The sequence below is a fragment of the Myiozetetes cayanensis genome, unplaced genomic scaffold, assembly GCF_022539395.1.
Source record: "Myiozetetes cayanensis isolate MyiCay16 unplaced genomic scaffold, myiCay2020 scf2-11, whole genome shotgun sequence".
NCBI lineage: Eukaryota > Metazoa > Chordata > Aves > Passeriformes > Tyrannidae > Myiozetetes > Myiozetetes cayanensis.
The window spans coordinates 9,807,280-9,869,219 of record NW_026087411.1 but is presented as its reverse complement, the minus strand read 5'-3'; the positions used below and the strand labels follow the sequence as shown (position 1 = coordinate 9,869,219).

The 61,940-nt window shown below is 44.6% G+C and overlaps 1 protein-coding gene across 1 annotated transcript; it reads right to left on the bottom strand.

Annotated features, from left to right (window-relative positions):
• Positions 1-2,370: 2,370 nt before the first annotated feature.
• JAG1 (jagged canonical Notch ligand 1) lies at positions 2,371-37,292 on the bottom strand. Its single transcript, XM_050314997.1, has 26 exons — positions 37,215-37,292; positions 36,125-36,430; positions 25,170-25,221; positions 19,558-19,812; positions 18,490-18,550; positions 14,546-14,676; positions 14,162-14,281; positions 13,736-13,849; positions 13,068-13,181; positions 12,200-12,313; positions 11,762-11,808; positions 11,084-11,257; positions 10,448-10,598; positions 9,786-9,950; positions 9,183-9,296; positions 8,433-8,546; positions 8,221-8,334; positions 7,980-8,096; positions 7,433-7,460; positions 7,238-7,323; positions 6,315-6,428; positions 5,944-6,053; positions 5,626-5,862; positions 5,158-5,289; positions 4,559-4,709; positions 2,371-4,349 (listed from the first exon to the last, which is right to left on the bottom strand). Exons 1-26 carry the CDS (start codon positions 37,290-37,292, stop codon positions 3,892-3,894), a joined length of 3,657 nt encoding a protein of 1,218 aa, XP_050170954.1. The 3' UTR covers positions 2,371-3,891.
• Positions 37,293-61,940: the final 24,648 nt, after the last annotated feature.

Below are 61,940 nucleotides of genomic sequence, written 5' to 3'. Positions count from 1 at the left end.
TCAGGTGTCCCAGTGCTCTTGGCTGCTCTTAGTTGTGCAGAGGGAGCCGTTCCCAAGGCTGGTGTTCCCTGGTGACAGGAATATATTGGCATTCAGGCTGATGTAACGTGCACCATCAGCACCTTTCCCAGTTAGCTCTACGTAAGATGGGCCCTTTCCATGCGGAGGTGCAGAGCTTTGATGTGGCCGTGCTTGAGCTGAACCAAACCCAGATCTGGCAGGTTCAATTAGCTGTAGGTAGAGCAAAGCTGAGAATGCTAAGGGGAGTAATTTTATTTTACTCATTTTATTTTAGAGCCTGTGTTTAACTGGTAGCTCAGGAAACATGTATTTTTCAGTCCCTAGATGAAGAAGGATCCAAAGAACAAACACACAGTAGCAGTGGGAAACTTCTCCTGACTAGACAGAATGTGTCTTCCCCGAGTTGTAAAGTGTGAACTGGCAAGGAATGATTTCCAGAAAAATAAATGTGCCTTGGTGTTCTAACGGGGAAGCCTTAAACTTCATGTTTCTATTTATTTTCATGGCAACGGAAACCACTTCCTAGACCAGCCCCCAGTGTGGTGGTGGATCTGGGCTGTGGAGGACTGGTTTTGTGTTACATTCACCAGTGCAAGTTTTGGAGCTACCACTGAGATATGAGGATTAATTAATAAATACCATTACAGCAGTTGCACAGAATTTTATTCCCTTCCTCTGCACAACTTGTGCAGTTCTAATTTTCTAACACCATGAGGTAGCAATGACATGAGCTCTGTGGGAAGAACGAGTTGTGTGTGGAGGAGCTCTGCAGTAACAAAACCTCTGCCTGGTCCATAGAGCACTTTGGAGTGCAGGGAAGGCTGGAAGTAAATAAATGAACACTGTACTGTGCTCAGGGCTCTGTCATAGTTTGAAGCTTGAGGAACTCAGGTTTTTCTTTCATTGAGTCTTCAGAGACCTAAACAGCTTTGTCACTGTGTGCAATGATTAAGTCTGTAATTAGAATTTGCCTCAGTTAGGTTTTGAAGAAGCCTGTTCCAAGGAATTGCAAATGCTCTATTTTTTTAAATTATTTTTTGCTTAACTGAAGGCAGGCTGAAATTCCTACAAATTCAGGCATTGGGAAGGAGGTAAATTTAATGATACAGAAACAACTGAGACCCACACAAACAGCAGACAGCAGGATGATGGTTAATTCAACATTAAAAGCATGGGAAAGCTATTCAGGGAATAGCCTGGCCTTGTACTTTGGAGCAGGTGGAAGATTCTCTCATGTTTAAGTGGCTTTTTTTGGACACGCTGTGTTTGCTTTATTGCAGATTTAGAAGCCAGGGAACAAAGGGAAATAAATACTCGTGGGATTTGTTTGATGAGGAATTATTGAAGTGGTCAGATGAAGCTAATCTTGTTGACTTCCCATTCAGCAGGCACTAAACTGCCAAGGATCCAGGCATGTGATTGGCAAGAGTAAGAGCAGCCCCCCACCAAGGTAGAACAGCCACAGTGGAAACCTCCTTCTAAAGTGAGTTTAAAATAAAAAGTAACACTAATTAGATTTTATAATTTTTTTTTAGACAGCTGTAAAGAAGGTACAGAACAAAGTATTTCTTACTGTCAGGTTTTGTCAGAGTTCATTGTACTCATATTGCAGCAATCTTTATATAAAATATCAGTTTATTTACCACAAACAAATACGGATGCAAAGGCCTAACCTCGCAGAGGGTTGGTTTAACTCTTTTTCAGTTAACGTGTTACACAGTTAATCGTTCCTTCAGCTGCAGCCCCTTCTCCAGAACAACTTTGCAGCTTCATCAGAACATGCCAAAATCAGAGCAGACCACGAGCCAGCCAACCCCTGCAGCTCCCCAGGCGTCCCCTGTGGGTGGGAGGGGCAGCATTAGTTCAGCATTCAAAGCCGTCGCGTTGAATATTTTAAGAGTTTATTTTATGCTTTACAAAGCACTTTTTGCCCATCAGAAATCAGCAGGATCTATGGATCCCTTCCCATCCAGGTCAGCACTTTGGATCTTGCCTAGCTACTTAGATTTGGTTACATCTGGGGGCAGCTCATTGGCCCGAGCAGAGTAAACCGGTTGCACAATTGCAGTCACACCATCATCCTCTCAGCAGTACACGGAGGGACATTGGCCAAGAGACAGTGAGAACAAGGGACAGGCTGCTTTCAAACCCCTTCAATCCCATCGGGAGCCAGAGGGGAACATGTAATCATCTCACAAAAAACTGACTCCACCAAAGGCAGGGGCAGGCCTTGGAAAACTCTACAGCAGCACCTGCCCCTGGATTTACACAACTGAGCGGCCGGGAGCACCTCCAAGCTCAATAATCTCCACGCTCTTTTATGTTTTCATACAAAAAATTTAATAAATATTACTTTTCAAGATTTATTGCCAGGAACAACACATCAAAGATGCATTTTCATATAACACTAATATCACAATACAAGGTATCTTCATGATCTCAATGGTTAACCACCGAGATGACTATGTTTATAAGCCTTTTGATCTTAAACATCGTAATAGCACTTTGATTTCCTCACTTGTTAAGGCGGGCAGTGTAATCTATGGCAAACCTACACAGTGATCTTACTGGACATTCTACTGTTCAAGTATTCAACAACTAGCTTATTAGAATACTCCCTAAATGCAGTAGATTACAAAAAAAAAAAAAAGTCAAATCTACAAGTGGTTCAGTATTACATATTTCATGGTGAGAAAAAAAAATAATTAGAATTTACAAAATAAGATTGCTGTGTTTCCAACTTCACACGCTAATTTGATATTTTTAATTACATGCAACCACTCACATTTCATCTACATAAAGTAATAGCTCAGTTTTGTTCCCTTAAACTGCTTCTTAGCAGATTATCTGCCTGTCACTCGGTTTTCAAGTCTAAAGCAGCAAAAAAAATTGTCTAGTCTAATTCTCTAAACTGCCTCAGTCAGTACTTACAAAGAGTCTTAAAGTGATACTATGGAAGGTGTTTCAAACGTTTGACATTGTACAAAAACCAGCATCAAGGCATGAAAGCCCATCCTATTAAAAATAAACTATTTTAGAACACCTTAGTTTTGGCATATAGGCAACATGTAACAGGAAAATAAATTCAAAATAAAGAAGCCACGAGCTTACAATGCTATCAAAAACCTTCAACTCTAAACACATACATATAAATAAAAAGGAATGATATTTTAAGGCTCTTGATTATTAAGTTAATAAATCAAATATACACAGTGATTAATAAAAAAAGAATTATTTACATATCTATACAAACTTCTATTTTTGACACATTTTCCTCTTTAAATTCTTCATTTACCAGCAACTGCTGACAAGTTCCCCCCACCCACCCCCAACAAAAATACAATAAAAAAATAAATAATAAACTTATTTTTGATAGTTGCTGTGGTTCCGAGCTGCAAAGGCACTTTCAAATACAGAACTAGTTGTACGTCACCATAAAACCAATATACAAAAAACTCAAATTCAATAAATATAAATAAAATGTATTATTCTAAAGAAACTGTATAAATCGGAACATCTGGCAGAAAAAAAGGAAAAAAAAAAAAAGAAAATGAACACTAAGGAAGAGTAATAAGGCTATGTAATACCTTATGGAACGTTTCCATGATGGATCAGCTGCAGCTGAATTTACGGGAGGGCACTTTTGACTAGTTTTGCATAGATGTGAAATGCAGCACTTGGTATTCCAGCCAACCACAGCAACTATCATTGCCAGTGTAAGCCAGCTTGTCCAAACTTAAATTAACACAGGGATTCTAAGTAAATAATAGCCTTAGACTCAAATATTACACAACAGTTTAAGAACTACAAGCTCTTGAGTGCCTTTATAATGATACTTAAAGGCCCTGCATGGCAGCACCCCACCGTCTGCTATACGATGTACTCCATCCTATTTAGGCTTTGTGCACTTTCCAAGTCTCTGTTGTCCTGTTTATTTGTCCAGTTTGGGTGTTTTGTAGGGGTGCTGTTGGGGGGCTTTTCATCTCTGTCTACCAAAGTGTAGGCTGGCTGCTTGGCAAATCGGGCCTTCTGCTGGTGCTTGTCCATGTCGTCCTCCTCCACCTCGGAGTTGTGTGTCCTTATTTTGGCGATTTTGGAGTTTTTGTTTTCGTAGTCTTTAATGGGGACAGTGTTTGCTCCGTGTTTCTCAATGGGGTTTTTGATCTGGTTCAGCTGCTCCCTCACGTTGTTGGTGGTGTTGTCGTCAGAGGCCGTGTGAGTGTGGCTGCTCTGCTTTCGGCGCTTCCGGATGCACCAGTAAAACACCGTGACCAGGCAACAGATCCAGGCTACTGTTAGGACCGAGCTCAGCAACGGCACCAGGAAATCTGGAAGAGATGGGAGAGCAGTTAGTCCTGCCACTGGTCAGGCCACTGGTTTAGAGCATTTTCAAAACCTTGGTGGTTTCCTCAAAGTAAAAAGCCGCCCCGTTGTTCCCAGTGAACAGGGCTAAGGAGCAGATACTCCAGACTTCCCTTGGAAAGGCTGTTCTAGTCAGGGCAAGGGTACAGGAGTTTGGGGACAAGGCCCAGCTCACCTGTTTTGCTCTTCACCGGCCGCCGCTGCACCCTGACTTCGGCCACCGCAGCGATGAGGGTGTTGTTCCCGTCGCGCTTGCTCACCAGGTCGATGATCTTATCTGTGATGTCCTTGATTGGGTTTTCATCCTCCCCGATATCTTCTGCAGACTGCAGAGCAAGGCACGCAATTAACACCAAATGCCACATCAGATGCACGGGGGAATCTGCTGTTTATAAACTTCCACAGTCACTTAAGGCTCTCGGTGCTTTTAGCGCATAAAAAAACCCCAACCAAAAAGGCTGGCTATGGGCAGAAACTGATAATGCATAATTTTTGTCTCCATCCCTACAAAGACCAAAAATCCCCCCCAGAAAGCAAGAATGTAGCACAGAAATGTTTTACTCCCCCTATTACAGTTGTCCCCAGATGGCAGCTGTCAGGTATGCACATGTAACCAGGATTCCTTCCCTGTTCTTAGAGGGAATCAGGATGGAAACTAAACCACAAGAAGTGCTGACAAAGCCAGGAATTAAGATTTTTATGAAATCCACATGTTGCACACATATCCAGACAATTAACTACTGAGACATTTTAAAATATTCCAGGAATACTTACAATAGCAACATGGATTTCATTATTTGCCAAGTGGGAAGGCTCACAGGTAATATAGATGGAATATTCAACAGAAACATTCTTCAGAATATTCAGATTCCTCAATTCACTGCAAACATGCTCTGTGGTAAGGCCCTGGAGGACACAAAAAAGGTGTTGGGTTTTTAAACACATATGCACACAAACACACAGATATAAGATTTGCTTGGGGTTTTTTTCCCTGCCCTGAAGTAAGAGTTCTCAAGGGAAAAGGAGGTGGAATTCCCTCAAAACCAGCTTTTGTTCTTCCCTAGACACAAAAGCATTTATGGTGGAACGCTGCATTAATCCTTCTCTGCTTTCTGTTTACTTCGAAAAAGAGGCAGTGTCATCTTTTAATGTGAAAAAAAGTTTCCCTATGAAAAAAGTCCTTCCAAGCTCCGGGAAGCGGAATCCACACGTGCCACAGCACAGCAAGCTGCTGCTACTCACCGGTGACATCATTTCCTTGTTGAAGGTGAAGGTGATGTTGGCACAGTTGTCCTGGTAGTAAGAATCTGAGTTGCATTTGGTCCTCACAGGCTGCTGGTTGGAGGGCCAGCACTCCCCCACCGCGGCACACGGGTGGGTGAAGCAGTGGTCGTCCCGCACCGGGACACAGGCGTGGCCGGCGGGGCACTCGCTGTGGCCTTTGCCATGCAGGACACAGGGTCGAGGGCCACACCACACCTAGGAAGAAGAAATACTGGTAAGAACCCACTGGTTAGAGGACAGAAAACAAGTGTAACCTGAAGCACAGCACAGCTGTACCTTAGAACAGGTGACTTTCCCATTCAGACACTGGCAGGTATTGCAGTCGTCATCCCACTTTGCCCCATCTGGCATTACTCGAACGCTGGTAATGCAAGGCCTTCCTGTAACTGAAGAGTGAACAGAATTAAAAGCTTAAAATAGGCAAAAAGTGGAAAAAAACCCACAAACGAACAAACAAACCAACCCCAACCCTACAAAACCTAAGCTCACCTTAAGCTATCACTAAGTTTGCGTCTTCAATAAAGGTATTTGCTTTAAACAACAGATAACACCCCCCAAAAACAACCGCATACAACCACAAAACCATCAAGATGCAGTTACACAGATCTTGCTACAAGTATTAGGACCAGCTCTGGCATCTGGAATACCTTCTTGGCATCCTGGACCACTGCGACCCGGGGGGCAAATGCAACGGTACCCGTTAATTTCATCTACACATGTAGCTCCGAAGGCACAGGGCGAGGACTGGCATTCGTTGATATCTGTGACGGGAAGGAGAGGAAATAGAGTAGTTACTCCATAGTATCCTTTTGTTTTGTCAGAGGAAAGCAAACACAGGATAGATTTGCCTACTGGAGCTTTTATGTTCATTTTCTAGCGTCTACTGGGAGACAGATTCCTGCTGGCAGCACCGGTATAACCTCAAAACAAGTCCTTTGACATTTCTGCTGTGTGGCACTAGCAAAGATCAAAACCTGACCCCTGTGGCTACTTGAGCTTTCCAAGGGCAAGGACACATTCCTTCTCACACAGGCACACTTCCTCTCTTCTGATGTGCTCCAGTTGTGCCCCCCACTAGATTCTTCAACTGATGACAATGTTAAACCCCTTCCCAGTAGTATTGCTGCTGTGAGATTTCCATTTCCATGGCTGTTATTAAAAAAAAAAGCCTTAGTGTCCTCCTACCTGTAATTATTATTAAATTACAGGGAAGCACATACATCACCTCAGGGCTTGGAGGTGGATTATTAATTGACAAGGTTTTTTGGCTGGCACACTTTCATCTCAAGCAGAAGCCTGGGCCACACAAACACATATGAACTGGGAAGACTATCCTGAAGGCATTTTGCCCACTCATCTGAACCAAGAAGTTTCAGCTCCAGCTGAGTGACTTCAAAATTTCGTTCATTTTCAGTGTGGTTACTGCCCTCCCCAAATCTGCTACGGATAGAGAGAAGACAGGACAGCTATCACTCATCTGATCTACAACTTTAACCTAATTAAGATGATTGTCTCGCAACAAGATTCAAGTGAGACAGAAATGCAGGTGGAGCAGCACTGGAACACTTACTGATCCTGCAGTCGGGCCCTGCGAAGCCTGGAGCACACTCACAGCGGTACCAGTTCTCTCCATCCACACAAGTGCCACTGTTGTAACTGTAGAGAAAAGTCATTGCAGACATCAAAAAACTGCTACAGAGAATGAAGAATTCTAAAGCATTCTACAACAAAAAAAAAAAGGCAAGGAGAAATGTAGCAAACTTACCAAGGATGAGGACTGCAGTCGTTTGTGTCTGCAAAGCAAAGACAAGCAGCATTAAACATGCAGGCTTGGGCTAATACAGCTCTACTGGCAGTAAAGAATGATCAAACTTCCCCTAATGCCCAAGTTATACTTAGCTCAACTTTTACAAAAATATGCTGAAATTCTCTACTAAATTGATTCCAGGCTTCTACCACAAAATTTGTTAACTACATTATGGAACACATGTACACAGGAAGACATCCTTGTAAAGAATCTAATGGGGGAGAAAAAAAAAAGAAAAAGTGGAAGCAGACAGAGCTGCTTGTAGAAGAAGGCGGCAGGAGAAAACAAGACAACATCTGTCTCCACTTAGCTGATTTGCAACTTTCTCATGCCCAGGTCAAGGCTCTATCACATAAAGTCATTAAAAACAAAGATTCAGGTGATGCTAAAGCCTACATCAAACAAGCTTTCCCTTCTGGTTTCAATCTTGACTCCGAGGGCGACAGGATGAGCTCATGTTCTCATCAGGCAACACTCTGGAAAAGTTCAAGCAGAGCCGACTTACTCTGAGTGCACGTGGGTCCTTCCCAGCCCTCCTTGCAGACACAAGTGAAAGAGTCCCCGCTGACCACACAGGTACCACCGTTGTGGCAGGGGTTTGGCAGGCAGCTGCTGTTCCTCGCTGTAACACAAACAGCATTCGCCGCTAAGTTGTTAGAAAGCTCCCGAATCCGAGCCAAGAGGAAAAACTGAGGTCACAGATCCACTGCTGCATCTGCTTCCTGGTGATTATGCGGGGTATTTACCTATGTTACAAGTGGCTCCTTCCCATCCTGCAGGACACATGCACTTGAAAGTGTCCCCCTCGTCGTAGCACGTTCCGCCGTTGTTGCACGTCGCCTCGTCGCACTGGCTGTCGCCTGTGAGAAACCCAAACCATCCTTAAGACCGGTGCTCTTTGCAAGTTCAAGTGGCCTATCAGAGCGTGCCTGTTATGTTTTGGAAATGCTGAACTTACGGGAGTGGCAAGTTTTTCCTTTCCACCCGTTTTTACATTCACAGAAGAAGTCGTTGACCAAGTCTCGGCAAGTTCCTCCATTGTGGCAGAGGTTTTTACTGCAGTCATTAATATCTGGAGAAGTTAAAGAGAGAAAACAGGCTCAGGGGTGTTTACAGAATTGACAAGCAATGTTTGAAAAGAGCATAACCCATCCCTAATTTTGGCCTGTGTTTCAATCCGGGATTAAACACTTCAGTCGGTATTTTAAAGCTTTAAGCCCTGTCACGGAGATGAAGAATGTTTCAACACATTCCTCCCATTTGTTTTCATTTTGTTTGTGATCTTGTTTCAGTAAACAAGCAGTGAAAAGGCCTATTACATAAACTCTCCTCTTAGGCAGGGGATGGGAGGAGAGTGCTTGCTCCTCCTCTGCTCCAGAGATGGACAAAACACAGGTGTGAAATACAGACAGGCCTTTCCTAAAGTGGCATCTACTAATGCAAAGGGTTTCTTCCTGAAAGTTATCCAAAGGACAGAGCAGGAAACTGAACTGTTGGAGAGATAAGTTCTACTCCCAGTCCAGATTTGTAACCCGGGTTTAGTTCTGATACAAAATCTGTGACTTGGTGGGAAGTAGATGACACCTGGTCCCCAATGGCCTTTGAAGCAGTGTATCAGCACTGGTCATGTTTGTCTTCAAGACAGCACCAGCCATTCCTTCCCAATGTTTTCCTAAGAGATCTTTCTGTGTGCTGAAGAATGACTTACTTGTTTCACAATATGTTCCTTCCCATCCATCACTGCAAATGCATTTGTAGGAGTTGATGCCGTCGATGCAAGTGCCACCATTTTTACAGGGGTTGCTCTCACAGTCATTGATATCTGCAACGGTTGGGAGGAAAAAAAAAAAAAAAAAGGAGAAAAAAAACTTAAACTAGGAGTATAGCTACTGGAAGTCATCATCTTATTGCAGACTGTTTGGTGCTACTTCCATTTCTAAGACCCTTTTGAGGAGAAGGGTTATAAGATGAGAAATGGGTGAAAAACTGGATGAAGTGATGAACTCATCACTCAACGATTACTATTAAAAACAACAAAAAATAAATCAGGAGCCCTTAAGATCCACCTTAAACCCCATTATTATCTCCCTCAGACCTTGTATACATAAGGTTTTTACAAACACAGAATTCATGGCCAGAGGGTTCATTACTGTGAACTTTCCCCAAGGCCCAGCAAATTCCACTCTGCCTCACCCAAGGCGGGATATGAAAACTTAAAGCAGTTCCAAGGTTCACTGCGTTACAATAAAGAACCCTTAAAGCAGTCTGGGAGGGGAGGATGGAATCTTTCATCCTGCCTTTCAGCTCTTACTCTCATGGCAGTAGGTGCCGGTGAATCCTTTGTTGCATTCACAGGTGAATTTCCCACCCGCTTGGCTCTTGCACTTCCCGTGAGGACCACAGACGTTGGAAGAAATGTAGCGAACCCCCTCGGGTGTGCTGTTGGAAGCCACTGCCACGGTGCAGCTGTCAATTACTGTGGAAAAGCAGAACCTGCATGAGGATTGCCCATCTGACCCGACTCCTTAAGCTAAGAGCAACATTTTAATTCCCAATGACGGATGTTTAGAAGACATGTGTTGGAAAAGACCTTTAAGACCCTCGAGTCCAACCACAAACCTAACACTGCCAAACATGTTAGCTGCTTAAAAATAAAAGGGCTGTGCCAACTGTGCATAAAATAATCACAGCATCTGATCTGACGATTGCTGGACCACATCCACAGCCTGGAATAGGCTGTTTGCTACCTGTGTATTCTGTCCACACGGACGTAAGGCTGTCTTTCAATAGCTGATATTTACAATTACTCATCTGCTCATACAAATGCAGGCCTAAGGCAGAGGGCAAAATTCAGCCTCTTTATGCAAGAGCTACTCCAGTGACTCCACTGGCAGAGCTGCATTAGGGCTCCAGCCAGGGGAGGGGCAGGAACTACTGCCAGACATTCCCATTCACCCGCGAGGCAACACAAACCTTCACAGGGAGTTGTGCGGCAGTGATCCTTCAGGTGGGAGCAGTTCTTGCCCTCATAGTCCTCAGGGCAGTTACAGAAATAGTCCATGGCAAGATTGAAGCACTGGGCGCCGTTCTGGCAAGGATTGGGCTCGCAGTAATCTATGTCCAGCTGTAAGTAGCGCAGACAGAGGGAAGGGGAACAGAAAGGGGAGGGGAACAAGGAGTGAGGGAAGGCTGTGAGTGAAACAGAAGGTTTATCATAGCTTTCCCTCACCATGACAGGCCCACATTGTGGAATCTGACCTTTTTATCTGCTCTCTCAAAGAGTCATTCATAACACAGAGTTTAGTTCGACTCGCGACTGTTCGGGCAGGCAGACTCTCGATATCGAACAGCCAAAATTAATAGAGCGCAAAGCCGCGCACGCAAACCCTGCTTAACAAAAAGAATCCTCCGCAGCCTGTCAGGGGTTTGGTTGGTTTCTTTTCCCCTCCCCAACATATATTAATCAAGCAGTTTCTTGGCAGACTGACAGCGATATCAAGTACAACTTTATACTATGGTTCACTGGACTCCAGGCATTCCGTGCACGGATCCGGAGCGCCGGGACAAACGGCACTGGCTGAGGGCCTGCCTTTCACCCAGGCTTCTTACCTGACAGAGGTTTCCTGAGAAACCAGCGGGACACAGACATTGGAATCCATTGATTTCATCCTGGCAATGACCCCCATTCATGCAAGGGTTACTTGCACATTCATTGATGTCTTTCTCACAGTGATCTCCTGCATAGCCAGGTGAACAGATACACCGATAACCATTAACCAAGTCCTGGGAAAGAACAGAAAAGTTTAGAGTTAAAGGTTTTTCCTCCCTCTTGAGGTGGTCTTATAACAAAAAAAAAAAAAAAAAAAAGATGGTCCAAAAAAATAAATCATCTATGTCCAACAAAGCAAAAATATTTAAGGGGGGGGGGGAACAAACACACACAGGCCCAGTCCTGGCTTATGTTCTTAATTTCCAGGCAAGACACATTAATCCACATTTTGCAGTGGAGTGCCTACATTTATAAAAGGTAGTTTGCACAACCTGCCCATTCACTGGTGACACTGGCAGTGAAAATGAGTCATTTATTGCAGTTATATTTTTTGCCTTTACTGTTGTACAGACATATCTCTACATGCTATAGCATGACATAGGCCCTCCCCCCAACTTAAAGAAATGACAATTTTTACCTCCTAATTGCTATTTTCCAAACTATTTGTGCTTAGACTCAAATGCTTTGGTTACTGTTGCAAGTCTTTGGGAAACCAAAGTAAAATAAGGATGGCTTACCCGACAGGATCCTCCATTCTGACATTGTCCACGACAATCATTAATATCTGTAATAAAATTAGCATGGTTAGAAGGCAAAAATATATTTACTCTAGATAGAGAGTTCAGGTCTCTCTAAAACTGCACCTAGATAAACCTTTGTCGAGTTTCCTGCATGCCTTCCTTGAGATAAGGTTATTATAATGGGTGGGAAACCTTTCGTGATTTTGCTACGAGAGGCAGTGAAATTTCACATCATTGTTTCAGTCACTTTATCAGAATATAGCTATGGTACAGGCTAATGACTTTGATAAAACTGTGTATTTTCATTCTGCACCAGCTACTCCCTTTCTAAAAACATCAACTGCTGGGGCTCTGCCCGATGTTTAAATCTGAGCTTAGAACATACATATCCCCCCAGAACTGGCCTTTAATAAACCCAAGGATACGGACACTTACTGATATCACAGTTGTGGCCAGACCAGCCAGTAATGCAGTCACAGTAGTAGCTGCCAATCAGGTTCCTGCAGGAGTTGGCATTGACACAGGGTTTGCCCTCACATTCGTTGGCATCTGCAAAAGCAAGGGGAGCGGCCCAATGCAGAGTTTGTAGGGCAGGGGGGAAGGGAGAAGCCCACAGCCCACTCTCCCAGCCATCAGCAGCTCCTTCGGAGCTAAGAGGAACTTGTACAGCACAGATTAGCGTGACTGGAACAAACAAAAGTCAATCATACATTCAGCCTCTGAAGGCTCTTTCAGTTTCTCTGCAATTAGAACATACAGGCTACGCTAATTATTTGATAATTACCCAGCCACTCATTAAGAGCAACTTCTCCCCCCCCCACACACACATCTCAGCCGAGCGTTTGGAAGGAGCAATGCTGCAGCCTGGTCAGTGGGATGAGTGTGTTGTGTAAGGAATGCAGCTGGCTCATTCTCCGTGAGACCATCCACATTTTGGAACCCAGCTGTGAACTCCTTGGTCTGGAGGAGTTGACATGGCTGAAGAGATACAGCAACTTTCTCACAGGCTAAAGGGAGAAACACATGTGGGGGCAGCGCTGGGAGGCACATCACGCACCCTCCCCACTTCAGGGCAGCTCTGGTTTGAAGGATGTCTCTGAGTTAACCATTTCCTTCAACTGCCAGCACACAGCAGCAACAAAGTGATGGAAGCCATGCTTGGAGACTGTGCTGGAATATGGAAACACAAACATCCCTAATGCAAAGGGCACAACTGCCCTGGCCTGGCTGTACCGTGGTAACTTTTGCATTTACCTCTCACCACTCCGGCAAAGCACTGGATGAAGAGAAAAGCAGTTCTCACCTAGCTGGCACGTTTTGCCAGTCCACTGAGGTGGGCAAATACACTTAAATCCATCAACTAGATCTTGGCAAGTTCCTCCATGACCACAGGGATTTGGAGAACAATCATCAATATCTGTAATGCAGAGTAAGGAGAGGCTTAGCTCCACTACCCGACAGGCAATGGCAGTAACTGCCAAATTTGATAAATGGTTGCTGCTACTTGGGTTTTCCCTGAGGATCAGAAGGACACCGGGACTTCTACTTGGAATTTCTGGGTCATCTCTGATTTCAGCAAAAGCCTCCTTTAAAAATAAGAGTAGTGTGAAAGGGGGTTCAAAGCACAGGGGAAAGTTTACCCCTACGGCCTTTTTGCAAGTGGAAGTCATATTTTGATCCAGCAAGTCCCTCTAAACAGCATTTTAAACAACTTGCCAGAATGCTATAAAAATTCAGCATTCTGCTCCTTTAAAGAAGCCTTTGGCCATTCTTTCCCCTGCCAGTTAACAAACAAAAACCTCAGCACCAGCAAAGGGAAAGAGAGTGCACAGGGGAATAAATGGTTGCCAGAAACCAGCGCTGAAGCTGGGAAAGGTTAAATAGGCTGCCCTATAAGTTTATCAGTGATCACAAAGAGTGATCTAAACCAGCAAACTAGCATCTTTTTCATAGCTATTTGAAAGAACTCACTATCAGTGCAAGTTGGTCCAGCCCAGCCAGGTGCACACACACACTCAAATCCCGTGGACGTCTCCAGGCAGCTTCCTCCGTTGTGACAGGGATCGGAGAGGCAGGCGTGCTCCGCTGCACCGGACACAGGCACATCAGGGGAGGAAACACAGCAATGCCACCAGGAGCCACCCCTTGTCCCCCCCACGTGCTTCTGCCCCGGACACATCATCATTCTATCGCTGCACTGCACTCCTGCGAGACCAGGAGGCTGATGTTCACAGACACCAGAAGCTCAGGAGGAAGCATGAACAGGCAAGGCTGGATATTTGTACCCAGTCCTGACTGGGTACATGAGAAACTGAGCTTTCCTCCATCTCATCAAGTGTATCCAAACCCAGGTAAGAATTAACTGTCAGTGGCAGCTCAGCAGCTGCAAACACTCACCAATTTCACAGTTCTGCCCCGAGTAGCCCTCAGGGCAGGAACATTGGTATTTGTCAGGGCCAGTGTTGCTGCAGGTGCCACCGTTCAGACAGGGCGGGTGGGTTCCACAGTAGTTCAGATCTGCAGGAAGGGAGGAGCTTTAGAGCCACGGTTGGAAAGCAACAGAAACACCACCACGTGTGTGCTTTGTTTGTTACTCCAGAGCCTTTACAGATTGCATCCACACACAAGAGTAGGACAGGGCAGGGAAAAGTTAAGGACACGCCAGAACAGCAGTGGAGGCAGCTGAAGGACAACACACTCCCAGCACTCTCAGCCTCATGTGCAAAGGCTCCCAGTGTTAACATTCAAGTGTTCCACGGGCTCCCCGTGGGATTAGCATACCTTTGTCACAGAGCTGACCACCCCAGTTGGTTTCACAGAGGCATTGCCATGGTTCAATGCAAGTGCCATGGACACATCCCGGGTGTGGAATGCACTTATCACAGTACTGGCCTTGCCATCCGTACTGACACCTTCGGTTAAAGAGGGGAGAAAAAAACCAAATCAGAACAGGGAAACAAACCAAAAGCCAGTCAGAACTGCTCTGTGTAGATACAAGTGTGGAACTCCAAAGCTTGGAAAAAGGCTGGGGAAGTGGGGGAGAAGGGCAGGATGAGGGGAGGGGAGAAGCTATTCAAGGATTGTTTGATGGTTTCTTGTAAACAAACATTTTGGTAGTTTTGCCAAGGTCTCTGTAGTCGGCCTCCTGACAAAAGAATAACTGTTCTGAGAGAACCAGCATGAGGCCATTCAGCACAATAATACTCTTTTGGAGCCTCATATAAATGTGGCAGAGAGGGTGGGTGTGCACTACAAATCAATCTCTGGGCTTTGACGGGGTGCTTTATAAATTGAGGGGGGGAGAAGGAGTCAGTGGGAACAATAGTTATGCAGAGCTCCTCATGAATACAAGGTTCCAGGCGTTGCAGCCACGCTGGGGTCGCAGGAAGACAAACAAAACCATAACCACCAACTCTGAGCCCTTGGCAAGGCAGTAGCAAAGCATGAGGAGTTTCCTGCTCCACGAGAAGCCAGCCTTATTCCCAACGAGGAGACACACACAGCCAGGACAGACCGGGCCACAGCGAGGGATGAAAGAAAACAGCACACGTCAGGATTCGACATGTGTGCAAAGATCAGCTGCTGGTGTGTTTCACAGTTTGATGGATGCTAATAACTTCTTTTCAGGGAATAACTAAAACATCCAACTCTGAGAAACTTTAATGCCTGAAGAATTTACTAGTATTTAAATTGTTTATTGCCACTATGAATTAGCTACCTGAACTATCTACTTAAAAGGAAGAGGTGCTTTAAAAGTAAAGCCCCCTTAAGGGAAAGCTCATTTTGGCATTCATTTAGTTCTCACTAGCAAGATAGACCAAGGATACTTCAAATTAAAGTGGATCTATAGTTAGAAACAAGCAAAACAAGTTGAAAATGAAAAGCAAGGGTTTGTTGAGGTACAGTAGTTCATTAACAAGTCCTGAGAGTAATTGATCAGCAGCAATTATGCACTGAGCCATCACTAAATTATGAAAACAAACCCGAGCTCTACAGAAGTCAGCTAAGCTTTCTATTTGTAAAACCCCCCACCATTCTTCTGCTGGCAATTTCTTCTCATGGGAAAAAGCCAGAAGGATCTATCCAGTGGGTAATCACACACAGCCAGTGGTAAGTCCAACTTCCCTTCTAAAAATCTCAGGTGACAAACTGCATCCTAATTAAGTTTTTTCTTTAATAGCTATTTCAGTGGCAGCCTATTCAAAGTCAATGGGAAATTCTTATTAGTTTGTGTGTTAACAAAAAACGCCAGTCCAACTTATGTGTCTTTGTGAGCAAAGAACATGAAAGAAAACCAGATAAGGCAAAACAACCTCTCTTGAGTGGCTCTTGGAAAACCCTTCGGTACAGGGAATATAATAGGAATGCACAAAGATCAAAATTTAGGAACATACCCTTTTAATTTGTATTGCATTCAAAGCAACTTGCCTGTGAGCTTGCACACAAGCCAAACTAAGGGACCTCACCTGCAAAAACAGGTATCCACATTGAGAATTTTATTCCTTTCTGTCAAATCAACGGGGTGGTGTGGTTTTTGTTTTTTGTTTCTTTAAACAAGTGTAAAGAGAAATGAAATAATTAAAAAAAAAAAAACAAACAACACACCGCACAGGAAAAAATCCCCTGAGCTTTACAGCCCAAGATATTACTTTGTTCAAACATCAGTTTCAAAACATAACAAACAAAACTGGATACGGCTCTGGGCATTTAGAAAACAAGAAGTTCGATAGCAGTTCCAGAAAAAGATCCACAGTAATAATTCCTATTTAATAATATGTATGCAGCAGTTTCTCATGAGGAATTTAAAGTCAACTTTCCTTGCATAGTGTGATTCATGAATAAAAATGGTTTTGTTGGCTGGCCTGCATTGAAGAAAGTGACTCTCACCAAAAGGGAAAAGGATATTTTAGGAACGTTTGGAGTTGTCTGTTGTACCAGAACGCAGAGCAGTTTCTGCTGGGATGTTATTTTTAAACCCTGTTGCATTTGTAACATACAGGCTATATGACTCATCAAAACTTAAAAGAGAATAAAATCTTGTTTCTGTGTTCACTTTAAAGATAGTGGTCTGACTTGGCAAGCAGAAGTTATCTAAAAGCACCAGAAGGACAGCATTGTTTCAAGACTATGCAAATCAAGTGTGGGAAAGTTGCACCTTAAGTAAATAAGAGCACTAGTGCATGTCTGGGCAGTGAGTGGGAGGCAAGAGACTTAGAAAGAGAAAGGAAAGGAAAAAAAAAATCTGGAAACAAAGCCTGTTGTTCTGACTAGGAGACAGCAACCCCTACAAGGCATGTTTATTCTGATGACAGAAGCACAAATCACTGGCAGCCCTGACTGAGTCTCTCCTCTCACCATCTGGCCCCCCAATACTTCCTACTACTCGCTAGGCTCTCTTTCTTTTTTTTTTAATTAAAAAAAGATTTAGTTTTGGTGCTTTGGAGTAAACCAGCTCATATTAGTGCTGCTAAAGGTTAAAAAAAAAATCACTGAAGGACTGACAACGGTCCATCCTGCAGCTCCACTTTCACTTTGCCACGGCTCTTGTGAGGATGAGAGGTTACTTCCTACCTCGCTGTCAGAATGTTCCTCGATGATTTTTTGTTGTTGTTTGTTTGCTTTGAAGCATAAGTTACAGGGATAGAGAACAAATTAACCAGTGTGGCTATTTTGGCTGAATTCTTTTGAATTCAGTTTGAGTTCCTGTTTGAACTCCAGTCCACTTCATGAAAAAATTTCCAGCCACAGAGAATCCACCAATATGCCTGTCAGGCAGAGAAATTACTTTCTATTCCTTCAGATTTCTGAGTCTTATTCATGAATACCTAAACTTTACTTTTAACCCTTCCTACATAGGATCAATATCAACCTTTGGTAACCTCAGAGGCCCTCATCTGTAAACAGATGTGATAAAAGGTTACCTGCAGCAGCTTGGAACCTGTCTGTTGATAAAGAATATCCACATTTAATATCCACTAACCCTCTAAGGCTAAGGGAGAGAACCTCCCTGCGCTGTAAATATATGCTGCATATTTTAAGGCATTCCAAATATTTAGTTGTTGGGTTATGGGTAAAATCTGCTTTTCATTGTCTCCTTGCCAGGACAGAATGGACTTCAAAGCACGGCAGCAAAATTCAGCATTCATGGAGCCTACTGACAAGATTTCATCCCAGCCATTAACCTCTCAGCACTCGGAGCCTGGCTCACAATGGTAAAGGAACCCAGAGATTTAACTAATCCCATTCTAAAGAATGCTTGACTTTTGCCTACTGATGGAAGAAACCTGGGGGTGGGAGGGAAGAAGGGGGAAACAGTGAAAGGGAGAAGGGGAGAGAAAAGCCACACTGTACTTCAAGCTTGGAGTTGAAAAAGCCTGTTAATCAGGCTAGGGGGAAAAAAAAAACCATACCCAGAAAACATTTGCACTATTTATGCAGAAACAATTAGTTAGTGCTCATTAGGCAGCATTCACACGATTTATCCCATACCCCTCTTCCCCCCCAGTGCCACCATTTCACAAATCAAAAGCTTCTTAAAATTATCAGTGCATTAAAAGCCTGCTCCCCCCTTATTCTGGGCAAGTCAGCATGAATAATGTGCCTTGGTCAAAAACACAACTCCCAAAACACCCTCCCTGCCCAATCCTATTGTGTTTAGCATCACTTGTTTAATTAGTTGGGAAGGAGTGGGGTGGGGGGAACAAGGAGGGATAGGAAGCATTTACCTGCACTCTCCTGGAATTGTGCAAGAACCATGCTTGGGGCTACATCCCTGACGACAAATAGCTGTTAAAACAACAAAAAAAGAAGAGTATCAGCACAATATCAGCAGCTGCTGCTTCCGGCACCTTCACACTCGTGGGAATGTTTTAATCTCTAACCACCATTGTAATCCTACTAAATCCAAGGTTTTAACAAGTCCCTCGTATCAAATCTATGGGAAGGAAACCCAAGGTGAGTGACTCTCTGTGATAGGAAATATATCAGCTTTTTCTTTTTATAGGAAATCATTCCTCTGGCTTTGCAGAGGAACCGTAGCTGGTGCTGCTCAAAGAGCTGTTTCTGTGCAGGAGAAACCATCCCACCCCAGAGAGCTCAGGGCACTTCTGGACTACAGGTTTCCTTTCTCTGTCTGCTGCAGGTGAACTGGGCCACTCTCCTTGGCTTCACATCCAATTCAAACCAGCTTCTGACTACTCTGGGTTTAGTTTTGGCCATATTTCTGAACACACAGGATATTAAGATGAGCATCGATTCAAATTGCAGGTAAACTCAAGTCAGCAAGACATGCTGATAAGTCTGTTTTTAAGTCCTGTTTTCTCCTCCTGAAACTACTTAGGAAGTTGCCATTCCCTAATAAACATGTTGAACACGATCTCAGGTAGAACAAACAGCCTGGGACTTTTCAAACACCAAAGCTTTACACTTGCCAGGTCAGCTCTAAAACAAGTCTCTCCTTCCTGCTTGTCTTGAAGTTCTGCACCAAAGGGGAAATCCTTTTTGAAGTCAGCAGCAGAACTCCCATTGAAGTCAGTGGGCTGGGTTTTCTTCCCAAGGGCAAAGATGTGGATAATCAGAGAAAGAACACATCTGCTAAGTGCCCAGTACTCGTCAGAGCTCTCAGAGATTTTAACACCAGGCAGAAACCAGTCTTCTCCTGCTCCTGGTTCTCTGTGTCAGAGCTGCCCCACCAGTCCCTGGCCCTGCTGTCTGCACTGACTGACCCGGATACGATGCCCTCAAATCCCACCCGAGCCCAGCGGTCACCTGAGGGCTGAGCGTTTGCCACCAACCTTTGTTGCACTCTGGTCCCATCCAGCCTTCCAAGCAGGTCTTGTTGCCGTTCTGGTCGCAGGTGTGGTGAGTGAAGAAGTCGTCCCTCGGTCGACAGAACTTGTTGCAGCCGAAGCCGTAGTAGTGCTCCGCACAGGTCACCCGGATCTGATACTCAAAGTGGGCAACTCCTGCATTGTGCTTCAAAGTCTGCCACTGGCGGCTGGGATTGATCATTCCAGAGTGGGAAGCCTTCTCAATAATGCGATCGGGATCTACGAGGACCATCAGAGGAGATGCCAGAGTTAAAAGTGCGTTTAGGTACCGTCATTAACTCCCACATCACAGCTCTGCAGCTTCACAGGCAAGACTCTCTGAGGCAGCCGGTTGGTTTTATTAATTTTCTGTTTTAGAGAGTTAGATAAGGCTGCCCTGGGGCTACAAACCATTAAGTGAAACACGCACGCAGCGTTATCAAACCGAACAAAGCTTGGAATCAAAAGAGACTGTTCAGTTACTGCCAATCACTCATCCCTTTTGCAGTGTAAGGGCATCCAGTGAGAATCACACAGTTGTGATTAGAGAAGATTCAGCTGCTTTTGCTTCTAGCTCCAATAGGTTGGTACAAACTGTGGTTTTCCCTGCTGCTCCATTAATGGCACTGGTTTTGTTTTCATACTGGAATATTTACAGAAACATCACACTCCAATAGCCTAATAAAGCCATGTCTACAAACTGAACACGAGCACCGCAGAAGGTTTGCAGCCTCCCATGCAAACACTGAATTGAAAACCGGCTACTCCAGCATTCAGATGACATCAGCAATCTCACCAGGTTTTGACTGAGGAATGCCATGGAAGTTCTCTCTTCAGATGTCAGCTGACAGTAAAACATCAAGACTACCAGAGCTCAGAGCAGAGAACTCAAACTACTGCATCTGTGTGCTACAGATTCCTGTTTCTCTACAGAGCATTTCAAAGTTTAGGCTTTGCACATGACATTTAGTTCTAGCAGAAGTCTTCTGGCTTTCAGAGCCCTACAACTGCCTGAATTATGGCTTGAAACGATAATATTTCACATTAGCTCGGAACATTGTATATATCTGTGGTATTTCACTTTGTAGTCCAGGTCTTGTGACTTAAACGATCTGACACTGCCTTACGACCTGCTGCGAGCCAGCACTTGACTGCTGACTGAAAGTTTATCATAAAACAGCCAAAATATCCTCACAGACATAGTTCAAATGCAACAACAAGTACACAGGAGCACGACCCAGCGATGGAAGAACTGTAGGTAGAAGGGCACTTTGCCAGTGATGTGTTAGAAAGCAGTGTGTGAAGTGCTGGCACGTCTGAGTGTTAAGAATTAAAATGTACTGATGTGCAGCTTGTTCTCCCAACAGCTCCAAAAGAACACTGGGGAATTTTACATAAGGCAGAGCTGAAGGTTCATGAAGTCGCTACATAAACCTTAAGATGACACATGGGCAGTTTTTAATCAAAAATAGTTTTCAATTCATTGCTAAGGACCTTTGATTTGCAGCTTTCCAAAAAGGAACTTCCCTACAGGCTTCTCAAGCCTCAGATACCCATTACTGATGCACCACTAGATCCTAAGCCTGCTTGTCTGCAGTTTGAATTAGTCAAAGCACAACCCCACAAGAGTGTCAATACCCAGACATCCTGAGCACTTACCCATTTTTGGGGGTGTTCATGGCTTGAGACTACAACATTCATCAAGTGTTTACAGTGTGAAACTCAGGGCAGCAACTTCTTATTCACCTTCTGGTATTTCTGGTTCTTTAATATTTTCTATTTAAATCAGTTTTTATTATTCGCTGGCACTAAGCCCCCAACCCCACACCTATGTGTCAGACTTTCAAACGCACGCAGGCCTTTATTAATTTACATCCCATTCACAAGTTACGTAGATGCCTAAGGACTTCTCCACACTGGTACATCCAGAGCAATATCATGTCCTGCATGTGCAGGTGTAAGGCTCTGAGATCTCATCAGCGAGATTATTGACTGATTCTGAGAGGCACTTAAGCAGATACATATCTACTCCTCGTGAATGGGGCCAGCCTGGCAATTAGAGCTCCACTCATGCATGCTGGAGGTGGCTCTGCTGCACTTGCCAGGATACAGTACCCCATCCACAGCACAGCTGGAAAGCAAATGCACTTCCCAAAATACCCAGTGTGCATGAAGACATCCTACTTCTTGGGAGTAAAACACTTTATCTCCCATATGAGGCAGGAGAAAAGGGGAATGACAGTTGTGCAAAGCACCCCCACACACACACACACACTCTCACTCACTCTTGCTTTTCCAGTCTTTTCCTGTTCCCCATTGGGAACACAGCACTGACAGCTATTTCAGTCCTTGGCACCAGAAAGGCAGTTGCCTTGGAAAAGGGATCTTTGCTCTTGTCTCTGCGCTATCATCTCCTCTCCGATCTGCCAGCTCATTAGGAAGCTTGTCCTTGCTGAACATCTCACTCCAGCCAGTGTCTTTGGAGACCTTAACCACAAGCTGAACTCAAATGGGAACAGCCTTATAAGTCCTCTGGACTTGATTATTTTGTAAGGGCTCAGATGAAACCCAGCTGCAATTTCCCCTTGGATCCTGGATAAAATGTCTTCCCTTTGATACGCATTACAAAACTAAATCCATCCATCCAAATTCAAGCGAGGTCTCCCAGTTCTAAGATCCCTTTCCATCAGCCATCACCCACAGTTTTCACAATGAAGCCTTGGCATGTTCCTTCTTGTACAAAACCTTCTCCACCCTTGCCTATTCCCACTTACACAAGGGTGCTGACCCAGACTGCAGGGCAGGCGTTGCAGCAACCCTGCCATTCTTAGCCTGCACCAACCCCGGCTGAAGTTTTAGAGGAAGCAATCCCAAGGCAGCAGACTGGCTAAGGAAATAAAAAGCAGCAGTCAGCCAGGCTTGAGAGAAAGGGATCTTCTGAACTCCCCTGCCATCCTCTGACTCAGAACCCCATGCTTTGATAGGAAGGTTAGAGGAAGCATTAACCCATTAGGAATTGATGAAGTGGAAGAGAGAGGCTTTCTGTACACCGTGAGCTCCTGCTCTGCGCTGTCAGAGAGTCTGCTGGTTTCATTCACTCCTTGTGGCTACACTTCAAAGCTATTAATCTCTCTTTTTTATTCAGTGGGCAACTGTATCGAAAGTTTTAGGCACAAGGAAATGAGATTTTCACTGCCCACCTTTGCTTTTCAGTGCCCCATTGTCTGGAAATTATAACTATGCAGCATCAGGAAGCAAAAACAACAACAATAACAAAAAACCCAGACTCCTCTGAGCAGTTTGGGTGGCCAAGGACACCACAGTTATTTTTGAAAGTCTTTGTTTCAGACAACTTCCAGCTATGGCTTGGTTTACATTGTGCTGAAGTCTCTTATGCCCGACTGGAATTCACATGCAACTGATACCAGTAATTTACAACAGCTCTTTGCCATAGTTCGAGATGCAATGTCAGCCCCATTAGCTTTATGTATGAAGCAACAGTAGCAAGATGGCAACCAGACAAGAACCAGAGTAAGAAAAACCATTTGAGTTGAATCTTGGCTCCAACAGAGCACGATTCTCATCGGCTTCAACAGGGCCAGAATTTAACTGTGAGCCACTCTTGGAAGTGAGACAAGAGAGAGTATGTGGTAAAGGGAACGTAGGAGGAGTGGAATGTTGAGGGGGGAAGGAAGCATCCACTCTAGGATCTCCTCTAACAACTGCACTGATCAGAGGATGCTAGAGCTAGTGAGAAGTTACACAAAGCTTCCTAAATCCACTTTTATTGCTGAGAGCTCTCACAGGGTCCTTACAATTCAGTGGCAATTACGGTAAAAGAAAATCCTGGACATCAAAAAAACCCACTCATCACATTATCCAATGACAATTGTTTAGTTCTAATCATTTTCTTAACTAGTTCTTCAAGACTTATTCTTCAGCTCTGGCAAAGCTGACTGTAAGTCAAGCAACGAGGCACAAAGGAACAGCTTTGTGCAGTGCAGTGACCTACAGATGGAAAAGTGACAGCAAAGCTAGAGCAGGAATGCAGATCAGGAACATATGCAAGAACATGTCTGCACTTGGTCAAATGCACTGCTGAGAAATGAGGCAATTTTGTCTGAAGACAATTGTACTTCCAGAACGAAAGCAAAGAAAGGGTTCATTGTGTAGCTTTGGAAATGCAGTTGTTTCATGAAAAAAGATGAGCTCTAATAATAGGAGAAGTGGCAGAGACCCAGTCTGAAGAAATTCTCAGATCCTACCATAAACACGACTTTCATTTTGAACTCAGGCATCTCCCATGTTTAATACAACACTGCTGCTGTAGCATCTACTTTCTTCTCCTCCATAAAACACTCCATAGCCAAGAAGTCTCCCAGCCACTGCTCCATGACTGGGGTAGAGCCTGGAATCACAGGCACTGCCACAGTGCTGAACGTGGCTGGCTGAGGCTATCCCTGACAGCTCCCATGGATCAACTGCAATGGACAACTGCTTTTCTGGAGCTATCAGGAGCTATAAACTAACAGGACATCCCATGGATATTTAAAAAAAAATAAATATAACAAACTGCACAGAGAGGGTCCCAGACTCAAAGACCACTGTGCATTTCTACAAGGCCTTTCTCTCAGGAGAGAGAAATTCCTGCCTGGCTGTCACCTGCTGTTCCAAAGCGGACTACAAGGAGCTGCCCTAAGATATCTGGGAGATGGGCCACAGTGCTGCTGCCTCCTCATTGAAGGAAAAGGCTTGTTGTGTCAACACAAGCTTCATGAGTGCAGATTCACACTCTCTCCTGTGGCTTTTTCCACATGCTCCATTCAAGCCTTAGAGTGAAGCTACAGCTGATTTTGCCCTCCTCCTTCAGTAACAGCAGGCAAAAAGCAGAACAGCTCATATGCCAAGAGCCCCTCTACAGCTTCCTCTGCCAACAGGAAAAGCTTTGCAGAACCTTTCTGAGAGCAACCAAAGACATTCCAGGCAAAGGATTCCCACCCTTGATTTCCAGCCAGCTCTACCAGGTCGTGTTTGGTAAATATTTTTCAGCCCCCAATTATAAATCCCTAGACATCCAACTCCCAAGGAAGAGCTGGCAGTCACTCCTATTTGTCATCTACAGTCATTACATGGATATCTAGACCAAGTCTTATGGAGATTTTTATGTTTTTCTATTTTTTTTTTGAGCAGCACACTCACTTTTCAGAAGTATATAGTTTATAGAGAGGTCTCAAGTGAACAAGGCTTAGGCTTCTGAATGTGATTCCTAATTAAAAAAAAAAAAGGAAAAAAATCCAAACAAAGAAACCTGAATAAATCCCTTGGCTTTTACTCTCCCTAAGGAGAAAGAAGGAATTAACAGCATCTATTTTTAGGCAAACTGTTGGTGCCTAGGTGAGGGAGCTACTCATCCTCTGCAGGCAAAAAGGGAGACAGGCTGCTGCAGAGCCTGGAGGAATTGCTCCAAATTGTTTGGTGAGAACTTTTCCCTCTCCCTGTGCTCTAATTCACAACAAGCTGGTAAACTCCCAGAGGCCTTTCAGTGCAGGGGAAGCAGAGGTGTCCAAACCAAGTGAACCAGTGGAGTGAATACTTACTCGTGGAGTTATCATTGTAATCCCATGCCTCCACAAGCAATGTGTAGGATCTCTGCAAAAGAGAAATAAGAGTTAGTTTCAAACCCACGCATGACTTAGGAGAAAAAAAACCAAACCAAACCAAACCAACAAACCCCCAATTTTAATTAAAAAGAAAAATTCTGGTCTCTGCCCCAAAGCCGAACACTTGGAAACATAAATAGGCAAAAGATTATACTTGAGGCAAACACGATCTTCTCGAAAGCCCGTAAGCTACCTTATCCAGTCTGACCTAGGAGACCTTTCACCTCGGATAGCTCATCTTTGTCATCGTGAAAGCATCTTATGTACTTAACTGGGAAGCGCAGCCTTTGACACCGCGCTGCGACCGCAGCAAAGCGCCCCTGGAGGAATCGCACACGGAGGACACAAAGCACCCGGATAACACGGCAGCAGCAAAAAAAAAAAAAACACAACCACAACAAAAAACCCACTCTCAAAAAGCTGCTTCAAAAGAATTTCAGCTACAGAAAAGGCAGTCTTGATGTCCCCCTTCCCCCAAGCCATCCTGAAAGCAAGAAGTGTTGCTAAGATTACCGTGCCCTGCCTTGACAGCGCGATCTCCAGGGACTTGGCTTTTCAGCACCCCCTTTGAAAGCTTTGTCTGCGCGAGGGGCATCGCAGCTCCCACAAGTATCAGGTAACTGAGGGAAGAACTGATGGATTCGGGAAGGGGGTGGGGTGAGAGAAAAGCTTTGTAAAACAAAGGCTAAGAGCAGGCTCTTTGGAGGAGCAGGGAAAGGGAAGGCGCACTATCCACCCCGTGTCACAGTTACAGATGCTCCAAGCTGCCAATGAGCTCTCCAGCACTCCAGTAATAATAATCATAAGCATAAACCGACTGAAGTGACTCCATGGGCTGGAAAGGTGCCAGCTATTACATCTAAGCCACCTTTATCTTCAATCCTAACTTGAGAACAAGGGCCATTAAAACATCTTCTCCTCCTCCAGCTCCACTCCGAGATATTATTATCCAAGCAGTATCTTTCAAAATTGCCGTGTCCAAACTTACACAATGATTCAAAACCAAAACAAAACACCACCCTTCCAAAAAAAAAAAAAAAGAATTGAAAAGCAAAAAGTGTATTAATAACTACAGATAAAACAATAAATGTAACATCTTTTTGGATGTTACAACAGAACAAAAACTCTCTGTGAAGGGTTCTGATGCTTTGCCATAGCAGCTGTGCATCATAAGGTTTATTTCTTCTTAATTGTATCTGTTATCTGTGCTCAGTCACAGCCTTCTCTGGAACAGAAACCCAAATGCAGATCCGAGAGCGAGCTGCTACAAGGTGCAAGGGCAAGGCAGACCTCAGATTCCTTAAGAGGAGAGGAAATAAAAAAGAAGGGGGGAGGGAGAGAGAGTTGGAGCAGAGCTGCTTTCTCACGACTGGACACAGCATGCAGCCTCTGAATGAAACCCTAGTTTGTGATGGACACCGGCTTGCAATATAGCCTAAATATGTTTCATATTCAAAGCAGACCAGGATTCCATTCTGTTCACTGATAACTGTGGGAAAATGCTTCCAAAAGTAAGCAAAGCTGGGCAAGCCAAGACATGCACCCAAACTTCTGTGCAGAGGCTCCATTGGCCCAATCCACTTTTGGTTAATATTTCATGAAAAGTGATTTGTTACTATTCTAGACCAAAGTCTGACAGCTTGAAAGAAACTCTGAAAAGAAAATAAAACGCAACACGATCATCTAACACTGTTTAAAAGAGATTTAAGAAGTCCTTACACAAGCCAGTGGTAAAAAAAAAAAAAAAAAAAAAGCAAACCCAAAGCAAACAAACAAAACCAGAATAGAAGTCCCGAGCCATATTACAGATGCAGATTGCACTATCTTGGGTGCTTCCTCAGTGGTTTAATTACCAACATTAAGCAGTACAGGCACAACATGTTACTGCAAGCTTGAAAAAAAAATATTATGATATAGAGAATGAATTATGGCAACCAGCACTACTTCCAATAAAGTTAAGGATGTTTTCCTTTCGGCCTTGCATAATTGTTTTGGAAGATATTTTGTCTAAACTCATAGCAACAGTTCCCTGCTGGTTCTCAGGACTGTTTACCAACACACCTAGCCCTTAAGGAAAGGAAAGGCTGGATCCTCACTCTGAGTGCTACTGTTGCTAGATACTTGTGTGACCACTTTCCACCACCACACAGGAGTTCCTTTAAAAAGAGGAGATGCTTATCTGGATGAAAACAAAATGCGGGGGGAATAGACCTACCCTGGCAATTCCCTTGTTTCCATGTGCCCCCTCTCACCACGTCTGAGTATTTTAAACGAAGAATCTCCATCCTGAGAAGGGATGATACAAAGAACGGCATTTGATCTCTTGGCTCTGTCCCTCTCAGCATGGGGAAAAAAAAACAAAACAAAAACAAACCAAAAGCCCCCAAAACTTTGTGTTCAAGATGGGACACTTTTAAACAAAAGACACCCAGACACCCAGAGCCTCCCTCAACAATCCAACTATCGCATAGCTCTAGTTAAGTCCCTCACCCCCTAAAAAATGCAGTTCTGTGCAAAGCTGCACTGTTGAGATTTTTTTTACAAGTGCATATCATCCCCACTCTATAGATCAACGATTCAGATATCTCAGGAATGACTGCTTACAGCGTGGAGGTTTAAGTTTTCCCATGCCCATTGATGACCTCTGCCCATCTTTGAATAAATATATATATATATCCAGACATGAGAATTCCACATCATGCACCTTATTCCGTCAAAGCAATGTCCCTGGCAACAAGGCAGCAGTGAACTTTTCCAGAGTCACACCCAATTAGCCACTGTAAACCTGAGCTTGACCAGAAGGCAGGGATTGTGGTTGGAGAGGAAAGGCAGCTTGAAAGGAACAGTAAGTCTGTACACTTTGCAGAACATCCACAGCCTGATCAGCCCAGAGGACTGCAAGGCAGCAAAACTCCTGTGAGTTAAGCCAGGAGAGGATGGAAGTGGTCAAGATCATACTCCAAAAAACAAAGCAAGCACCAATGTGTAAGAGTTATTTTCCTCAGTGACAAGACACCGTGACTTAGTCTTGATCCACCAATAACACAACCCAAAAAACTGTGAAGACCCTGAAATCCATCAGAAACCATCCCTTCTAAGGGTCTGAAAGGGCAATGCAACCTCTTTGCTGGTTATTTAAACGAAATGCTGGCAGCTCCTGGTAAGCAGAAGGTGTTTAAAGCTCTCTGCTTGATTACCTTCTTTTCCCTCCCTTCCATCCAGACATCCACCCAAAAGAGGTGCTTTTGTACTTGGGCTTCTGAAGGCTCTCTGCAAGTCAGTGGGCCAGGGATAGATTAAAACATCCAGCACCTAGTGAAAGCACTGCCTCCTTTTTCAAAGAGGTTGCAACCAGTCCAACCTCTTTCCCTCCTCTCCTTGTGGTTAGAGCGTGCAAGAGCTTTGCTGAGCATGTGAAACCATGACTAGACAAACGCAGGGGGAAGTTTGCATCCAGAGCGCTGCGCCTGCTCCTCCTCTGCCAAACAAGGAGAGCAGGTTAAGCCCAGTAACGTTCTCCTCACGCTCTGCCAGCCGTGCTCAGCTGTGAGGAGCAGTTTGAGAAGGTGCTCACACCCTGTCTGCGTCCCAGGGGCGGCCAGGACACTGTCACAGCAGCACACAGCTCACTGCCAGCAGGGCTGGCAACCTCCTCCCTACAGCTGGAAGGGGGTGGGAGAGGGAAGAAGGAAACTGAGGCACATTCCAAAGTGCCCAGGGGCATCTCTGAGCAGGGTTAAAGCCAGTCACAAACCCACTTCCTCTAAACATCAGCAGGACTTTCACTTGGTACCTCTGTCACATACCATGCTCTACAGATGCATCACAGCATCACACCACCAACTCTGACAACTGTGTTCCTTCAAAGGAGTTAAAGGCTCCTCATCCAGATGACATGGGGAAAAAACCCTCAAAACACCCAAGACTTTGGGTTCAAGACGGGACACTTTTGAACAAAAGATACTCAGAGTTTCAGAAGAGTAGCAACAAAACATATTTTGGAAAAGGAGGAAAACCACTTAACCCTCTTAACCTTTTGTCAAATGGAACATGATCAGGAAGCTCCTCTTTGGGACAACCTACGTAAGGACGAGACAACACCATACAAAGCTGTGACTCTCCCCACTCTGCCTACAGAAACCCAGCCCAAGCCATGGCAGTGTCATGGCTGAGAGCTCGGCTGAACCCCAAGCAGGCAGCCCAGCCAAGAGCCTCATCAGGATCTGCCCACACAAAAACACAGCTCCTTTAGCCTTCCTTTTGAGTAGCTCCTTCAGTGCTGTCAGTGCCAGTAAACACTGCATTGCCACATAAAGGAGAAAGACATGAAAACAAATTTAACTCTATCAGCGGCTTCCAGGAGAGATTTCCCCCCCCTCCTCCTGCCTTGGCACAAGCCAAGGCAGTAAATGAAGTCAAGACCTTCACTGCAATACAACTGCCACCCTCCTGCCAAATGATGAAGGACACAAAAGTACCGCTATCCAAACTATGCATACGCTTAAGCATCCAGTAAACCAGGCTGATCTCTGATCTGGCAAGCCTGCTGGAATAATGAGTATCCTGTGAATACATAATGTGCTGAAGTTGCCATTGTGTGAAGTAAGTCCATGGTTTGTCTGGGAGCCGAGCAATGCTGAGTCTACTGCTGCTTCCTGTTGCTTGTCCTGTATTAGCATTATTTTTGGATAGGCCCCATTATGTTCTGTAATCCTCACTGCAGTCAGTATGGCCACTCCATTGTTCTTGGTTAATATTAGCAGTCAATGCCTCTGTCTGGGTGGCCGGACTACAATGTATTCCAATCATAAAACTAGCATGGCACTAATGGAACAATGTACTGGGGCAGAGGGGGGGGAGACTTGGGGTCCTCCCTCCTCCTCCTTTAAAAAAAAAAAAAAAAAAAAAAGGCAAAGAAAATAAAAGTATAGCAGCATTCCCTCCCCACCCCCTTTTTTTCCCTTTCTTTTTAAATTAATGATTTTAAGTGATCTCAGCTACCAGGGTGCTTCATACTAGAGCAGCATTTTAATCAGCACCTTATCTAGTTACAGAGTTATTTTCTCACAGAGCCCCACTTGTCAAAGAGCAACAGATAGGCCAAAATGTCAATGGTTGCTTTCAAGCTTCCCCAACAAGCAGATTACCTGCTCTTATCAGTCCCCCTACCTGTTTAAAGCATCCCACTGATAATTAAATGCACCAGTTACAAAAGGGTGGCAAGGTTAATAGAGAGAATACCTAGTAGCCAGCCAAGCAAAACAGTCAGGTTCACATGGAGCAAGCCTGAACAAGAAGCCTTTCTACTTATTTACCTAAGTGCCTAAGAACTGGGTCGAGCTGGTGAAGGACTCTGGATGTTTGACTATTTACAAAGCACTTTAACCACTTCTATCCACTTTTTGCAGTTTCTTCGGAATACTCCAAGAATAATGGGTGTAACTTATGCTGCAGAGCAGTGACCACAGAACCAGGAGCTCCACAGACTAAGGAGAAACGAACACAACAGCTTCTAGTTTTGACATCTTTCCCTGTGTTAAGGCGTACAGGTTGCCATTTAAATTATTAGAACTGAGCCAATCAAACTTCTACTCATCAACAGAAATTCAAAGGCAAGTTTAGTTTCAGTTTCAAACCCCATCCTCTCACTTGTATTATCTACCCTTCGAAACACTTTTAAGAACTGTAGTTTAAGGTTCTTGTTTTGCAGGGCATCAGAACTCCATTAAGAACTGAAGCTGGGATAAACAGCTCAGATCCAACTTCCCCAGCTTCAGAACCAGCTGACTTCCATTGCAGCCTCCAGCCCCACAGTGGAGCAGTGTGTTCCCTTGCCTGAACTAGAACTGTGAGCATAAAGCATCAATTTTATGCAATTCATTTTCAGACATGCTGACTTCCAGCTGCATAAACAAGCTGACAGTGCTGGATGTATGCAGTCTGAGAAAGTTTAGGAATCAGCCTCAGTGCCAGGCCCAGTCCAGCTGCCACTGAAGTTAAACTGGAGGAGGCCTTTATTCTAGCAAGAACAAAAATTCTGGGAGCAGGCAGGATGAGGATTTATTTTTAGACATATTATGGTAATATAGTCAAATGGATTTAGCAGGGAGATGGAAGTTCTGAACTGGCTGGAACATAAATAACTTGTAAGAACATGTAAGAGGCCCAAAAACTCCGAATGGATGCATCACTTCTCTGCAGTCCTGGGAAAAAAACCAGCCTTGTGATGCTAATTATGCTTCAGATGTCACTTAATACTCCCAGCTCCGTGCTGTATAGTAATCCTAGGCAAAACACTGCACTTTGAGTGCTGAAGATTTAATCTTAAATTATTAATTCAGCAATAAATGACAGAGTGTGGCTTTGATTAATATGCATTTTGTTATTACAAAAATTCCTTCTGATCTGCCCATGCTCCATGACGACTTATCATGAATTCTTCAAGAAAAGCTCCAACATTTGCTTCTACAAGTTTTCAAAGAAGTTAACTGGAGGAAGAGAAAACCAAAATCAAACCCTAAATTTTAGTCTCGTCACTGTGACATATTGGGTTGAAAACCAAAAAAAAAAAAAAAAAAAAAAAAAGCAGCTGAAAGAAGTGATATTTTTCTCTCAGATTCAAAAGGCTGTTACTTTAATATCAGCTGCAGATTTGTATTTTGGAAGCCTCTTGTATCAAGAGAGGGGGGAAAAAGTTCATAAAGCTTAAAAAATACTAAAGCTCTTTCATCATGTCTTTCTAGCCAGAAAAAACAATGCCTATCCAGAAAACATATTTTACATCTTCAGGAATCAGCAGCACTAAGGTTTGTCATTAAAAAAGGGGAAAGGCTGACTATTTTATTTTTTAGCATAAAGGTTGAAACAAGACCTTCAAAACTCTTTTTAATTGTATTTTATGCTAAACTTCTTCAGGTGCTGGAGGGTTTTTTTCCACCTCAGTTGTTTCCTGGTGTGTTGGTACAATTGGCCCCAATATTAAATAATTACAAGGATCATAATTTCAGGATAAACAAGCTGTTTGAAATTGGAGCTGTGCATACCAAAGGAATTGCCAAGTTTGACCTTCTTACTCACAGTCTCGCCAAACCCCCAAAACATCTTTCCTTACATAAAAGCAAAGTTTGGTGCTAAAGTTTTGCTTAGTTAATTGATGCTCAGCTGCCCTAAGGTACAGCACACATCACACTTTGGGTTCTTTAAGACAGCCAGGAGATTTGATTGATGTCAGAGAAGAGCATGTGTCTGCCATGAAACAAAACTTGTTGAGACAGACTTTGACAAGTGGAACATGGAAATTCTTTTGTTCCACGCTTTTTTTATATGGCTTCATAGAGCCAAGCTTGCCTGTCAGGAAAGTCAGTGAAGTCTCAAAATGAATGCACGGAGGAAGCCTAAGTCCATTTTGTTGTTTGTTTTTTTTTTTTTTTTAAATCATCATCACTATTGTTTCAATTTACTGAAGAATTACCAGCTACTGCAGAGGGAGCTTTCTGATCCACTCCAGTTCCTTTATGCTGCCCTGCTGCCCTGTCTCCTAGCAACTTGCTCAAACCTCCCATCACTTAAATTAATTCATGGCCCACCATCTCCACACCCATTACTCACAGGGGGACGTATCAAAACTGACAAGAGCAAACCACATAAGTTATTAATAAGACTCTGACACTCCAAATCTACATTACAACTGCAAGCCCACTCTAACAATACATTTAAAGCAGCCCATTCTCTCTCCTTCTTCCTCTCCTGCCTGATGAATAAAGGCCTCTAATGCAATACACCTATTTTTCACAAACAGCATAAGGGGGCAGCTTGACATGGGAAAAGGGTTTTGTAATTTTTTTTTCTTTAAAAAGTAGTCAAGGCAACAAGACTTCTTAATGTTACCGACTCGAGCTGCAACATCCAAGAAAAGCCTCCCTCAGAGAGCAGAACACAAGCAGTAAGTATTCAGAGATGGGCGTGAATTTTCAAGAGCATTATGATTAACGTTTTGGTCTTGCTCTTATTACCTTTACTACAATTTTCAGCTGAATGTATTCAAAAGCCATCTCTCATGATTAGCCACCTGGGTAGATGCAATGCTAACCTCAAGCTTTTACTAAAGTCCACTGTATTCAACCACCTAAAGAAGTTGGGGTTTTTTTTAAAGTTCTGAGATTTCAGCATCAGCTTGGAGTTGACTAATTAAGTTTACTGCTTTATCCTTAAAGCTTTGAAAACGCCTCAAATGATTTGTGTACACAATTTTAGGACAAATAAGAGCTTTGCCACATTAGATATTCTTTTGTTCAAGTGCCATTTGGAAGTCACAATGGCCAGCATAAAAGCTGTGTCCTGTGGAAGCTAAAGCTGGGAAGGCAGGCTTGATAATTGCAAACAGATTCTCATCAGAGTCTCAAAAAGTGCATTTCTGCATGGGAATAAGCAAGAGTTCGGTTCATAAGCCTGGAATTTTTAGAATAGGGTGTCTGAACTTGTCGAGTTTTACACATTTCAAAGGCTGCATTGGCGTTTTGCTGCTGCTGCTCCAGGATTCCAGTGCTGAATTAGATTCAGCAGGACAATAGAAGCATTTCTTTTACTAAGATGCAGACAAGCTTAGGAAACTTCTCCCAGGGTTTCCACACACCCCCCAAACCCACCCTCTACACACAGATTTCCCTTCCCAGTCCTATGAAGAGAGGGGTTGTTGGAAGCAACACGTTCGGTTTTCACACCATTTTTATATACATATCTTCAGATTCAGGGCACTCGAATTACTGGGAGCAGAGAAGGGGGTTAGTTTAAAAAAAAAAAAAGAAATCCTTGATGTACCTGACTTTTCAGAAAAAAAGTCAAAATCTGCAACACAAGCACTACAGCCACTGGCAGAGCTTCAAATACCTCAGATTTTTACAAAGCCCTTTATCCCTTTGATGGCATATTTGATAACAGTTTTATCTCATTTCATGTTCAGAAAAAAAAAAGAAAGAGAAAGAAAGGAAGGACTTGTACTTCCAACAGAGAATACTTTTGTTAACTCTGCTATTGTACTTTGTAATACTATCTCCTTAAAAACGGAGACTTAATTTCTCCCTTGTGCCTCTTCAGCCCTCGATATTCCACAAGTCACAACTGACAGAGCAGGCAGGTAGGAGGCAGCACAGGACACTTCAAGAACACATGGCTGCCTGCAGCACTTGGCGGTAGGACTAGAAAGTGGGTGTCTACACCACAACTGGAGCAGGAATGATTTTGGGGCGGGCTTTTCCATCCCTCCCCCCTTCCCCCCCCCCCAAAAAAAAAAAAAAAAAAAAAGTTCAGGCTCTCCCAGCAACCAGCCCTTATCTAGGAAGAGCCACGCTTTGGAGGGAGTGGAGAGTGCACCCCGGCAGCAGGGAGAGTGGCAGAGGATGGGAAACAAGATTCACCCCTCCCCTGGTGCACGGAAGGGCCCTCCTCCCCTCGCAAAAATGACCTTAGGCATGTAGGTTAGGATGACTGGATTTACAAAACTGCTGAGCATCAACATACCCCAAGGCAGTTGGTGGGAAAGTGTCTGCTCAGCACCTTTGGAGAAGGGGTGTGTGGGGGGAAACAGTGTGGTTTCCTAGGTGATCTCTAAATATCAAAAGTTTCAGGAGCAGAAATTTGGGAGTTTTCAGCGTTTGCACTGCAGCATCCCAGGGAGACACCTCAAAAGCCAGACTGTCGGTGTGCACAGGACCTTCCCCCCCACCTTCCCCGGATCAGTCACCCTCAGTTTTTGCTCGCCTGCTGGGCACGAAAACGGGGCACCTCCTGCCATCCCAGGCCATGGCACTCTTCCATGGCCACAAATCCCATGTCCCCGGAGCCTGCATGTGTGTGTCTGTCCCAGCTGATGGCCATTTCAGAAAGATGGTCCTTGCTTTCTGTGCAGGGAGCTGAGGACTCCTCTGCAGAGCTGACCATCAGAGATTCAAGCCCCCTAAGCACCCAAAAGAAGCAGGCAGCACTGATGTCTGAGTGTTGTTTTCACAGCCCAAACCAAAGCAGGATTGCTGGTGAAGGATTGGGTCACCCATCCTCCATCTCTCTGCTCTACAGAGCTGACCAGCGTTTACTACAGTGGACAACACTGGAAAAGTGCCTGGCAAAGAGTCCCACCTCCTTGAGCCACCGAGTTTTGCACACAACTAGAAGGACGCAGAATCCATGGACCACAGAGGCAGGTAGCCAGGAAAGGTGTGCTGTGGGGAGGAGTGAGTGAAGTGGACCAAAAGCTAAGGCCAGGCTTTTCTCAGTCTTTACCTCCTGGAGTCTGCATGTCCCTCAAAACACAGCCAGCTTCCCAGGGAAGCTGGCAACTACTTCACCAAGAGCAGCTACAGCAGCTCCCATCCACACCGAGCAGCGCAGGGAGATTTCCCCTTGGGAGAAGCAGGAAGCCTTCCCAAACACGCTCCAGGGAAGGAGGCCAGCGATGACACACACTTTTCACACGGGATCCCTCTACAGCCCCTAACCCACTGCTCTTTTGGCTTAAGCCCAAGACTTCACTGGTTAAGAAAAAAAAGAAAAAAATGAACTTCTGACCTTCTAAATCTCAAGAGACTTATTCATGCTGTAAAGTGCAGAGATACTGGGTTTGCTTCCCTGACCCATTTAGATCCCCCTCACTGCACATCTGACTTTCAAATTTAACAGGCTGTGCATTGTGAGCCCCAGGGAACGAAAACAAAAACACCACTACATTTTACTCATTTCTGTGCTGCGGATTCCCGACGCTCTTGCCAAGATGCCTTCTTCTCCCTCCCCAATCCCGGTCCCTCTTCCCCCAGCACAAGCAGTTAGAGCTCGGCACACTAAAGACATCTCAAAGAGCACCGTCCAACAGAGGCAGAGCCAGAGCAGGCCACGCAACTCACCGGCCAGGCGAAGCTGAAAGGGATAACGATCCGGTTCTTTTCATTATTCCGGTTGTACTTTAAATTGAAGGTATTCCCTCCGATGACAGGAGTGGATTTGGATCCGAAGCTGCAAGGACCGCCAGTACTGACCCGCGATTGATACTCCTTCAGGCAAACTTTAAAGTAGGTGTCACACTCATCTCTGGTGCATTTTTTATCTCCTGGGTTTCGGGTGCCATCGCAGCAATTTCCATTTTGCAGTTCACCATTCACATTTTGCATGGATAAGATCTCCAACTCGAACTGTCCCGACGCTAAAGTCACCTGTTAATCCCAAGAAACAACCGGAGGAAAAAAAAGGAAAAAAAAAAAAAAAAAGAAAGAAACAAGAAACAGTCACCTCACTTTTTTTCTCCAAACAATCTACAACTACACTACAGATAGGAGAAAGTAATTTTAGGCGTGCTTTCAAGAAGCACACACATAACATTAAAAATAAAACAAAGCCAACCACTCCAAGCTTTTCCCTATCAGAAGGGCTCATAAATCATCCCAACTAAATAACGCCGTTAATGCTAAAAAAGAGCCTCAAGTGCCAACTCCAAAAAAACCAGCGGGAGGAAAGCTTCCAAATCGTTAGGAAATAAAACTAAACCAAGCCAAGAGTGCATACGCGAGGGCAAACCCAACAAAACGATGTAGCTAATGCACACCCTGGAAAGGCAACCGAGCAACCCCTCTGCTCCTCTGGGGTGCAGCTGAGCCGGAGCTGCCCAGCTGAGACTCAGACCCTGCTCATTAGTCACCCCAGCAGTGCTGCAATTAGGCTCATTAAAAATAATAATAATAAAAAGAAATTAAAAAGGGATTAAAAAAAAGGGGGGGAAATAAGTAATTTCGGGGAGAAAAACCCGCAGTAATAGCACTTCTTATTGCCAGGGAATTAAGTCTTGCTACAAGGCGCACTCCCGCAGAGAAGTTACGGGGCAGCAGCTCCGCTCCGGCCGGAGCGGCTCTGCAAGGAGAGCCTCTCCGGGCTTCCCAAAACCCGTCTCCCGCAAGCACTCCAGAAAAGCGCCGGAATTGCCGGGTGTGCCCAGGTACGTACCTTGTCCCGCAGCGCCAGGAGCAGGGTGAGGGTGAGGATGGAGCACGCCGCCGCGGCTGCCCGCCGGGGCGCACGCATGCCGCCCGCCGCCGCCGCCGCGCTGCCCGCCCGCCCGCCTGCAGGGCCGCCGCCGCCGCCGCTCGCTCCGGGTCGGGACGGGACGGGGAGGGCCAGGAGGGAGGAGGAGAAGGAGGAGGTGGAGGAGGAGGCGCCGCCGCTGCTGCCGCTGCCGCCGCCCCGCTCTAATATACCGCGGCGCACCCGCGCCGGACAACGCCGCTTTTCAAGCGCTTTCAATAGCGCCCCGCTCTTCAATGCAAAGCAGCCCGGCCTCCTTTTATCCGCCTTATTCTCTCGCCTCCCCTCTTTTCTTTCCCTTTTCTTTTCTCTCTCTCTCTTTTTTTTTTTGTCTTTTTTTTTGTTTTGTTTTATTACTGCGATTATTATCCCAATCCTTTTATTCCTTGCGGCGGAGCCCCTCGCCCCCCCGAGACACACACGCACACACACTCACACATACACACGCACATGCAGCACACGCACCGCCCCGCAGCCGCCCGCCCGTCTGGGAGCGCCGCCGCCGCTCCGCTTCATCTAGCCCAGGGCGGCGGGCGCATGCGCCCATCCATATGCATGAGGGGAGAGGAGGAGGAGGGAGAGAGGGGAGAGGAGGAGGAGGGAGAGAGGGGAGGAGGAGGAGGAGGAGGAGGGGAATGGCAGGGCACGGTCAGGGGAAGGCAGGTACCGGCAGGAGGAGGAGGCGGCGGAGAGGAGGGATGGCATGGCATGGCATCGAGCGAGCTGCGGGCGACGGCTCCTCCGCCTGAGGGAGACGGCGCGCCCCGGCTGCCCCGAGGGTCCGTCCCTCGGGAAGCGCCGCTCCGCAGGTGCTTCCAGCGCTACCTGGAGCGGGAGGAGCCGCGCCGGGGCGGTCCCGGGAGCGCCGGGCGGGCGCGCCCCCGGCGGCGCTCGCGGCGGACGCGGTTTTCCCGCCCCGCCGCTCGCTGAGGGGACGCGCGCGGCTCCTGCCCGCCCGCCCGGGAGCCGCGGCCCGTCCCTCCTCTCCTCCTCGGCGCCGGTTGAAAGAAGAACGAAGAGTTCGGGAGCGCTTTTTGTGGTGTGAAACCTTCTCCCCCTGCCCTGGGCCGGCGGCTGCCCTTCCCGCCCCGCGGTGCCCCTGAGGCGGGCCGGGCTGTGCCGGGGGGCGCTGCGTGGGAGCGGGTCGGCGCTGCCTGAGGGGACGGGAGGGACGGTCGGCCCGAGGCTCTGAGGTAGCCCGGCCAGCCGCTCTCCCGAGGGAAGCTGAGGCGGCAGTCGCCACCGTGCGACTCGTTGTCCCCTCCTCTACACGAGGCCGCACCGCCGAGGGCCTCCCGGGGTCCAGGTGGGAGGAAGGATCCCTCAGCCGATCAGTCCCGGGAAGGGAGTGCTGGCTCAGGCCCCATCAGGGTCCCTGTTTCCCGCACTGGAGATAGTCGTCCCAGCTTCCAGGGGAGTGCTGGGGGTTGTCTGCCTCAGGCATTCTTTTAGGAACAGGGTCCAGAGCCACACAGACAGGTGGTGATCACCTGAGGGGCTCCCTGCCACAGGGCACTGAGAAGCCCAACAGTTTGCACAGAAACCATTCAGACTTGTTCCCAGAGGAAGAGCCACACATCAAAGGGCATTGAACAAAAAAAGAAAAACCCTAAAAACCCCACCCCTAACTTTGTCTCTGGTTTGGGAAGTCCCCGGGTTGCTGGTCTAGAAGTTGGGTGACTGTGCTGGGAACTTGCTGCATCACTGTCCCTTTCTTCCTGAGGCGCTGGAGACAGGAACCTGGCCCACATGACGTTTGGTCTGACCCAGAACAGCTATTCTTGTGTCCTGATCTCCTATTCCACCCTGATCTAACGCAGTAGGTGTGTGAATGTCTGTTTTATACACCAGAGTCAGTGGCACAGAGGAAAACAAGATTTCTGACCTAATTTTATATCCTTTGTTTTAATTTCCTATGGCAAAAGCAAAGTGCGTGCCTGTTCTTGGCTGTGGTGTCGCATTCTGCAGTGCCTCAGGCTGGGAAGCTGGTGGTATTTGTACCCCTCGCCTTAGAGCCGTGCTCAGACTTCCATCCGACTCCTGCGGATTGCTTCCCATTTGAGTTCACAAATCACATCCCAGCAACTTTGGGATTGCCCGTGAGGTGTGCGGTTACCAAATACTCCTTCCAGCCTCATTCAGCCCCCAAGTTCCAGCAGCATTGGTTGTTCCTTACTGGAGCAATTAACTCTTCTTAGGCTGGTAAACCTTCATTGTGTTTTACCCACAACGTGACTGCAGTTCGGTGATACGAGAACCAGCACCTCTCTTTTTTTTCCAGTGAGCGTTGGTTTAGTTTCCGCAGCCTGTTTAGATGTTACTCATTCCCAAGTGCCACACATCTTCTCCTCTGGGCCTTTAAATACCCTGCTGCTGGCTGGTACGCCCTGTACCTTTAGGGCAGGTCTGGAGTTGACCTTTCTGTAACAGGTTACTCCACCTGTTTGACTCCAGTGCTTAGGAAATCCAGAGTCCTGGTTCCCACAGTGCTTGTGACTCAGCAGTGTAGCTGCCCTCCAACACAATTACTCGTCCAACAACTTAAAATGCTTTGCAAGCATTAACGAATTAAGCCTCCCAATGTCTTGAGGTGGGGAGTATTACTGATAGGTAGAGCAAGGCAGAGCATGAGTCACGTGCAGAAGCGCGTTGCAAACCCTCTCCCTCGCAGAACAAATTTTGACCTCATGGAAGCCAGCAGTAAAATCACCGTATGCGGTCCAGAATTTCACCCTTGAAGTCCCATCTCTTGCTTTTCTTCACTGGGCTCTCGAGGGCAGATCTTAAAACCCCTGCACAGCAGCACTGAAAAGCAGCTGAGCGTGGTGCCTGTGGCCCGAGCACGTTTTTAAGGCACTAATTTCATTACTGATACGGCAACTTACAAATTGCTGCATGTGCACAAGGGGGCCTGAACTGAGGTGCTTGGAGTAGCCAGAGACCAGCGCACTTGAAGTTCCTGCTGCAGGGCTCTGCTTGCACATCCCACGAGTGTGGAGAGCCGACGTGTCTTCCTTTGAGGCTGGTGAAGAACTTTTCAGGGTCTGGCACTCGGCTTCTCGCGTTGCGTAAAGTTACTTCCTGCTAATCTTCCTATTCCGACATAATTAGATCACATCCACGTTAGAGGCCGTTATAGACACTTAGTTGTGCCAAAGTCCAGAATTACAGGCACCGCTTTGCTTTGGGCCTGAATCAGTTCCTTAATTTAGAGCAGCTCATTGAAGCCACTGGGAGATTGCCCAGGACTTTGGTGGGACGAGGATCACAGCCTTTAGAGGGAGTGCCTGGATTACGAGGGTCAGGTGTCGTGAAGTCAGTTCTTTGTGCTAGGAAAGTTGTAATTTCCTTTTAAAGCTCGGTGAGTCACTGAGTCGTGGCTGCGAACAATCCCGCAGGATTTCCTTAGATTTGTGATACCTGAAGGTAAGCTTGGAATGGCGCCCCTGGAAAAATTCTTCGTTCAGGGACCTGATCCATCTCATTTTGAAGTCAGTGACTAAACTTTTGTTTGCTACTCTAATGCAGATCAAGACAGTTGCATAATCATGGGGGCCTGATCCTGCATCAGCCTCCAGTAAAACTGGTAAAGGGCTACTGGGAAAGAATCTGTTGACACGGGGAATACGTAGTCATAAAGAATTCATAAAGCTCAACAACCTCATTTCACAGCAAAGAGGATACAGGAGCCCTTTGTTTCTGCAGATTTTTCTAAAAGTAGTTTTGCTCCTCGAAATTACCCATTAAAATCAATTTACCGTAACTTTAGATATAATTCCAAACACACCGAGTGAAAGAGTGAAAATTTCATCCACTTGGCTAATCCCTTATCTGGGGAGTTAAGCTGCCCTGTTGCAAGGAGAAGGATGTATCGCTGCAGTCAATCACGGATGAGTGAGCTTTTAGATAAGGCCTTTCCTGCAATACACCCACAACACTTTATTTTCCTCCTGCAGCACTGGGACTGACCTCCCCACTTGGGTGAGTGTCGTGGAGGCAGAGATAGGGACTGTGCCGTGCTGCTCGGCTGACACACATTTCGGAGCAACACATTCCAGCAGATGAACCCATTTGCACAGTTGAGTGATCTAAACTTAGAAAGCTAATTTCTCTAATTACAAAGTGAGACTGAACTCCTGTAAGGCTTTTCATCACCTGAGTGGAATGGGAATTGCGCTTCCATAATCATTTAGTGTTTAGGAACTAATTAGGAAGCGCTTTGTGGGGAGGCCACACCCCATGGTAGGCTATTTCAGAAATGGAGCAGGAGGGAAAACTAGCTCTGCTGAGAAAGTTGAGCAAGTGGCAGAGGTGAGGAGAAAGAGCACAGTTTAGCCAATGCTACTTCCATGAAAGCTTCCATTTCTTCCAAGTCAGGCAATTTCTTAAAGCTGTATCTCTGGGCAAGCTTTTCAAATGTGACAAAAGATTACGGAGAAGATGCTTTAATGACCAGAGCCCCAAATCCAGTTTGCTGCTACAAGCACTTCCCTCTTTCCCTGCAGTGTGTTGCTTGAACTAAAATTTCGAAGCTGTGTTGTGTTTATTGTGCATGTGTGTTTTATCACTTAGCAATTCCCACCTTAGTTTTTCTGTATATTAGCTCCCAGGAATTAAAGTGAGGCACTAAATCTCTTTGAGAAGATACTCTGAGAACAATAAAAAAATAAAGACTCTGCGGTACTCAGAAATTACTGCACTCAGAACCAGTAAAGCCCCCGAAAGAGTTAAAAGTTGTAGAGCCAAAAAATACATCTATTGTAGAGCCTTTAAGTTTTATCCAGCTGTAATTAAGTGAATCCATAACATTATTGCTTTCTGTCACAGCTTAAAATTGAGAGCTTACTCTGTTCCAGAGAATAGTACTGTTTCTCCTTCAGTTTCCTTTATTTGTATGCACATAAAACTTGCTCTCTGGTTGTTTCTCTGTTAACCCCTCAAGGCTCGGATGCCTCCACATTAACCTGGCTTTACCCTTCACTTATCCTCCCCGGTGGTGGCATCCCTGTGCATCGCTGATTTGATCTCAGATCCCTGCCTTCTAAAAACAGGGGAGAGCTGAGACTGCAGTTTAAGGTCTGAGCAGGGGTACAGCTTATCAAGCTGGAGTAGCTTCCAGTAGGTGCAAAGACTGTGACACTGAGCAGTGCTGGCACCTCTGTCACAGACAAAATGACACTTTCCTTTGATAAGCAGCAACCTCAGCTATTCCTGTCAGTCCTGGAAGAGGCTGCAGTGAAACCTGGGCTGAGCCCTGTCTCCAGTGGACAACGGGTGCTTCCAACAGAGGTCCAAGTTTCCAGCAGGGTTTCCCTCACTGCTTTCTGCAAAGGTGCTTCTTCGAGTCATTTTTTTTTTTTCAAGAAGTGCTCAGACCGAGTTTCATTTTCTTATTATGGCAGCATCAAAATGCCTGAAGTCTTCTTTTCACACAGATTGTTTTCATTGTTAATTGCATATGAGAGTATGTGTTCAGTACATTCCCAGTCACAAACTATTCTGCGGGTGCAAGGCTGAAGTACACAGGGGTGTCATTTAGCTAAGGAAGTGACTAAAAAGAAGAGAGCAGTGATTAGCACATTTAAATTTGAGTGTACAGTATATAACTTCTTGCCTTTGCCTGCCATTATTCCATGGCTGATCTAATATTCTGGGCCTTGATTTTACTTGTTCCTGTGGGGGAGATATAGAGGGAGTTGCTTCATTTGGCCTGAAGAAACATTTAGAGGCATTAAAGCCGCTAAAATCCATATTCAGCCCAAAACATAAATGTGCCTAAATCAAGGAACAAAAAAGTTTCGGTTAGGGATGTGCTTAAGCATCAACATCCACAGTTAATCACTTGAGACTCTCCCAGTCCCACTCTGGAGGTAGCTGTGGAAAAAGTGCCTGCAGCTTCTAGCAGGGCAGTGGAAACAAGGGTAAATGAGGAGTGCAGTAGGAATAGGCTTGGGATCCCATGGAGAGGTGGCAAATAGAGGACCTTACTCTTAGGGGTTATGAGCAAGACAGTCTGTCACCCTGCCTCTCTGGGTTAAAGGTTTGTCTTTGCTCTTTCCGCAGTACCTGGAAGGTGTTACATTCATTCCTGCCTCCCTGACAGCTGTTTTGTGTCACATCATTTTCAAACGCACCAGAGATGATTTTCTCTTCCATTGCTCCTGATGTCAAGCTGGGAGTCATGGACCACTCCACGTGTGGTGAAGGACGTCCCCGATCTGTGGCACTCTGGCAACTTGGTGAAGACCCGAAAGAAAAGGAGCCTGGCTGTAGAACTGGACCCTTAAACCAAATGAATTTCTTTGAGGTAAATGGCATTACCCAGCGTGCATCAGCTTTATGTCTGAAAGGAGCAAATAGACTCTTGTGGATCCACAATCTGTGTGTTGCCCTGAATTGTTGAGGGGGGTGTTTTATATATATTTAATGATGATTTTTATTTACTGTGGCAGAGGGGAACGAATGAGGATCTGCCACAACTTGAATAGAAGCAATTCCACACCTGTCCCTTTAACTGCACATTTGTGGTTGGCTGCCTTTTATTGTCCTCCCTCCTCTGGGGCTGTGTCTCTGTGTGTGTGTAAGGATTTCCCAGCCTCGTGGGTGACCCCTCATCTTTCTGCTCCAAGCAGTGGCTTTCCTCCCCTCCTTTCTTTGCAATATTTATTGGAAGCACGTGCTAAGGAATCTGTGAGCCTGGGATGCTAATGAGTGCGTGGCACAGAGCAGAGCAGGGCAACAGATGCAAAGGGCCAGGCACGTTTCCTAATGAGGGAGTCTCGAGACCCATCTGTTGAGTCTCGTGGGCCCTCAATGAAGTTTGCTGCACAAGGTTGCCAGTGGAGGGTTTTTTTTTCCCCCCTTCTAATGCTTTTAGTTCTCAACAAGTGCAATCCTGTATAGAGCAGCGTGTCATGGGGTTAGGTTTTGTTGTTACTAGCAGATAATGTGACTTTGAAAAGAACGCCCCTGCCCCAGCTGAAAGGAGGATAACCCTCCTCTACCCCCTTCCTTCCCATCCTTCTTGCTGGGATCAATAACAGGTCCCCAGGCACAAAGCCTGCATTCTTTTATTCTCAAATTAGAGCAGCTGCAGCAGCAACACCGCAGCTCATTGGAAACCTATTAGCTTTTGAAAGACTTAATCCAGTTTGAAAATAACTGGTGTTTCTCAATCCTTCACGCACCCACTCCTGTAAGAGGCAATAATCTTGGGATGCATTGAGAGTGGACTGGGCTTATTATTACAATAACCTGCATCTCTCTTGGTGTCCCAAAGGGGCAACAAAGAAGGCAAAATGTCAGTCTCCCAGCTTCACAGGGCCTAAGAACATTGGATTTATTCTGCCATATCACACCCTATCACTGAGCTCTGCTGCCTCCCGTCCTGCCTTCAATAGTGACCGAAATCATGCGATTCACTCTCCAATTTCATAGTTTTTAAGGCCAGAAGGGACTATTATGATAATCTATTTGACCTCCTGCACAACACAGACATTAGAATTTCACCCTAGGTGGGATAAAAGCTGGGAGCAGCTGCATTCTTTGATGCTGCTCTGCTGGGCAGCAGTGGAAATGTGGGGGATTTTGGGGGTAGTTTTTCTATAAGGGGAGTTTGTTCTTTTTGAGCACATGAAAGCACAGAGCTTTGCAAATGGGAGCCTTGTGCATACTCAGCAAATGCCATTTTTGGAGTTAGGGGACCTGATTTTAGGTAGAAAGGGTTTTCTTCCCTGTCTGGGTTTCTTGTTTAGCTTTTCTGTTACCCCCTTTACTGAGGCTCTCCCTGCAGCAGCCCTGTGAGTTAATTACTTCCATTTTAAAGGTGAGGGTCTGAACTTCAGCAATTGCTTTGCCCTTTGGAGACTTTTAGACCATAAAATGCCTTGTGAAGATCACAGCAACAGGGAAATAAAGTTTTCATGAACAGGATCCTGTCTCCTGCCCCAAGTCACTCTGGAAATCTGCAGGTGATCAGGGAGCTTGTTTTCTCATTTTTCTTGAGTCCCAGCCTACTGTGCTTGCTGGGACATCTTTCTCTGCTCAGACTTTTCCTGTGCTGTGCCAGTCCTAAACCTTTCCTTCATGTGCTGCCAACTACTGATGTAAGTTTTGGTACAAATATTTTGCCAGAGGTAAGTGGGGTGGGACCACCAACTGACTTCCCAAAGGCCACTGAACAGCAACAGCTTTTGATTTCTACTGACCTGGACCAGATTCAGTGTGGTGACCTAGAGCTAAGGGGCTCAGGATCTCATTACTAATCCCTTGAGCTGGCCAATTCCTTCCACCAAGTCAATGTTTTCTAAAGTGTTAAAAGACTTTTCCTGCCTGCCTGCCCATTAAATCCTGCTCTCCTGTCCGTGTCCTTGGATCAGCCTAATCACTGAAGTGGATCAGTTTCGAGCCTTAAGGATGCAAGCTGTGGTTCTGGCAGTGCAGAAGATGGGCAGGCAGCACAGCTGAGGCAGACCCTGCTTCAGGGTAACCCTCACGTGCTGCTTCTGTAGTGCATTGCCAGCTGGGATATGGGGTGTTTTCCAGCTTTTAGCTAATTTATCTGAGATTAAGTGTTTGTATATGTTTCTAGATACTTCAAAATAGAAAAAAAAGAAACCAAGTATTTTCCTGGATCGTCCATTGGCATTGCTTTTGGGATGCCTCAAGTAATAATTCTTTTCTTTGTGTTATTTTTATCTTCTCACTTCCTTAGATGGTTCACAGACAGAAACACATAGAGCACCATCACTGTGTTCTAATGTATCTTTATTATTAAAACCTTATATTTTAAAGGTAGAGAGAAACATGTTTCAAGAGAGCGTGTGGAGAAAACCACTATGTTTTACATTATAATCTGCACTGACCTCATCCACATGCACTTAGCAGGAAACAGCTTCCACTTGCTTTATTTTAGATTGACTACAGAGTAGTTTACAAGTTCTATATGGGTAAAATATACATATATTTTACATATATATATATGTAAATATGAAGAAGCTTCCAGCAAAGCTTCTTCATAATTAAAATCTGCTTACCATGGTGGGCATACACTTTGCATGTACACACACATTGCTCCATGTATTTGCTTTTTTCCCCCCTTACATATATATGATTATTTATATGAAAAAGGGAAGTTATTCTCCGATGTTTCACTTACTCATCCTTGATAACTGTTTTCTTAATATTTCCTCTGGTAAAGTGGCCATAGCTGCGTTTTTATGAGGAATGTTTTCCTTCTTGCAAAGTAGGAGCACTTTCCCCCACTGCTTGTGCAGCTCTAAATGTGGCAGTGCCTGTGTGTGCACGTGCACTCAAATACTAATTTCCCTCACCAATTTTTTTCTAAAACAAAAATTAATCATAGAGAGCACATCAACCTTTGACTGCATTGAATAGGCCAGGCTGCAGATGAGAAGAGCATGAATCTGCAGGTTCTACCCTCTCATAAAAGCAGTTGAGTGTCTGTTGAGTGACACTCTAAGCACATTTTGGTCAGTAGATGAGGATACTCTAATACAGCAGGTAATTATCCTCCAGAATCATAGGTTACTTCTTTCCAGTACTGGTGATGGCAGTTCATGCTCTGTTACCATTCGAAACTAAGTCCTTAACGTGGAGCTTGACATGAAGGCCAGTGTCTGGTAAAGACACAGGAGCAAAATCTCACAGTGTCCTTCCTCTTGCCAGTGCTTTGTTTATCTGAATTGTTTCCCAAGTTAACTCCTGTGGCCTAACCCCATAGAAGAGAAGATCTAATCTCTGATTGTCCTCTGGGACCATTCCTGCGAGGTCCTTGAAGAATATATCCTGTTTCCCAGTCAAAGAGTCAATCCAAGGATGTGTCCCGTCTTCTCCTCTCATTTGAAGATTGTTTACCTGTTATTTATGAACTGTGTTTTGTCTATGGACTGTTCCTCATGTGGGAGCATTGTGGTGCTTCTTAGAGAAGGAGGAAGGATTAAAATGGCTCAGACTTTGCATTCAACATCCCCTATTCCATGCAGAAGGATTTACAGTCGTGCACACAAACACACCAAAGCCCAGCCAACCCTTGGAGGATGCAGGAGTTCTGCCATCAAGATAGACTGAGGCTGTAATAAAGAAATATTGGGAGAATTCTTAATTACCTGCTCTACTGATGTTTTAGAGCAGCATGGTTCATGTTGTTGGGTATCAGATGCAGAATAGAATACTGACCACTTCAGGATGGGGCTAAAATAAAAGCAGTTCAAGGATCAAATTATGCCTGAGTGTCAATATTCCAATTCAGCTGCAGCAAACTGAATGCTCTCGTTTATACCAGCTGGAATTACAGTTTGGGCATTTTATTAGAGCTCGAAGAGGTCACTTATTGTTCAAAGAGGGTTTTCCTGAAAGGAAGGCAACCAGTGCTGAAGAGCTGAAAGCACTGAGCTGTGTTCATTTGGATTAAAAATAGGTATTTTGGGCCAGCAGAGCTTCAAAATAAGCAAATTCTCAAACCAAACAGTTTTCCTTTTGGTAGCCGAAAAGGAAACCGCACATCCAGGAGGAATGTAGATCAAAGCAAACTCTGCAAATGATGCAGAAACACATAAAATAACAAACAAGGCTGGTGGGAAGAGGGGAGCTTTTGTAAGTAGATAGGTCTGTTCATGTTACACTGAAACCAAAGGCAAGATTGCTAAAGAAGATACTGGAGAGGGGTACATAAGGCTATAGGCTTCTCTCCTCGGAGGAATTTTTCCAGCCTGTTTTTGCATCTCCATTGTAAATAATAATGGCCAGTCTTCGCGAGCGAAGATCCGGGGAAGGTCTTTCCACCTTCCAGCCTGCGCATTGGATTTTTTAGGTGAGACACAGTGTGCGCAGAACTGAGCCCACCCTTTAATCCTAAGGTTCATCTGCCGGGGCCAAGCGAGCTTGGACGGTGGCAGCGAGGTCCTTAGGACGTAGGTGGGTTGCCTTTAAGGGCTAACGAGCCCCACCTGCCCGGGAGTGGCCCTGACCGGGAATCGAACCCGGGTCTCCGCGGTGATAGCGCGGCGCCTTTACCACTGGACCACCAGGGGCTCCAATCTCCATTGTATTTGCAAAGTAACATATAAGAGGCATACTCAGCACCAGATCTCACTGATACCAACTTTTGCCTCTTATCTCTTACTTTCCTTCTCTCACTAGTTTCACTGAGCCTCCCTCTGCCTAAGTTGCAGCAAAACATGTTTTTTTTTTTTTACTACTTGCCCATAATGCTGTTAAAGCACATCATCCAGTCATTTTCCATAACTAAACTTTCACTATTTAGGTAGTTTACCTTTCATATTTCATTCATACTCATAGAGCAAAACAATTCAGAATGTTTATAGTATTAAGTGGTTAAATTGGAATTAATTTGTTTAATGTGTTATGTATGAGAATACAAATCTACCTCACAACTGTTTTTAATGCTGCAAGATATTTTTTAAATTGTTGCTTTACATATATTTAAGTGAATATACGTTGCTGCAAGGATCAGTTGTAAATATTGAATCGGTAAGGACTTGGTGATTGTTGCAGTGAAGTCACTCTTTTGCTTAAGGACTTGTCCAGTCCTTTCCTGAATGCATCTTCATGAAGCGATGGGCATGTAATTCCTGAACTGCTCAGGGTTTTGCTCCACAGAATTCTCTACGCAAGAGGATGGACCTTGCAGAAGGGAGAAGGGTCTTTTGTCCAACAGTGGGATTTTGGGGATAACTGTATTCCCTCCTGGGGGTGCTGCAGACCTCTCCCTTAATCCTTTGTCCTGCTGGCTCCTTCCACGTGCCTCTCCAGCTGGCATGTACCTCACCTTTGGTAGGAACAACCCTTTTCTTGTGCAGAAAGAAGGGAATTTGTTTCCTCCGGCCAACAAGTGGAAAGGCAACACTTTGTGAGTCACAATTCTTTACATAGAACTGAATGTGGCTCTTACCTCTCATCCCCCCCTCTCTCACTTCTGCACCTTTTGGAAGCACCCTGGTCCATATTGCCACTTTTAACCTGAATGGAGACCAGGGAAAGTTTGAGCTCTGGATCCTGGGAAGCCCCTCTGTGTGTGAGCACTGGGACAGTCAACAGGCTCCAAGTGTAGGATTGTTAGACAAAGGGACAGCCTGCAGCAAAAGGGATGTTTGTACTGTGGCCAGAGTAGGCTTCCTTAAAAATAATAGCAAAGGGTAAACACTATCAATTCCCAAGTTAGATGCTTGGAAAAATCCACCATCCCGTTTGCTAACCCACTAGGAAGGGAAATAGGACTTGACAGTTCTCTCTGCTGTGATTTTAAGCGTGTTGTTTCCCTGAGAAAAGAGTGCCTGTGTTGCTGTGAGTGCTCTGCAGTCATTGGTGGCAAAGGATTGGGAAGATTTGTTGCTGCACAGAAGTTTGTGCATGGCTTGGTTTTAGGTTGTTTCAAGCTATCCACATCCAGTGACAAAATACAAAATACAAAAGCTGTCAGGCCTGACCCAGGAAAACAGAGCTGGCATTGCATAAAGAGTATGTCCATACAGTGGTTTCTGTTTTTCTACTCAAACATGGTCTTTGTTTTTGGGATTTCAGGTAGCAAAAAAAGGGACGGGGTGGGGGGTGGGACTGTTGAGGGTTGTTGAAAGAGGATTATCACAAACCCAACCTAACTTTGCTAAGGGAAACTTGCTAATTATTAGAGGAAGATTTTCACAGAATTTATTCCCAAGGTGATGCCTTCCAAGTGCAGAATGAATTTACATGTGTGACCTGCTTCATTCTTGGTAGATAAATAGCCAGCAGATCTGAAATTCAATCAGCAATCTGCATCCAGTGGCTAACTGGCACAGAGACATAAAGTGAATTCGAGTGAGTGAGAAAACCTGCTTAGGAATAAGCACTTAGCGCAGACCCTACACAAAAACCATCCAGGCAGGAAATTAAATATGTACTTCGACATGAAGCAGAAGACATCAGTTTTCTGAGGTTCTTTTGCTGAAATACCTCTCTCTGTGCAAGGTTTTCTAAGGCTGGCCTTTCATTCTGGTGACTCAGTGTTGATAAACATAGCTTGAAAACTGATCTAAAAGGACCTGTGGCATCTTTTATTTTTACACATTTTTCGTCAGGACCCAGCTTTCTAAAAGACACGATTAAATATCTGGTAACTTTGACCACAGTTAAAGCTGATTAGCCTTTAATTCAAGGTTTTCAAAAAGTAAATTAACAGTTTCCCCCAACCTTACAGAAGCTCAAAAGCCTGTGAAGAAGATCCCTAAACATTAGGAACAGCTGCTTTTACATAACTGTTAATTCAGCTATTGCTTTTATTGCAGTGTGGTTCCTTCACAGTATCTCTTACATTTAGATATGTTAGCACAAGAGTTGTGTTCTCACTCAAAACAGTCATTGGCTTTTTGGCAACAAAAAGCTGTAATCATAGTCATTTTTGTATAAGCAGCACTTTCACAGTTCAAGTCCTGCATTCAAGAGATTTCTAACGACTCTGAGCTTGAAAGGGACAGATTTTAAACAGGGAAAATGCTGTTAATATCACAATAATATAGAGAAGTCAGTGACATAAGGAGGAAAGCATGTCCAGTGTCATGCCAGATAAGACAGCCAGTTTTACAACATTGGTTGGTATTGGTCAGTATAAGGAGCAAAGAAATTAAAAAGCAATACATTATTTGCCTGAGTGAAAAAATATCCACTCATTACTGTTAGTCTTTTGGATCAGCATCACAGGGCTCGATAACCCCGTGGTTGTATCTTGTCATAAATAACACTAATTCACTTTGAAACACGGCAGTTGTGGTTTCTTGGTTGGCTTTCTGGCAGAGACTTCCACGGATTAATTACTCATATTGAGACTTTTCTTCAATCACTTTTAAATATTATCTTTCTGCTTCATTGGCAGAACCTTTGCCTGTTGTTAGGAGAGAGGCTGAAGGTGGCACAGCTCACTTTCTGTGTGTTTGATCTGCAGTCTACATCTCTGCATGGAACTCTCATATCATTTTCTGTGAGAATGATAATCAGTGTTTTCAAGCTATTTTTCCCAGACATTTCTTTAAGCTTCCTGGGCACAATCTCCAGGACTCTCTTGTTTCTGCTCTTCTCTCTCCTCCCCATGGGTTCAGTATTTCGGACAAGGGTGTGGGACACTGTTGTAATAAGGGAGTAATAAAATTTATGCTAAATGCCCATAGATTATAAACAACTGTCTAGACAAGATTTTACGACACTTATCCCATGCATGGCTCTTATTTTTTAGGGTTTAGGCTATCAAAGCAGAAATACAGTGAATTCTGCTGCTCAGAAAGCAATGGCTTGGCTAAGCCAGGAAGGCTGAAATCAAGGGACATAGAAATAATGGAGTGGGGATGGAAAAGGATAATCACCATTTGAGGGTTCTCCTGTATGAAGCAGAGATCTGGGCTCCAGCAGTGGGGGAAGGACACAAGTCCTTCTTCCAAAACTGCTTGATGTAAACACCTCTTGATTTAAGTTTAGATTTGAGGCTCTTGGAGGGGAAAGGATGATTTATCAGCAAGAATTCCCCCACACCTTCCCTGCCTCTCAACTTTCAGCCTGGTCCAGCAAAGCCAAAAAGTAGCTTTACATGATGAGAAATATACTCTCAGACTGCCTTGCTGAAGGCAGGGCCCTCCCTTGTAAGATGCAGGAAAAGCTTCCTTAAATTTTATTCTTAAAAAAAAAAACAAAACCAAACCCAGCTTTCAGCATTCCTGATGGGGACTTCCCACTCATTGGAAGCTACTGCTTCCCTGAAAAACCTTTGGTCTTTCAGAGCATTTTAAAAACAAGATACTCTTAGGAAATGCTCTATTGCTGTGGGGCATCTGGCTTGTAATGAGTCAGTCCTTTCAGAGCGACTCTCCCGTCATGATACCGCCCCAGAGCATGCCTGGTGTGGTCCTGGGGAGCCATGTGCCTTATATGTCCATTGCAACTTGCAGGAGGTCAAGTAGGGGGGAAGGCAAAGGATTTGTGCAAATGGTGGAGCCAAGCAGAAGGTCAGGGATGGCATTTTGTGGCCATGGGAAAGAGACAGCTCCTTCTCCTGGGTCGGGATGAGCCTCCCTCAGTGCCGAGTCTCAAAGAATCATGGGGCTTTCAGGGCTGGCACCCAGTGTTCTTAATTTTGTGGTGAATGAGAGCCCTGAAAGCACATAATTTAACCCTCCTGAAGATAATTGTTGAAATAAATCATTCTCTTGTTTAAAGAGTAAATCTTCAGCAAGTTTCTAGAGAGGCTAAGCACTGCTGATTTTAATCATTGCTCTGCACAGGGAAGTGTCTATACTGCTCAGTGTTTCCAAACCAGCACTGCTGCTATTAAAAAGGCAGGCCTGCATTTAGAAGCTGTCACAACTCAAACTAAACCTTTTTTTTTTTTTTTTTTTTTTTTTTTTGGGGGGAATTCCTGAAATCCCAGCCGAAAGAGAAGAGAGCTGGTGAGCAGAGAGCCTGCTTTCCTCTCCGGGTTTAACTAACCGGGAATTCTGCACTGCCCCCTCAGTGTCCATGTCCAGACATGGCGTCCTGCAGCCAACACTCAGCGGTGCATTGCCACTCTGGAGGGGACAAACACTGCAGGAAACATGGGCAGTTTTGTTTCTCTGGTGTTGCTGGGATGTTGCTGGAATAGGGGCTGTGTATGACAGGAAATGTGCTGTGGTGTGTCAGACCGTACCACAGACAGCAGTTCCAGTCAGCCATGGCTGATTTTCACTCCACTTCCCTGTGGTCACCCAGTGGGCTTCCCAGGGCTCTGCTGGGCAGTTGCTTTTCTATAGCATGTCCTGCTTTGGCTGAAATTTTTCAGGGTTTGGCCGGTCCACAAGGGATTTTTTTTTTTCCCAGGGGTGTGAAAAGGATGGAGTTGGGGGAGACGCGTTGGAACAAAGTAGAAATTACCCTGGTCAGCTGAGGTCTGGAGGGCTGTGCTTCCCAAACCTCCCTGGCCTTCCCCTGGGAGCTGAGCTGTGGCAGAGATGGCTCGCTGCAGAGGCAGGATGTGGGTTGGAATGACGAGCCAAGGTGTTCCAAGCCTGGGTGAGGTAGGGTTTGGATACACTACAGCTTCGTTCGAGGCTCGAGTGTTCAATTAGCACTTGGCAGCTCAGTTGCTCCTATGACAGCACTCTCCATTCCCTGGCTGGTTGGTTAAAGGGAGTCCTTCTGCTAATTTATGATACTTAAGTTAAATAGCACAGAATTTGGGCCCTTTGTACATGAATCCATGATGGATCTTGGGCAGGTTCCTGCTACTTACCCGTTTTTTCCTGACCACTCGTTGGAACACCAGGGAAAGTTGGTGATCTTGATGTTCTCCCATATTTTTGTTAAATTTTTCCTTTTCTTGGAGAGCACTTGGAGATTTTCTTTCTGGAGCTTTCTGGGGGTAGTGGACACTATTCTGGTCTTCTAATCCCATTTCTCCCTGTCCTCCAAACTGTGAAGTCCTGCTCTTCTGAAGCTGATTGTAGTACTAAAAAATAAATTCACGCAGCTTTTGGCGCAGCACCATTTGAACAATTTTAAGTGGTTGGGATTTAATTCACTGTGCCATTCAAGCTACTTTGAAGAAAAAGAGATACATTTTATTTTGGTTATATTTTGTATGAAATGTGTGGAGTTATTGGAACCAGATATATTAACTTTGTGCTAGGCTGATGTACACCAGTTAAAAACGTATCCCCTGGCATATGGAATCAAAAGCTGGGGGTTTTCTCAGGCACAGATGCCTCCCAGCCCCCTGGATTCCAGGTACCCCAGCCCCTGGGTTTGTTACTGTGTCTGATAGATGTGAAAACTCTGGGTTCCAGTGCCATTTCCATCAAGTCATCCATTTTAGAGGGCTTAAAACTTGCTTTTGTCTCAAGCAAAGTATTTGTCACATGTTATTAGGAAGGACCTTACTGTGGAGGCAATCAGGGTTTGTGAAGTTGTTAAATATCACAGAATCAAAGAATGGTTTGGGTTGGGAGGGACCTTTAAGGGTCACCTACTGCAACCCCCCTGTGATGAGCAGGGACATCTTCAACCAGCCCAGGTTTCTCAGAGCCCCATCCAGCCTCACCCTGAATGTTTCCAGGGATGGGGCATCCACAGCTTCCCTGGACAAGCTGTGCCAGAATTTCACCACCCTCACTGTAAAAAATGTCTTCCTTATGTATCTGGTCCAGATTTCCCCTCTTTTAGTTTATATGCAAGTGTGGGATATGTTTAGCTCCAAAAGTTGGATGGATGTATGTCAGGAATCGTTCTGCCATGTCTGAGTTATAATAACGTGCATAAATCATACAAGTGTCATGTGCCATAAGCACAAGGTTTCACTGGCAATCATCCTTACAAATTTTCATTTGCAGAAAATCTCGGGAGCCCTTCTCTTTTTCCAAAGTTTAAAAAAAAAAAAAGTAATCTCCTTGGAATATTTGTAAATCAGCCTCAGAAGAATAGATTGTAAAAGAAACAGCGTGACATTTCCAGCTCCCTTCAGAGGGAGGTCTGTTCAACAATACACTTCAGGTGACAAAACACAAATATGACGCACAGTGCCAAATGGAAAGGAAGAATAGACCCTCTGCTGCTGGGAATAAAAGAAGACTATAGTAATGTGATTATGGTAATGGTCAACAAGTCATCGTCTTGTGCTTTTGTTCACTGTAATTAACTTCTCGGAACGGCACAGTCGCTTTCTCTGTGCTCATCAGATGGCCCTGCCTTTTGTGTCCCGGTCTGTTATTCCTCCTGCAGGGACTGCAGGCCTCCAAGTGCATTACTAAATGAATTCATTGCTGGAACAAAGATTCTCAGTAGCAGAATAGAGATTGATATCTTTTGTTGTCAGACATTCAATACCATATAGCAATCCAATTACTTAAGCTGTTTCTATCAGTCTTATTACGGCCCGCTATTGAGGCATGCTTTAAAGCTGGATAATTCTGTCTTGCAAGAATGTAGTGGAACAGATTAGGGCTTTAATGAGAAGGCTTTCTGTGGGCTGGGGCACTTCCATTGTAAGTGTTGGGATTGAGGAATCATACCTAGGCAAAGGCCCGCGGTCATTGTTGCAGAGAGCGATCAAAGGGGAGCTTGAAATCCGTACGATTGCTCGGAGAAATTTGACGGGTTATAAAAAAAATAAAAATAAAAACCGGCCAAGTTTCTGTCTGTTATCGCCTATCTGATGAGGATCTGCGGTGCAAGAGTGGGAAAAGGAAATTACTTATTGGGATTCCGATTGTGGAATGGATATCTCGTTTTGCATTTGAACTTTCCCTCCGCTGTGCTATGGGTCAAATTCTGTGCTTAGCTGGAGCATTTTAGGAATGCTGGCAGCGTGGATTCAACACAGGGCTTCTTCTGCATACAACTGCCCTGGTTAGATGTTGGGAGAGGAGGGTTTCTAGTGCACAGTAAAACAGCAGGAAAGAAGGCTTTGATAACTGCAGGTAGAGGAGGAAAGACTGGACTTCAAGGCCAGGTTTGCATCTGTGTTCCGTAGCACAAAGCAGGTGTGGAGAATCCAGAGACAGCAGAAAGCTGGAATCAGTCAAACCTCAAAACTCGTGCTGAAGTGTAGAAGTGGAAAACAGTTATTTTTCTGTAAGGGGAAAAAAAAAAAAAAACAAAACCCAAAACCCAACAGTGTAAATATAAACAACTCATCTATTTTGCAAATATTTAATATATGGAAAACACACCTAAGTTTGTTGTGTGAACCATTAAGCAGCAGAGGCTTGGGAGATGCCAGACTGAATTTGTTTGTTCAGCAAGTCAATTTGACTGCTCCTTGAATGCAGGATTTCAGATGGACTTGTAAATTGTGATAAAGCTGTTCCTCTCTCTCCCAGTCCTCAACAGAAACATCTGTACTTCAACAGGGTGAACAGAAGCACCTCAGGATTGCTGAGGGTGAAGTAAACTGGAAACACAGATCAGAGTGCTTTTTAATGGAATACATACAGGTTGGAGCCATATATGAGAACAAGTATTTCTAAACCTGTCTGAAATTCCACCTCTCCAGGTCACTACCCTTAAACAACCGAGGGCATGTTTTATTTTTCGGGATCATAAATGCACCAAAGCAAACACTCATTTGGTGTGAGCGGCAAAGCTGTGTCATTTCTGCAGAGCAACACTGATTTCCAACAATTTGAGGATATGGCCTATTTTTCCTGGATGCAGAGAGTTGTATGATTTATAATTTCATTATAATAAGGCTGATTTTCCACTTCTGAGGGTTGTTTTACACTATCAACAGCTAAATATTTCCTCATCAGGGACAAAGTCATAAACTCTTGCCAATGCACACATGTTGTCTGACTGTAATATTTCCAAAGTATTATTTGGAAGAACAGCAACTGTAAAGGCATTTTCCAAAGGAAATTGTATTTGAGTTAGGATAAGGATGTGTGTGTGTGGGGGTGAACCTAAGTCTGAGGAGCACCTGAAAGTTTATCTATGCATTGAGATTTGTTTTCAGAAAGTGTTTGCATTCCTGTCTAAAGAACACAAACACTGATTTTCTTCAGCACTAAAGGTATGACCCAGTTCTGGACAGAAGCTAAACTTTATTTTGTGGCCTCAGTTGCCTGGTGGGGATTGGAGTTAATGTTTCATGAGGCAAAGGAGAGCACCTGTTCATTCCAGGAACAGCTACTGCTAAGATATTTGTTTTGGGTCAGAGTTAAGGTGATTTTGTGCTGAATTATCAGTTTCTCTCTCACTCAGGAGTGTAAGGAGCAATTAAAGATTTAGGGTGGCCTGACCTTTATTCTGCTCGTTGTTGACTTGTGACGAGTGATGTCTGCAGTAACCACTTTCTTGTAATTTATTTACCCTGTTTAGGAATGAGGGCTTCGGACTTGGGATCTTCCAAGGGGATCTTGTCGTGTGCATTTTCATTTATTTTGTCTAAATACATTGAAACCTGCAGGACAGATACTCAGCTGGTGTAAATCAGCTTAGTCCCATTGACGTCAGTGGAGCAGCGCCAGCAGCAGATCTGACCCACTTCTTTAATCTGATCTCTTGTCCATCCCATTTATTTCAGATTACATCAGAGCGAGTAGAGCCTTACCTCACTCACCGTGAACTTGAGATGGGCACAACCTTGCAAGTTTTGGCAGAGGACTGTCAGCAGTGAGAAACAGGCAGAAAGCAAGAGTAGCATCCAGCCCTCCAGCCCTCCAGAAATTCCTTGGCCTGACAGGCCAAGCTGGTCTTAATAAGAAATTCCAACTGGCTCATAAGAAATTATGTTAGTTTACTCCAAAACATTAACCTAACACTGCATTATTTTTTTTTTTAATGTCTAAATATCTATTAACTAATTAGCAATATCTTTGTGGGCTGCTTTCTGTGGTAGTTTCTGATATTGAATAGCAACATTAGTAGCACAACTATTTCTTTTCGTGGCATTGAACTGTCTTGCACATTTCTGTCCAATTTGAATGCAACAATCAATTTTCCCAGCAAGCAGTTGATCCTCTGCAGTGTTATCCAATGTTCTATGACCCCTTTGGAAATTGTCATGCAGTGACCATTGACTTTGTGCTGGAATTTCTCCCTTCAGGAGTTTGCAAATGCCAAAATGATGGGAGCCACTGCAGTTCTGGTATCTTTTCCCAAATACCAGATGTTGTCTAGGCTTCTCTTGTTCACAAACTCTGTCTTGTTTTTGCAGACTCTAGTATTTTTGCCACAGGTCTCTGTCAGTGTGTTGGCTCTTATATCTGTCAGAACTGTCCCTGCCCTCTAAGTTTCACTTTGGATGGAGTGGCTCCCTTTTCTTGGCAAGTTCTGGTTGGGTTATTCCTAAATCTTTTAACGCTATTCCTCTCTCAGTTTCCCCCATCTTCACTATTGTACCAGCTTGACCCTCGTACCAGCTTGTTGTCACCTATCAGTTAATAACAGAATATTTCCATTTTTTTCTGTACTGTCTCAGTGTAGTACTCCTGCTATTTAATAGTCTGCCTCTCCTGCCTCGGTGAACTGAGCTCCATAAATCATCCATGGCTCCAGCATCAGACACTCTCTGGAAGGGGAACACGATCCTGTTGGCTGGGAAGTTGCTGCTTAAGCTTCCCTTATCTCTCCTCTGTCTCTCTGAAGGGCTTTAACTTCGGTGGGATTTTTAAATCCTTCTTTCTTCCACACAGAATATTGGGTTTGTTCACTTTTGTTGTTGTGGCTGCCCCATCCCTGGACACATCCCAAGGCCAGGTTGGATGGCAACCTGGGCAACCTGGTCTAGTGGGAGGTGTCGCTGCCCACGGCAGAGGAGTTGGAATGAGATGATCATTGAGACCCCTTCCAACCCAAACCATTCTATCATTCCATGATTCTATTACTCTTCTCCTTGAAGAAGAAACATAAAGCCCAATTCATCTCCTTTTATGTCTCTCTCCAACAAGCTTTTCTCTTCCCTGCAATTATTGGTGCAGTGCCCAGAGATGCCAAGCTGGAGGGCAGGTTTGCTCTTGCTGGTGTAGAAAGGGAAATCCATTTTAACAAGAACCTACCCCTAAATGAACTGGGACAGGAAACCTCAGTGAGTGCACAGAAAAAAAAAAAAAAAGACAAAAAAATCCCAGTTGTGAGAATCAGTTTCAAGGGGTTCTTATTCTTCCAGTACATTTTGTGGAGTATATGCTTAGGAGCTTTGCTGGGTGAGGGCCTTACTAAATTTGAGTCAGCTAAATAAACAGAACAAACACAAGAATTAATTAATTTTTATAATATACTTGAGGGAAAAGCAAGCAGGCAGCTTTTACTTTTAAGAAAAAAGGAAAATATTGAGGCAGAAAAATGAAGTAACCCAGCTCTTGGGAGCAAGCAGCAAAGCAGACCCAAAATTCAGAAGATTTTTGCTCTGGGCTTTGTCTGCTGTGCTGACATTTTACTTTTTAAATGTTTTTCATAAGATGTAGTAGTTATTTTATTAATTTTTGTGATTGCTTTCATAAATGGAAAGAAGTAAATCACAGTGAAGTTAGTCCAGAGTTGGGAAAATATTGAGTTCAAGAGGTACAGCAGAAATTTAGTGAAGATGCAGATATATCTGGGTCCTGCCAAAAGCTGCTCTTTCATTTACCAAGGAAACTTTGCTAAATTAATGGATTTTAGATGAGAAGGAAACTTAAGATTATCTAATATGACCATATGTATTTTGCATGCCATAGAATTCCACTCAGTTATCTCTGCAAAACTATTTCCTGCCAGATATTGGGCCAGATCACCTCTGGTAACATTAACTACTTCAGTCTCAAAGCACTCTCCAAAGATATCCCCTGGCTGGGCTGCTGTAGCTTTACTGCAGAAAGACCTCAGGATTCCTAAATCCAGGGAATATGAAATGTCCGTACTCTTTGTAATCCCACAGTCCGAGAGGCTGCTCAAGACAGGAGTGAAAGGAAGCAAGGGAAAAATCAATGTTTAACTTGGAAATATTTGTCAGTTAACAAGTCACAGGGAAGTGAGTACCTTTAGCACCTAGGATAGTCAGTGTAGGAATTTATTTTAGTACTCTATATTAATGCTTTAAATTTATACTTTTTTTTTGTATTTAAGTGAGCCTAGAGAAAAAAAAAATCTTCCTTTGTTGTTTTGTTACCATTGAATTTCCAAAGTTCAGGATCATTCTCTAAAATGTATTTGAACACATTTGTTTTGTAGAAGGCTGACTATCTGGACTCTGACCACACTTAGACATGTACTGAAATCCATCCTCCTTAAGGACAACATGTAATTAATTGTGTGCATTAATTGTGTGCATTCTGTGCAGGGAATGCTTTCCTGAACTGGAGATACAGTTTGTGTGCTTTAATTATATTAAGGGATCTATTTTCTGGCTTCTTGCTGCTTTTCTCTTTTTTTTCCCTTGAAAAACATGTCTGTTGTGGCATTTAAAACCATATTCCTTAACATTCTCACAAGCTCTTAGTTTCTGAGACCTCGAATTCCTTATTCCAGGAAATCTGCTGGAACTATAAAAACTCCATGTACAATGCATAGGATGCCCACTTCAGCCTCTAGTTCTGGATCTCTAGGTCTTTGTCATTCTGCAGAAGTGTAAACATCTTAATCCCAGTGAGGGAGGAGTCTCTCAGGTATTTCCTTATGGATCAGTCCCATACGGAGTTGATCCCTGTCTCGGGGACACATCGATCTGTCTCGTCTGCAGGAGCTGAAAGGACTTTATGCATTGAATTTTCTCAGCAGTGCCATAAAATAACGTGTCCTGCCGAGTGAAACCAGCCTGTTAATGCATGGATTTTCTGCCTTGAGTGATTTCCTAAAATCAATAACTCATTAAAAAGGAAAAAAAAAAAAAAGTGCCCGATTCTCACAATTCATAACCATGCAAATGCCAGGCTGCCTGCAGGAACAGCAGCTGGCTCGGTTGGAACAGCGGCTTTGGAGGGATGGTGTGCTTGGGGTTTGTTCACTTGCCCTGACTGCAGTTGCATTTTTGCTTCATGAGGAAAACTATTTTAACAACACCATTCATTCATTAATTCTTAAGAGTTATGCTCTGCTGGCAGAATGGTTAACCAGTTGCTAAAAATAAGGGCTGCTGGTGAATCCTTCGAAAATACGGCTACGTCTCTCTTTCAGCAAAGAGTAAAAGTGTAAATCTTTTTCCAAATCCCAATCTCTAGGAATCCTTTATAATGCACATTATAATTCCTCAGCAGAGTGTCAGATAACTTGGAAGGGGAGGAAGCTTTCCATCCCAAGTGTGTAAAGCATCACAGTCATTAATTTATTGACTGAATTGATCTGACTTTTAAAAGACTCCCTGGCTTGGCATCAGTGCTCTGTTTATCTCACAAGCAATGAATCTCTTCTTCCTCCCTGTGTGTAAATACTTAATAGCTGTAAACTTAAAAGGTCAGACCTTGCTGGATTTTTAAGTATTGTACTTCAAAGTACATTTGGATGGAAGTTTTTCTTTTCTCCTGCTCAGATCTCAAGTTGCTGCACTATCTGCCCTAGATGACTTTCTTAGTGGCTTGGAAACCGTGTCAAATGTTTTTCAGAGCATTAGTCCTTTTTTCAGGGTGATTTTTCTTGCACCCAGACGTATTAATTTAAAATATTTAGGGGTTGGGTTTTTATTTTTTTTTCAAGTGCACCGACAGGATTTAGGATGCTCCACAGGATGCTGAAGTCAGCCTCTTGCCCAAAGTTTTTCCATATGATGCATGTCAGCAGCACAGCTTCAAGGAGTGTCTTCTCATCTTGCTTTCCACTTAGCATGAGCTTAACAGGTGTCTGAAACGCCCCAGAGCAGGGCAGGATTAGTGCCTGGGATCTGGGAATAAAGAGGGAAGGCTGTGGGGTGTGGGGGGAAGGAAGGGAGCTATGGAAGATGAACTGGTTCCAAAGGACACCCTCAAGCAAAGGGTGGCAAAAGAATAAAATTAGGTAGATTTAACTTTAGTGTGAGAAAGAGCAAACCTTGCATGTCAGCAGGGAATTAAATGGTTTAATGAATTACTGGAAGGTTGGGAGAATAAGACATGCCCTCTCTAGAAGAGGCTCTGGAAGGGCTGAGGGAATCCTGATCCCAGTAATAAATTTCTCTATCTCAAATGAAGAATGCAGCCAGCAGGATGACCAAGCATTCCTGAATGC

Excerpts from the sequence above, each read along its gene's own strand:
- JAG1 (XM_050314997.1), bottom strand. The coding sequence starts at position 37,292 with ATGCGTGCGCCCCGGCGGGCAGCCGCGGCGGCGTGCTCCATCCTCACC. Across the intron at positions 7,461-7,979 it reads AGGACCCACGTGCACTCAGA|ACACAAACGACTGCAGTCCT; the intron begins GTAAGTCGGCTC and ends TTTGCTTTGCAG. Across the intron at positions 4,350-4,558 it reads GCCGGTGAAGAGCAAAACAG|ATTTCCTGGTGCCGTTGCTG; the intron begins GTGAGCTGGGCC and ends CATCTCTTCCAG.